The sequence below is a fragment of the Nelumbo nucifera genome, chromosome 1 (assembly GCF_055504915.1).
Source record: "Nelumbo nucifera cultivar China Antique chromosome 1, China Antique-T2T, whole genome shotgun sequence".
Classification (NCBI taxonomy): Eukaryota; Viridiplantae; Streptophyta; class Magnoliopsida; order Proteales; family Nelumbonaceae; genus Nelumbo; species Nelumbo nucifera.
Genome location: NC_142649.1, coordinates 89,788,388 through 89,860,476, shown reverse-complemented (window position 1 = coordinate 89,860,476; position 72,089 = coordinate 89,788,388). Strand labels below are relative to the sequence as shown.

Genomic DNA, 72,089 nt, shown 5'->3' with positions numbered 1-72,089 from the left:
TCTACATATAAGTACATTAATTAAAACTTTGATTAATGGATACATAAAATAATTTTGAGAAAGGGAATCTTCTTTTAAGGAATTGAAGGTTTTTTCTAATTATGAATTCTAATAATTTAGACGTCATTAAATTGAAGCAAATATTTTGACATGATCTTATCTATTAGTATATATCTATACTATGTTTAAAAGTGTGAATAGTGTATAATTTTTGTTTAAGCAAAATATCCAAAATTTTGAATTTGATCCCTCTTTGATCATAAGGACAGAAATGTAATTTGAATACCCCTAACAAGGTAGTTGTTCTTCATTGTGGACAAAGATGTGTGGATTGAACCACACCACACCTCCCTATGCATTGTATAAGGTTTGTTGCATTTTCAGTCCACGCCTTGTGTTATGACTCCATGCATCTTAATTACAACATGGGTTAACACACGATATGATAGTAATGGGAAATTAGGAATGCTTCTCACAAAATCTAGCTAATTTTACAATAGCAGGTGCATAAATTCTTACCAGTGGTGATGATAGTTGTTGAAGCGACAGATAATGAGGGTAGGGGTGCAAATGGATCTGACCATGATCCGATTTGATTCAAGATCTAATCATATTTGGTCAAATTCGGATAATCAGATCACCCCTGTTTAGATCTTTGAGTCGAATAATAGGATCTGATCATAAAATCGGATTGGATTTGGATCACCCCTATTTGATCCAAGAAGATCCGATCTGATATATATGCTATATATTTTTTATATAAATATATAATACATATATATATATGTTATTTATTTATAAATATAGTATTTATATTGTATTTTTGTAAAGTTGTTATATTATTTATTTTTTATAAAAAATGTATATATATGATGAAAATAATTAAAAAATACTTATATTTTTTGTTTTTCTTTATTTAAATTGGTATATTTTATTTTTCTTTTAATAATTTATTATTTTTTAAAGAAAACAATTCGGATCGGATTAAATCCGAATATCAGACTTCTCGATCAGATTTGAATTCAAATCCTTGCCTATCATATCCAATCGAATTGAATCTACAATGAACAATGTCATACTGGATTTAGATATACCTTGATTCGAATTCGATTTCATTCGTTTACATCTCTAATGGCAAGAAATGGTGAACATTGGCGAGCTTCTACCTAGCGACAGATTAGCAGCGGCAAGCCTTGTAATGACTAATGAAACCAAACGGTAAGAGGGAAATTTTGCACAAAAAAATAAAAACAAGATGACAATGGAAAATAGAGATGAATCACTTACATCCAAGGTTTTTAAAACCGACCCAAACAACGAATTGGTCAGGGGTCCGGTTCCTGGGTCGAACAGTCTGACCATTCTGACAAAAAAATTAAAAAAATAAAAAATGGTCAAAACCGTTGAACGGTTCAACCACCTGGGTCGATGGTTTGCTAACCAAATCAACATTTTTTTTTGGCAAAAATCTGGTTTTGGGGAAAAACAGAACCGATCACCTAACTTATTCCTGATTTTCCAGTCCGACCATCTGGTCCGGTTTGGTTTTGAAAACCATGCTTACATCTGATGGTCCAATGATGTAATGTGGTTCGGAGTAGCAATAGTGTTCGATGTGAGATAGAGAGGTAGCAGACACAGGCTTCATAGTGATGAGCCCTAAATGCAATGGTAATATGTTGAGAATAGTGCGAAGCATCAAAAGACACATTATAGAGTAGTGCAAAAAGTATAGAAACAAAGTGGAGATAAATATCCACAGTAGCAATGGACTGTCCACGAGAAATAACTGTAAACGATATTTTGCCTTATGGTATAAACCAATCCATGATATAGTATGGTTTGATCTACACCACAATGCAACCCAACTAATAGTTTTGGGGTGGCATGTTTGAAAAGACAATATCTCGTGGTGTTTCCACACCACCTAATTCTTATATTTAAGGTGTTAATTCTCATTAATATTCATTGAATTCTATTCATGACTAAAATACCCCTATTTATGAATTTGGTCATGAGGTGACAAAATGTAACTGGAAACATTTTTCCTCATTCAATTCCTTCTCCTTGAGTCTTATATTTAAGGTATTAATTCCATTATTTCATTAAATCCTATACTAATTAACCATATCAAAGAAAAATGTGTGACAAAGAATAATTATTTTTATTGGTGATATAAATAAAATACAAATTTCAAACTAATCCAGAATGTAGTTGTATTATTGTTTGGAAGTGAGTCAACAATTAAACCTTTTTACTAAATAATAATAAAAAATTAAAAAGATGAAAACACACAAAAATATTAGAAATACAAAAAAAAAATTGTAAAAAATATTTAGGCACATCTCTTATATTTGTATATTCATGGTGTTAAACAAAAATAAGTGTAATAAATAAGAATAATTTTATAAGCATAGAAATATAAACATGACCATGCTAGATGGTCTCTCCTTTCTCCTTTACCCCAACCCTTGATTCCTAACACCTCTCCCTTATTCCATTCCTAACACTCTCAATTTGCTCCCTATTTTCCTAAAATCTCTCTCTCTCTCTCTCTCTCATATTCTCAATCACCTAATCTCCTCTCTTAAAATTTCTCCCAAACTATCTTGCCACCTAAAACTTCCTCTTAACACATCTGGTTTATCTCACATGCCCAATAAATCATCTAATATTAACATCTAAAATATTGAAATTAATACAATTGTTTCATAGTCCTCTTCTTCTTCATTACCACTTTGTTTTCAATTTGATCAATTAAAGCTTTAGCGTCCATTCTTAAGCTTATTGATCATTCTAATTGTGCTTACAATTCTTCTTGAAAAATTATCAATGCATATGTAATAAAAATATTGACTCAATTTTGATCTAAATAATTATTTTAGTTACTATGGACTAATGTTTTAAACCTTGACATGTAATGCCGAATCACTTTTTCCTCTAGGTGGTGTAAGGATATTGTCTTATATATCTTAATCATACTACTAGCAGAGGGGCCCCTGATTTGCAGGGGCTGAAATGGAATTGCAACATTACTATTTGTTACATTAAAAAGGACAATAGTTTCTTAATAAGAAACTTGCAATTATAAGTACTCAAGTCTTGAAATTCATATAAAGACTTGAAAGAGATCATCATGAGCTCATTTTTTAAATATTGCTTCAGCAAAGCATCTCATATAAAAGAATACGATCATATAGTGGTAGTTCTGAGTTCTACTTCATAGTTGTCCTTTGTTTCGCATCGAGAACTCTCGGTTGAACCGGATAGTAGGACCATACGGCCCGAGAACCATCCAGGCAATTGGTTCCATTTTACCCCAAACCCGGTCCCTAGCTAAAAATCATTGAATCAGCCAACAATCCATTGACCCAAGCGGTCAAACCGTCGACCCGTTCAATGGTTTTTGGCCATTTTTTATTTTTTTATTTTTGTTGTCAAAACGAGCCATCCATTCAAACCAAATGGTTGAACCATTGACCTAGAAACCGATGGCCAGAATGGTTCCATTTCCAAGTTTTTTTTCTAGATATCAATAATTAGATGAAATAACTTTGTAGTCATAGTCATGGGAAGGGTGGACATTGCAAGGGATTCCAAAACCTTGAAAGATAAATCCAAAGTGACCTTAAACATAGAAAAGAAATTGGTAGTAAATCCACCAAACTAGAAAGCTAAGGAAAAAAATCAGAAAATCGAGTCCAAAGTTTCGCTTTGAAACGGAGCTAAACAGATATGCAATCAAAGAAAGAGACAAAGCAGATTGTCTTGTAAGAAAAAAAAACATAGTACAAGAAAACCTAAAGAAAAAACAAAAGGGAAGAAATAAAATGGTGGTAAACCCTAGACCGTTTTGGAGGATCTTAAAGAAGAAGACCAAACACACACACAAAAAAAAAGCAGAAAATGAAAAAAAAAGAACATATCGCACACACTCAAATAAAGCCAACAATAAAAGAAATTTTTGAATAGTGAAAATCCAAAAGCATAAAAACCATGGTTTTCGAACCACCGTTGACCTGAACAGACGGACATTTTGGCCCAAGAGCCGTCCAGGCAACCGAACCATCTAGGCCAAAAGTAGAAGAAACCTTTGAATAGTGAAAATCCAAAAGCATAAAAACCATGATTTTTGAACCGTCGTTGACCTAAACGGACAGACATTTCAGCCCACGAACCGTCCAGGCACATGAGCCATCCAGGCCAACAGTAGAAGAAACCTTTGAATAGTGAAAATCCAAAAGCATAAAAACCATGGTTTTTGAACTGCCGTTGACCCGAACGGACGGACATTTTTTCCCAGGAACCGTCCAAGCAACCAGTTTCATTTTACCCCAATTCCAGTCCCTGGCCAAAAACCGTGGAATCAATTAATGACCCATTGACCCAAGTGGTCGAACTGTCCACCCGTTCAATGTTTTTTTACCATTTTTTATTTTTTTAATTGAGAACTGCCCAAGCAACCGGTTCCGTCTTATCCCAATCCTGGTACCTGACCAAAAATTGTTGAGTCAGTCAACGACCCATTGACCCGGGTGATCGAACCGTTGATTCGTTCAATGGTTTATGGCCGTTATTTTATTTTTTTTTTTAATTTTTGTTGTCAGAACAGGCTGTTTGTTCAAACCGGATGGTCGAACCGTCGACCCAAAAACTGATGACCAAAACAGTTCTATTTTCGGGTCGTATGAGTCACATACTCAAATGACATAACACGTATGATACTGCTTAATGGACCTCGCACACTCAATTTTTTGCCTATAATTTTTATTATTAGAACAGGTCGTCCATTCAAACCGGATGGTTGAATTGCCATTTTTTATTTTTTTAATTGGGAATCATCTAGGAACTGGTTCTGTTTTACCTCAATCCCAATCTGTGGCCAAAAACCATTGAATCGGTCAACGACCCATTGATCTGAGCGATCGAACCGTCGACCATGGATCCGTTCAATGGTTTTTGGCCGTTTTTTTATTTTTAAAACTTTTGTTGTTAGAACGGGTCATCCATTCAAACTAGACGGTTGAACCATTGACCCCTAAAAATCGGTGGCCAGAATGGTTCCATTTTCAGGTCGTATGAGTCACACACTCAAATGACATAACACATATGATAATGCTTAATGGACCTCACACACTCAATTTTTTTCCTTGTAATTTTTGTTGTCAAAACGAGTCATCCGTTCGAACTAAACAGTCAAACCATCAACTCAAAAACCGGTGGCCAAAATGATTCCATAATTTTTTGCTTATAATTTTTGTTGTTAGAACGGGTCATTCGTTCAAATCGAACGATCAACCCAAAACCAATGGATATATATATATATTTATTTATTTATATATATTTATTAAATTCTTCATTGAGAATTTTCAAAGAAGAATCTTATATATATTAAAGGGCTGCCATTTGGCGAAAGGTGAGACCATCCTTATCCCTTTTTATATAATAGGTTGCATTTGCATTCCTCTATTACAATATACATGCAACTACTAAGTCGCGGTACAAAATTAAAGCCTACAAAAAACAAAGACGCCATATAGGCATGCAAAGACAAAAACACCTTGCACACAACACGTGGTAAAATCATAGAAGAAGTGGTAGTTGTGGTTTGTACAAGCTAAAAACTGGTTCTCATCCTACAATTTGATGTGCGTCCCAAATGAATCAACTTGTGCATTTTAGCAAATGGTCGTCTTAGTAATATTTTGGAATCCTTTATTGCATGCACACACGAGCCCTTCCCCCCTTATATTAATAGAGGGTCTTCTAATATGAGAAGGGATCATTCTTTCTTCCTAAATTTCTCTGACCTAATCCTAATCTAGTGATTGGGTTGAATAGGTTCAACCTTTCACATCAACAAAGTCATCAATTAAATCAAAAGTTTTACATAAACTAATTAAACATTACAATTTAACCAGAACCCAAATCATGAGAAGAACACCAATCTAATTAGCTAGGGCTAAAACAATATCCAATTGTCCAAATTTGATTTTGAATTAAATCCCACTAAGGGTGTTCTAAATTCAATTTAATCTGTTTATAATTGGATTATATATGAATTTACCCATATTCAATCCAAATCATTTGATTCAATTTAATACACACACTTCATATTTATTTTTTGTTAATATATAGTAAAAAGAAGGTTGTTTGGGAGAAGGGCTACCTAAAACAAAGTAAAAGCCTAGAGGGAAGGGCTACTTACCACCAGAGTGAATTGTAATGAAGAGGGATATTTGCTACTAGAGTGAGAACTACATGGAGTGAAGTCACTAAGATTTTAATTGAGAAAGTATGATAGTATGCTATTGTCTAAATGTTAAAATGCTTAACCGCATTCCATCAAATCTTAAGGTTGTGTTTGTTTTTTGTGTAAATACAAAAATACACCAATGTAAATAAAAAAATGACCAGATATATCATCGCAAAAGTTGAATCAGTTATGTTTAGTTTTACACTATTGTACGTTTGCAATATGAGTGTAAATCATGAGAGTAATTTTTATGTGTGTTTGGAATAATGCATGGGTGTAAAACTACACCTAGAATTAATTCCAACTGTTTTGGAATAAAAGCCCACATGTAAAGGTGTTGAGTGTTGATGTATCATCCATAAGCTTAATACAGTGTTGGGTAATCCGTTAACACTTAGTTGAAGAAACATCCCTTCCTAGGCGCTACACCATGCCCATTTTTTCCATACATTTCACATTGTCATCCTATCAGATTCCACAGAAAAGGAAGGTAGCAAAGAAATTAGCATATCAACATACATGGTTCATGTTTGTATATTTTAGTACACAAGCATCATAACAGATACCATAGACAAACGGTTAGGTTTAGAAACATAATAATTTATGTTCCTATAACAGTGTGCAAAGAAGATAAATGATAATCATCTTACTTAATTGTTCAATCACTGAAATCATATTCCATAAAAAGAACTGCATAGTCCATAAAACATATGGAACCTGATTATAATGCAACCACAACCCCATGTTTATCTATGAAAATTCTTCTAAACCTACACCAACCACTATCCACACGAACATCTAATGCATTCCACTAAACTTAGGAAGCTTTGTTAAAATTGTATAAACCATTTGTGCTCGCAAGGCTTTATCCCTGGCGATGAACATCTTTGCTTCTTTCTCATTCTCCACCAAGTACCCAAAAACCACATTCAGTACATGAACATCAAAGCCTTCAAAAGTGAGGTCCATAACTTCTCGATATAGGGTGTTAACCATATCCTGCTTTGTTTGAATGGTCAGGGTGACAGTCATCTCCTTGATGCTATGATTCAAACAATCAACTGCCTTAATAAAATGCTCATGTGGTTTCTTCTTGCTACCATGGGTTCTCTTACGTTTACCCGATGAGGAAGAACCAGGGTGAGGTATGGTGTTCTGTAATTGAGTCCCATCATCATTGATGACAATGGTAACTCCCACAGGTGTTGATGCATCATCATCAACACCATCACCAACCTCATCAACATAATCATCAATACCCATGTCTGCATCATCTTGCACCTCAATACCTGTCGAAGCATAATCCCCTGTAGCTTAGTCATTACCTAGTATCACCTGCATCCCCTCGTACATCTTCATGACTCTTCCTTTCACAGTGTGTGCAAGTGGATTTGCCTGCATTCAACAATCAATAGTTTCATTGTGATACCAACATTGTTACATACCATGTCAGTGAAGTTTCATTGGTTTACCTGAATGTACTCCTCCCACACTTGTGTATTTGCTTGAATTTGATTTCTAGCTTCATTCTGGACACCTAGATGTCCCAAGTAGTTTTTTTTGCCTTTGTGTAAATTGGCTTCTAGTCTTTATATTGTGGGTTTTGATATCCACTAGGAACCGGTTAGACATTTCTCTACAGACATGGGTATATGCCAATGTCTTTAAGCCCTTGTCAATTTTATTGCCTAGAGCAACCTATTCTGCTAGTAACTCTATCAAGGCCTTATTCATTGCATCATTTCAACAGATTTGTTTAATAAGATCTGCCCTCATTGTTAGTGAACATGACATAGACAATGACTTCCCCCTTTGTTGGTCTCCCCTGTGAACAGAAGATGAGCTTTGTGTCTCTTTTCCGGACACCATTCCTATTAACCATGCCCACACCATGAATGGATTTAAACATAGCAATCTAATGAGATATCAAGTGCACATAAATTTGGATAACAAAAAGTAAATAATAAACTTATTCAACATAACAAATTTGAAAATAACAACACCATCCAACACATTACTATTAAACCAAAGTGAAAGCATGTTTAATGCTGGTGGAAGTAGATGTATTAATAAGCAGTACAATGACTGAAAGTAGATACTAATAGTGAAATCCATAGAGTTCAACATTAATTAAGCGTATATGAAGTAGACAATACTAATATCACAATAATGTCCATAACAATACTCATAACATATCATTGTTCATTTGGTCGAAGTCACCACCTAATTCTCTGCCAATCTTGAAACATTTCTACCCCGAGCCAATCTCTAAATGAGGACCACCTTACAAGTTCATTTCTATTGAGTCGTTGTGTTAGGTTGCCCCCAATTAGTGCATCATCCAAGGCATCATTCCTAATAGTGGAATTTTGAGCATCTGCCTCTCGAATACCTTGTTGAGTTAATGCATCATTTGGATCAACTTCCATTATGTGGTTATGAAGGAGACAACATGCAATGACAATCTCAACTTGTGTCCTGAAATCAAAGTGTTGGGTGGAGTCTAGGATGGCCCATTGCTTTTTCAGTACACCAAAAGCACGCTCCACTGCATTTCTCAATGAGGAATGCCTATGGTTAAAGATTTCTCTTGGGGATTCAGGCACACGGCCTCAAATCTCATTGAGGTGAAGAAACTTGGCATATTTCTATATCCTGCATCTGCGAAGTAGTATTTGCCTATGTTCACACCAAAGAAATTATGAATTAGTTCACATATTAACCATTTAATGTATTACTATGATGTAGAGAAAAAAAGGATTTTGCTGATCACCGTTGAGTACACTAAGATTAGATTCCCTCTGCAAAGAATCACATAGAACCGTTGCATCAATAGCTGACCCCTCCCAACCAGCTAATACATATGTAAATTTCAAGTCAAATGTAACTGCGGCCATCACATTTTGGGTGGTTTTCCCTTTCCTACCACGGAATCTAGCTTGTTCGTCAATAGGCACTTTGCAAGGGATGTGACTTCCATCGATAGCACCTATGCAGTTCTACATGTCCACTACATTTACGTCAAATTGATAAATGGATTGAGTTGACATGATCAATTGATATAAATACATATTAGAACATACCTTGAAGTATGGCATGAATCGCAGGTCATGTCTGATTTCTGATGGTATGCGATTTCCAGTTGGTTGTACAACCAATAAGGGATACAGTTTAATCACACTACGGAGGACTTTGTGAAAATACTGGCTAACGGTCTCTTGTGATCGACCAAACCTAGCATGGATTGTACTATTCCGCACATTGTGCCCGATAGTGTGAAGTAACATTGCAACTTGCTCCTCCACATTCAAATAGGGGTTTGGTGTGAGGTTCCCATGCATTCTAAGTAAATCACATAGAGAATCAAAACATCTTCTTCTCATCCTAATCTATGAGAGGCATGTCTTGACACTGTTAAAAATGACCTTCAAAAATTTCCCTTTTCCTATGCTCCTCACTTCCCTTGTTCCTAGACGCTCACAAAGTGTGTAGTACCCAACCATTATTAGGGTAATGATAACACTGAAGATTGCAGAAAAGGCCCTGATAACTTGCCTACGTCCTTCAATGTATGGTGGTACCCTCATGTTTGTAGGTCATAGAATAACAAATAAGCACGTGAACAATGTAAACCTAGGTACTTTTTGGCATGTTGAAATGGGTTGCTAGGAATTTGGCTTATTTAACTCGGGCTAAGAATTTTAGTGAATTTGGCATGTTTGACTTGGGTTGAAGATAATTGAAACATATTTAAAAAACCAAATTGAATACCAAAACTTCTCATCTAGTTTACCAATCAAAATAAATAAAGTAAACAAAAAACAAAAACAAATACTCCTCATCCAGTTCTGATTTTTTCTCCCTTATTCTTGTTCTTATTTTAATGGTGTGTGTGTGGAAAGAAATGTTTTTAGTAGCATAGACACATTTGACAATGGCCAATAAAGAAGCTGATATGCAAATCAGTTGCAGGTACAAGGGAATATAATTGCCATTTTTTGAAGTTTGGTCATGTTAAAAAAAAATGCAAAAAAAAAAAAACATAAAAAACAAAAAGAAAATCTCCCTCAACAAACACCTTTTCAATGATGCATTCTGAATACCAAATTTATTGCTTGTGTTATGTTGTGCCTCAAAATCTAGGTACCTCTAGAGCCATCATTTATCTAATCAGAGCATTTGAACAAGTACCCTCTCTCTCCAACACACTTAAAACCTAAAGGAATACATCAAATTAATGCAATGGATGTAATACCACCTTCTATTCTGCCCTGGTTGAATCACCTAGCCCTGTGGGACCAGGGTAAATGGCTAAAATATTTCCTTCACCATTTTTGAACACTTCCCCAACCCCAAGAATTTGACAGTTTGGCAATATGATAATCCAATCCAAGAATTTTAAATAGTGTTTCTTTATTTTTTCTTGATTTTTTTTGGTGTTTTTGCTCCCTATGGTCTATTTCCCTATGTTTTTATTTTCTTTTCCCCTTTTGCCTAGTTCACATTGCCTTTTACCCTAAATTCCAAATATATCAAGTTCTGTAGAGTTCACATTGCATTTTTGAAACTTACTATGTATAACCAAAATGCTTATAATCTAAAAATTAACCTAAATGGGAAAACATGGGATTGATCCATGATAACTAATGATGTTTTCTACTCCCTGAGACCCTTCCTTTGTTTCTAGCAATTATTCTCTGCAATGTACCACCCTCGAAAACAACAAAATGCTAAAAAAGGCCAATCCTCTATTCACCTATCTCTAGCTAGATTTAAAAAAGAACAGTTCACACTGTTAAGTTAAGCCTCTTACTTGGAATGATAAAGAACTAGTTTTTTGGTTGACTCTATATGAGATGATCTGATGTTAACAAGGCCAAAGCAAAGTGTGAATATTTGTTGTGAAAATATAAATATTTGTTGTGCACAACAAATTTAATTATAAATAAAAGATACATAAAGAATGCAAATATAAATGTTCTTAATTGGCAAGGTCATGTAACTATAGTACATTTCAAATATTTGTTATGCAAAAAGAAAACGTCATGTAACAGCTAAGCCTTTCCACACTGTTATCTTTATTTAAAGAAACAAATGCAATGATTATCTACAATTTTCTGTTCAAATAAATATAGAAAATATATTTGTTAAGAACTTTAAGAATACCTGCATCTCAAGGCTATTAAGTCTCTATAATAGTGTGAATCATAAGACAAGTAATGGGATCTCATGAAAGCAAAAACTTTACAATGCAAATAGGAATCTAAACTCGCAGACATCATCTAATACTAATAGAGTGGTGATTCCAAAAACGACCAATCCTTTAAAGTTTTCAATCTTTGGATTTTAATAGAAAAGGTTGTCTTATAGAAACGTAAAACTAGAATCCACACCCAAGGCTAAACTCCAGGGACACTAGAGATTAGAGGTCTAAGTGCTGGATTCAAACTTCAACGTTCTAATTTCTGAATCAAGTCTAGCTTTTGAATATACTAGGTGAATGGTAGATAAAATTGAATATACCAACTTTTGAATACACTAGAGCCTGGGGTTTGAATGTTGAATAGAATTTAAGTTGTAGAAAGACAAAGAATGCGAGCCAAATCTTAGATCTAAGAACTAGAATAAAAAAAAACAAGGTACAAATCTACGAACTACAAACAAATGGCAGACCATAAACATGATAATAAATCATAGATCTAAGAAAACCCAAATAGAAAAACAAATTTTAGATTTGTTTTGGATTGTCTCCAGATCTGAAACGAGTTGACTCAGATCTTAATGACAATGTTTAGATCTAGTACCTTCTGTATGTTGTGAGATGGGGATGATGAAATGCCTGAGTCTGTGTTTTGAGATGAGTGAGTTCGAACCTGTGAGAAAAAGAGAATACACAATGAGAAAAGAAGAGAAAAAGAGCGAAAGACAAAGAGAGGGATTGGAAGAGAAAGTGGTGACCAGGAGAATCTCAACGATGGTGGAGGGTGCTAATCGGCAGTGCTCGACGGTGAGAGAGAGAGAGGATTAGAGGAGACGAAGAGTAGTTGTATTTTTGCACCGTGATTGCTTCGATCGAGTTTTACATCGAAAAAATCGATGTATAAAATACATCAATAATCAAAGTAAATAAATTTTGAAATTGGTTTTTACACTAATCTTCGAAGTATTTTTACATCTCATCCAAACGGCCACAAAACTGGACCGAAGTGTAAAAATACACCGAACCGGGTTTTACACTGCATCCAAACACAGCCTAAGGCTTTTGATGTATTAGTAAAACATAAAACATTTTGCTACTACTTTCATAGCATTAGAGCTCACATTTTTTATTTTTCTTATTTTTATTAATTATTCACCTCCCATGTTAAAAGATTTGTAGGGGTGATGTTGTTGCTTGTTTAGGTTTTAGGTTTGTAAATGCTGCTATTTTTTCCATTATATAAATCATTAATTTTTGGGGTTTTTATAGTTCAGTCCACTCCTAGGGTGAAGCTAGGATTTCTAAGGGTGGACTGAATCCTGCTCGTGGATTGATGCCAAATTTGCGAACATGATGCGGTATACAAGGGGGGCTATTAATAAAGTAGTAGGGGGCTACAATTGTGGACTACAGATTTGCAGTCCACTTATCCCTAATTTTTTTCTCGGATAGATCCAATGCAGATTTTTGATTTCTACTATAGAACTATAAACATTCAAAATGTCTAAAATTCACACTCTATGCACCTATATCCACCAATGACTTGGCATTAATTCGGATCTGACACCTATCCCAAATGTACTTTAAACCTATAAATTCTGACTTGGGCTGAACCATCATTCTCCATTTTTTTTCTTCAAATGACCATTCGATCTATAAATCGTTAAATCATTCGGAAGTCTCTTTACATCCATCAAAAACAAGTCATGTTCTTTTTTTAATGAAAGCAAGTAAGATGGGGATCATTCAATCTGTCACTCATTCAAAAATATTTTGAAATCTATTAAAAACATTCCAATTAATAACCCAACTATTTCTATTCTTCTAGAGTAACAATACAAATACAAACATTATATTTGCACTATATTTGTAATCTTCCCAAATACAAATACAAATATATGTTGTAGAACCTGTACATATTTGTATTTGTATGAGACTTTATCACATTGTTTTGTCTACACTAAGCTCGAATTGAGTCAAGCCACTCATATTGTTTAGATTCGGAAGTTAGCTTTTTTGCATTTCAGCAGGGTCTATAAATGATTATCATGATTCAGTGCGAGCCTCATATAAAACTCAGGCATCCCTAACCGTCAGATCTCTCTAAGAGAAAATCACGTCAACACAACGTTGTGGACGGAGTTATCCAGATTCTAAATGTACGGTTTCAGAAGGGAGCTCACTGGAAGCATCTCCCACTCAATCAATTTCCTCATGTAACCGGCCAAACCGTGAGATCACATCAAATCCAAACATCCTTTACGATGCTGTCGTCTGCAACACCAGCATGAGACGACTTGTTGGTCGATGTCACAAGACCCTTCATTCAGAGGGCCCCACAAGCGAGATCTCTAAGATCTAAATCCTCATCAGCAGATCTCATTCCCTTTGAACAATCGCAAAAAAAAAAAAAAAAAAAAAAAAAAGAAAAAGAAAAAAGAAAAAGAAAGTCTACCTATCGGACGGCTGCGATTCCTTGACAGATAAAGATATCCGTTTGTGGGTCCAAAGCCCATCGTCAGTTCGTTACCATGAACTGGCCTGCCAATCTGAGCTGCAATTTCAATGCATTCCTCGTTCCAAGGGTACTTTTGTAAAATCAAGACCAATTTCACGAAAAGTGAAGTATCATAACGTTACCTTTCATCAATTGACAATTTCTGTAAAGCACCGATACGACTCGAAAGGCCGAAACTCCATTCAAACACGATTCCGATATACCCAGTAAAAAACTCAAAATATATTATTTATCAAAATCAGAAAAAAAATAAAATTGTGGTGCACTTTTAATTTTAATTTTTTCATTTACTCAGGCGATTCGGCGATTCCATGTTTTCTCATCTTTGACTAGTACTTCCACGGACGCGACCGCGGAGTTAAATCCCATTCTCCTTGCTTCCCTTCAGAGATTTTCTCCTCTTGCCCTTTCCCTCCGTTTACTGCGCCCGGTTTTCCGACGACGGGAACTCCGGTTTTCGCCGGAAATCCTGTCCGAAAACCGATATTCTCTCCCCCGCGAAATTGTTCTTGCTTGTCGAGATATCGCTTCTCTTCAGTCTTTTCTAGCGGCGTCAACTTCAAAGACACTTCATCTCCAGTCCAAAACGGTTTCAGATTTCAACTATTACAACTCAGAACAGCTCTCATTTCTCAGCATCAAAAGGACTAAATGAATCACAAATAAAAGGAGAACTGTTCCAAGACTTCATATTCGATGGAGCTTTTAGGGTTTGGGTTCACTGGATTTTGGTTTCAGATTACAGGAGACTTGCAGATCCGCAAAGCTTCGTTTTTCTGAGGCTTATGACTGCTTGACTTGTTCTTATTCGACTGTTTTCATCGTTTTGGGGGGAGACGTGAGGAGTTTCTTTTTCTTTTTCTTTTTTATCTGGAGTTGAACATTGATGGTAGTTCACGGTCAAGTCTGTCATCTATGATGACTGAAACTCTTGAACGATCGATGCGGGTGGTGGTTTGGAGAGTCTCTCACATGGAATGGCAGATCTTGTTAGCTACGGAAATGCGGAACGAGACGTCGAGCAGGTGAGTCTCGTGGAAAGTTCCGTTCTTTTGTTGCAGAGATTGGATTTTTTTACTATTTATTGTTTCTTGATTTCTGGTTCTCTCCTTCAATACCAATCTAGACAGAATGATTGCAGTAGTGGATTTTGGGTCGTGAAGTAGATGATGTAGAAGTACTTGAACGAAGTAATTATAATGATGAAATGAAGACTATGGATTACCATTTGAGCTTGATGGGGAGGGTGTTTTGATCATAACATTAAGATATAAATGTGGGTTACTGAGGTTATGTTCTTTTGTTGAAAAAGTTCCTTAGACATGTAGAACTATTTTTATGGCTGTAATGAAACGTTAAAAACCTCCTTGTCCATTTTAATTAGCATGTCTGCGGGTTCTATGGAAAAAGAGGGAGATGACCCGGGAGATTGGGCATGGAGAGTAGCTGAGGAAAAAGAATCCAAATGGATTACTGTGGTACATGCGGTAATTTAGGCTATAAGAAGTGGAGAGAAGATAAGGAATCTGTGAGAAAGAATGTATGATATGAACCACTTGTAGCAAGGACGAGTCAGAAGTGGGTTGGTTAACAAGTTAAAGGCGTCTATCAGTCTCAGACAACTAAAGTCACAACTGAAACAGAATTTCAATGGACAGTTTTCATAATGTGATTTATCAAAATGAGTTTGACCTTCTTATTACATTCTATATTTTCTTGATCTTTCCTACTGGATGCTAGATTCATCTGTACTTGCTAGGAGAATGTCATGATTTTGTTTGCATTTCGATTTATAAGACCATTGAATTTTATGCTTTTTCTTGAAATTGAAATCTAGGAGTTCTCTCCCAATATATAGTGTCTCTTACATTCATTTACATTATGCCTAAATGCATTCAGAGTTTGAAGATCATATACTGAATTTAATTGTCATTCTGTTAGCCTCTAAGTTCCTTAAATAGTGTTGGGAACACAAGGACAATAAAACCAGTGCTGGAAATGTTGCCAGGCAGGTCAGAGTATCTGTATGATCCTGTGGGTGTGTTTAAAGATTTGGAAGAAGATACTGAGATGCAGAGTAGATTATGGACTGTACAGAATTTTGGAAGTGATAGCAAATATGACATATGATAGTCTGTTGGTTGTGCTTGATATGAGATACTACCAAAGATTAAGGAAAAAACCTCCTGCTAGCTAGTTCATTTTTGTTGCAAATGAATCGAGAGAAGAGTAGAGGAACACCTGGGAAGCTTTGTGCTGGAGGCTTTAGGTCTTGAGCAATTATCGCATCCCCATAAGAATGGTTATATTTTATGGATGAATTGCTACATTCCTCACCCCTGAGAACTTCTCTTTTTCTTTTGTTTGTTTTGTTTACTTGCATCCATTATTATTATTGTCCTTCTCAAGATGCAAACCTTTATGGCCTTCACATGAGAAAGTCAGGTCACTCTCACTACCATGGAGCATGACTGTTTTGGGGCAACAAGTTTCCTCAATGTTGTTAATATGGAGTTTCAATTATTAGGAGGTTGGTGCTGATAAAAAAAGGGAGTTTGACATCTAACTTCATTTTGATAGTCATGAATGGTGGATCCATATTTCTTTGATCATTTTTGGTTATGTATTTACATCCAATTCCCATCCATGCTTTCTTTTTCTTTTTCTGCATTTCCTAATAAATATGTAATCTGTTTAATCTTCTGATGGAGGTATGTCCAACGTAATATTTTTAATAAGCAATGTATCTTTATTATAATAATAAGGGAGTAATGTAGAGTATACTGTTTCATGTATGTGCTCTTCATGGAGGCATTTCAACCTGATGTACTTTGTTAATTTCTGTGCTGATGCAATGTTCCATGGCAGCATTAAATATTTTATGCCGAAAATCATTGATCAAACAAATATTTAATGCAAAAAGTTATGTTTCAACTCAACTATGCCTTCTTTCTCCTACTATTTGCTGAAAATTCTGTTTCAAGGTCTCAATTATCTTTTCTACCTTCTACAGGCATTAACTGCTTTGAAGAAAGGTGCTCAACTTCTAAAGTATGGTCGTAAAGGAAAGCCAAAGTTTTGCCCATTTAGACTTTCAAATGTAAGTTTATTACCCCAATCAGTTTTTCTTCAGATTTGTTTTGATGGATTATATTGCATATTTACTTTTTGTCTTTCTTTTTCTATCTTGTTGAATGTTATAATGGATGGTGTGCTTAGGTCCTATCTGGAGGTTGAAACTTTGTGGATGAATCTTTTACAGGACTCATTTTTTATGTTAAATTCAAGGGCTTGACATGATTATTGATCTTAGGGTCTGATTTTAGATTTTTTATTATATTATACAAAATCTTAGGACTTAAAATAATATTTTAGGGATTCTGGATCCTGTGGATCCTTGTTTTTGAGATGGAATATAAGTTTGTTTTAAACATTTACTACAGTTTCTATTGTGTTTAAGATGCAGTTAGGCATAACTCTTTTATTGGTTCTACTTCTACATAGAGTGTATCCTGTGCTAAATTTTGAAGTGATTTAATGAGCTCCACTTCTGCATCTGATAAAATATCATGTATGCTCATAAAATTGGCACTTGTGATATGATGGATAGGTTGCACACCAGTTGGTTCATAGTTAGTTGTTAGCTTAGGAGGCCAAGTCCAAGAGTTCTGAATGTTGTATTGAATCTATAGATGGGCTTATATACAGGGGCCTCTCAGTGTATGCCATTTAGAATCTCAAGTTCTCTGCCATGATAACCATTCATAACTGTGATTTCTTATTGGTAGGTAGTATTCTAATTTGAAAAGATATGGAGTAAAGGAAAAATAGGATAGCTTAGAAGAGGATTTGTTATTTTTATTGAACATGTAACATATTCAAGTATCCTTTTCAATAGCATTTTCAGTTTCATATTCATTATTGTTCCAATCCATGATTTCATGAAGTGTACCTTTGTATTCTCCTTATCTAGAAAGCTTGACTTTATATTTGTTACTGCTCTTGTATCTGAAATTCACAGGATGAATCATCTTTGATCTGGTTTTCAAGTGGTGGAGAAAGGAAATTAAAGTTAGCTTCTGTTTCAAAAGTTGTTCCTGGACAAAGAACTGTGAGATATTCTTTGTACTTATTCAATCTATACCATGCTGATTAAAAGAAAAAAAAACATCTAGCACTAAATTCTTGGAACTAAATTTTTCATTGTTGGTATGTGGTAGTCTGTTTTCAAACGGTATTTGTGCCCTGAGAAGGAATACCTGTCTTTTTCTCTTATATACGACAATGGAAAGCGATCCCTTGATCTGGTTAGTGTAATTATCTGAATTCCTATTTGTGAATATGTGATTGTTTTTTTTTTTTTGAGATTTCTTAAACTAATTGTCATAAATCAAGGATCTCATTATACATTGTTGGTTTTCAGATTTGCAAGGACAAAGTTGAGGCTGAGGTGTGGATTGCAGGCCTCAAGGCACTGGTTTCTTCCAGTCAATGTGGACGTTCAAAAATTGATGGATGGAGTGATGGAGGACTTTCTTTTGATGTAACTATACATATTGGAACCTCTTGTGGTCTTTAACTTTTAAAATTATTCTGTTCTTTTCTCTGCATTACCTCTTGCAGACATTGTAATATTTCTCCAACCATTCTCCATCTCAATTTGATAAAAGATAAAAACATTTAGATGCTGATTTTCATGCCTTAGCCTTTCAAATCTTAGCATTTTTGGGTCTGGTTGGGTTAAGAATTAATTAATTCAGTCATCTTATCTACCTTCACAAAAAAAGAAGTTATTAAATTTTGATTGGGCCCAAGCCAAATATAGTTCAGATTCTTCAAATTGGAAGACCTGAATATTATCCTGGAAGTGAGTTGTGAATATTAAGGTTTTTGTTAGGAATTGTATCAATACAGTTTAGTGTGACACAGTACTGTTGTTTTGTTTATCATATATTTCTTTAGATAGCATGTTGCTGTCATCTTTTTCAGCTGTGAGTCATTCATGATCCATGGTTTTGTGCTTGCTTTGTTTCAGGATGGTAGAGATCTGACATCCAATAGCCCCAGTGACAGTTCAGTCAGTGCCACACAAGATATTAGCTCTCCGGAGACATCCGTTGGTTCCAACAGTACTTTCCCTAAAAGTTGTCCTGAGAGTTCAGTGCATTCTGACAGATCACATGTAGCATTGGATCACACAAATATGCAAGTAAAGGGATCTGCTTCAGAGGTTTTTCGAGTTAGTGTTTCAAGTGCTCCAAGTACATCTAGCCATGGTTCTGCTCAGGATGATTGCGATGCTTTAGGCGATGTATACATATGTGGTGAGGTTATATGTGATAATTTTGTCAAGGCTGGGGCTGATAAAACTGTAAATCCTTTCAGCACGAGGGCTGATGTGCTTCTCCCTAGACCATTAGAGTCCAATATAGTTTTGGATGTTCATCATATAGCTTGTGGTGTTAGACATGCTGCACTAGTCACAAGGCAAGGAGAGGTTTTTACATGGGGTGAAGAGTCTGGTGGACGACTTGGCCATGGAATCGGGAAAGATGTTGTTCAGCCTCATCTGGTTGAATCACTAGCAGTCTCCTATGTTGATTTTGTTGCCTGTGGAGAGTTCCATACTTGTGCTGTTACCCTGGCTGGTGAACTTTATACATGGGGAGATGGCACACATAATGCTGGGTTGCTTGGTCATGGTACTGATGTCAGCCACTGGATACCCAAGAGAGTTTCTGGTCCATTGGAGGGACTTCAGGTTGCTTCACTTACATGTGGTCCATGGCACACAGCCTTGATAACATCTACAGGGCAGCTATTCACCTTTGGTGATGGAACATTTGGTGTTTTGGGCCATGGTAACAGGGAAAGTGTTGCATATCCAAGAGAAGTGGATTCTCTTGCAGGATTGAGGACAATTGCTGTTGCCTGTGGTGTGTGGCATACTGCTGCTGTGGTGGAGGTTATTGTGACACAGTCTAGTGCAAGTATTTCATCAGGGAAATTATTTACTTGGGGCGATGGGGACAAGAATCGCCTTGGTCATGGAGACAAAGAATCTCGGTTAAAACCCACATGTGTGCCTTCTCTCATTGAATATAATTTTCACAAGGTTGCTTGTGGGCACAGTTTAACTGTTGGCTTGACAACATCAGGGCATGTTTTTACCATGGGAAGTTCAGTTTATGGCCAGCTTGGCAATCCCCATTCTGATGGGAAGCTGCCTTGCTTGGTGGAAGATAAGCTTGCAGGGGACTGTGTTGAAGAAGTTGCTTGTGGTGCATATCATGTGGCAGTGCTAACATCACGGAATGAGGTTTACACATGGGGAAAGGGAGCCAATGGAAGACTGGGCCATGGAGATATTGAGGATCGGAAAACACCAACATTGGTAGAAGCTTTAAAGGATAGACATGTTAAATATATTGCTTGTGGTTCAAACTACACAGCAGCTATATGCCTCCATAAATGGGTAGCAGGGGCAGAGCAGTCTCAGTGCTCAGCTTGTAGACAGGCATTTGGGTTTACTCGAAAGAAGCACAATTGCTATAACTGTGGACTGGTACACTGCCACTCCTGTAGCTCTAGAAAAGCTTTAGGAGCAGCCCTAGCTCCAAATTCTGGTAAGCCATATCGTGTGTGTGATTCTTGTTATGCCAAACTGAACAAGGTGTCAGAACCAGGAGGTACTAATAACAAAAGGAATGCCATACCCAGACTTTCGGGTGAAAATAAAGACAAGTTAGACAAAGCTGAGATTAGACTATCCAAGTCTGCAATGCCTACCAATATGGATTTGATTAAACAGCTAGATAGCAAAGCATTCAAACATGGAAAGAAGGTTGACACTTTCTCTCTTGTTCGTTCTTCCCAAGCACCCACTTTGTTGCAGCTAAAGGATCTTGCTTTGTTTACTAGCACTGACCTGCGCCGCACAGCTCCAAAACCAGTACTCACATCAGTAGGTCATTCTACAATCAGTTCAAGGGCGGTATCACCTTTCTCTAGGAAACCTAGCCCACCTCGTTCTGCAACACCTATTCCTACAACATCAGGTCTTTCTTTTTCCAAAAGTATTGCAGATAGCTTGAAGAAAACAAATGAGCGTTTGAGTCAAGAAGTGCAGAAATTACGTGCCCAGGTAGATTACTCTCTTTGTTTTGCTTATTAAGCATCAGATGCAAAATAGACTTCTTACCATTATCATGGGTTTTATTGTGGACATGGTTTAGGTTGATAGCTTGAGACAACGGTGTGAACTACAAGAATTTGAGCTGCAGAAATCAGCTAAGAAAGCTCAAGAAGCTCTTGCACTGGCTGCAGAAGAATCTGCCAAATCCAAAGCTGCAAAAGAAGTTATAAAATCCCTTACTGCACAGGTAATTTTCCTATTTATAGTTTTATACTTGTACTCTTTTCCTCTGTTGTCTTGTAAGTATATATGTTCTTTCATTGATCTTGAATCAGATCACTTAAAAAACCAGTTTCTGGACCTTTTTTAAAGTGGAAATTTAAAAGAACTTTGTAGACCAACCAGTCTCGTCTTCTATTTTTCCCCTTGAGGTTTTTGACTTGAATGGTTAATTAGTTGGATCATGATTTATGCTTTTCAACCATAATATGACCATCTCCTTTTAATTGCTAAGAATGTGGTTTTATTGAGAAGGATCAACACTCACAACAATACAACATAGATTTGGATCTGGAATAAAACTCATCTCTAAAGACCCTGCTTTTAGATTAAGGCATTTGCATTCTGATTGGCGGATCTAAGCAACCATTGGAACAAGATGTTCTACAACTATGATGGGATCACAATAGCCATGGACCCTGTTCCCCCCAACTACGCCATCCTATCCCCAGCATAGAATCAGCTTTAGCTATAATTCTCTGGAAGACCCTGATGTGAATCGAGTTACTCCTATTTTGTTTTCCTTGGAAGACATGTAATAAATCTGACCAACAAACAAATGCCTCGGAGTTGCCTTGTTTTGGAGAAAAGTATTATATTTGAGTTTTTTTTTTGAAACATAAAGTCATGAATTTATTGATAGAAGAAAATCATAGTACAACAGTCTCCTGGTAGAAAAAACAATCCACCCAGGAGGGAAAACAGCTTTCAACTCCCACAAAGACTGAGAGCTAAGGTATTGTAATTGATTGTATGCAAAAATGGAGGATAACCAGGGGTGATCATTTATAGCTTGGCCAAGAAATTTCCAGCTTTGGGCCTAGGTTTTGTGTTCAGGACCGATCCACACACATTTAAATATATGTATTATTTTATGTTATATTTTATATTATATATAAATATTATAATATAACACCTATATCTGTTGGGTTTTTAGTGCCTCAATCAGTTATGCTGACTCAACAAAGGCTGAAGTTATGGCTGCTCTCACCGGAATCAGAATAATAAAAAGATTTGGCATTCAGAACTTATCTATTGTAGGATATTCTGCTTATACCATTAAATAGCTGAAGGACAAGGAGGGGGGCCCTTGGAGGTTGAGTCATTATGACATTATCTGGCTGAGGCAAGAGACTCCTTGGAAAATCTAAACGCAAACTTGGTGTGGATATCGAGGGAGTTGAATCATATTGCAGATGGATTAGCTAAAATTGGAGCAAGACTAGAGAATCTGTACAGCAATAGGCTTCCCCCCCTGTAATTTTTCTATTTAGCTGTTTGGGTTTTCTTTCTTCTGTGTAGTACGTCTGCTCATGTACTGCCTGCTTTTTTTTAATGAAATCTGGTTAACCTTTTCTCAAAAAAAAACACCTATAATGCATACTATATATAACATGCTATATTATTAATGTATAACATAAATTTTAAGCATATATCATATGTGATATAGTATAAAATATTGTATATATTTAATTTTATATTGGGTAAATTGCTGAAACCTCCCCTGAAGTTGGTATTTGCAATCACCTCCCCTAAACTTTCTGATATAGTTGCAAGTCCTTTGTTAGAATCTTCTAAAAAGAGGCATGAAAATGCCCAAAATACCCATGCAGTTATTTTTGACCAAAATGTTTAATTTCCAAATTTTCTCTTCATATGAATCGCTAGCCCAAACCCTTCCAGTCCTTTTTCTGAAATTGATATATTTTCCAAATTTGCCCTTCATATCAATTACTCAAAAGGTAGAGCTGCAACTTTAAATTCTCTATTTTTTTGTTGTTTATAAAGTTTGTATTGTTTTTTCTGCAGAAACCAGCCTCAAATCCTCAATAGTAATTGCATGGGTATTTTGGACATTTTTGTGCCTCTTGTTAGAGGATTCTAATAGAGGGGGTCTACTTGCAATTCTGTTAGAAAGTTCAGGGGAGGTGATTGCAATTACCAAACTTCAGGGGAGGTTTCAGCAATTTACCATTCTATATTTATAGGCTCGGAATCCGGCCTGGGCCTGGTCTTATATTTTGGGTCTAGGGTCCAGGCTGTGCCATGCCCAGGCTATAGCCCTTACTATGGGTGCTAAGCCCAGCCTGGGCCTGGTCTGGCCGAGCCCTTGATCATCCCTAAGGATAACCCTCGGTGTACCAACAATTGGATAACCAATGCGACAGGGATCAAATTAAGTATTGTGAGGAACATCCTTGAACAGTTTGTGAATAGCTTTGGAAGTATCGATTATGAGTCAGAAAGGAAAGCTAACCTATCCTGTCAAGATAGTGGGTCTCAGTGATAAAGCTAGTTGGTTATTTCAATAATCCTTAAAGTGGATCGAATAAAACAGGCGTTGGAGAAACCCCTAGTGGTACAGAACTTTCCCCTTAGAAGAAAGTAGAGAAGGAAGTTCAGGGAAGGCTGATGAAGAAGAGCTTACGATGGATGAGGTCCATGAGGTAGAGAAGAATTGTGATTTATAGAAAGTGATAAACAAGGAAATGGAAGTCCGCAAAATTCTGGGGCTGTTTTTCTTAGGAGGGGAGGAGTTCGCCAAGGAAGCATTCAGATCGGTAGATGACAAAAATGGGGAAAAAGAGAGTAAGTGCAATTCCAGTGCTTGATGGCAATTCCAACAATTCTGAAAAGGAAGTGATTGTAGGAGACGGTGGGGCGACTAGCGATGGCGGGGATGCTTTCAAGAAGCAGGAGGATTTATCTGAGGGGATGTTGGTTTCAAATAGGGGTCAAAAACCAGAGAGGAGTCTGGAAGAAGCCATGAAAACACTTAATACAGTTAGGAGATTAAGAGCTCAAAAGAATATAAAAAGTCAACAGAAAGTTCCAGTTTCAAAAGTCTTTGTACGGATAAAAGGAGGCTTATATGGCATGGGCCTAAGCTCGTCAAAAAATACAAAAGATCAGAGAAAAGGCGACTAGAAGATTGCTCTCAAAAATCTGATAAGAAGAGTTTTTTGAGTGGGAGTCTTGGTTGGGTTTGGGCAGTAGGTGTGGGTTTCTGGCAGGTGTTGCAGTATGGTTGGTAGGGTCAATATTGGTTGGTAGGGTCTGGGTTTTGCCTTAGTGTTGCAGTATGGTTTCTTTCTTTTAGCTGGGTCACAATGATTATCCTTGTTTGGGGTTTTCTTTACTTGGGCCTCTGTTTTGCTTCCCCTCGGGTCATTGCTTGTCACCTTCCTTTGTAATTGTGTTTTTCATTTAATAAAATTTTTATTTTATCTTCAAAGAAAACCCCTAGTGGTTATTTCTCTCAAGAAAGAAAAATGGGAATAATAACAAAGAAAAAAAAAACTTTTTACCTTAAATCTGATTCTAGAATTGCCAAGACTCTTAATAGAAAGGGAAGAGGAAAATTGATATCCCCTGATCTACTACATCTAAATAAAATAAGGAATGCTAGAAGACTAAAATTCTGAAAGACCCATGGTGTGAGGATAGGGTCTTAAAAGATATGTTCCCTGACTTGTTTAGAGTGGCCAACAATAAGGAGATTTCAGTGGACTCTTATCATGTTAAAGAGAGATTCTCTCACTTGGGCCCCTCCCTATTGTAGAAGAAATTTTAATGATTGGAATGTGTATATGTAAAGAATGTATACTTTTTGATCTTTAATACAATTATACTTTATCTTTTTTTTAAAGGATACTTGTAGAAATTAACCTAAAATAAATTCTATATATAAATGTCCTAGCAATTACTAATTTTTTGATTTACTATAAATAGTAAATCAGTTTTTGGTGGAAATAATAAAATAAAGATGTACTAGAATAGTAAGATGTGAGTTGGTTTCTCAAAATCATTAGTTTCTAAAAGCATTAATAAAAAGAATTTACTAAAAATTCAATATTTCACAAAAAAATTAATGATGCCTAGGGGTGGATTCGAGTCGAGCCAAGCCGAATAGTACAAGGCTCGAGCTCGGTTCGAGTTAGAACCTTGAGCTTGAGCTCGGCTCGAGTCAAAATCTCGTAAGCTTGAGCTCAGCTTGGCTCGAGCTCGATTTTGAGAAAACATTTTATAAAAATAAAAAATTATATATAAAAATATTTTTTATTTGATATTTAAAAAATTAAGAATTATAATAATTTTATTATATATATATATACAAACTCGCGAGCCTTCAAGACAACTCACGAGCCTCACGAGCCGAGCTCTATTAGGCTTGAGCTCGGCTGAAATTGAGTCGAGCTGAGCTCGAGTAGCTCGTGAAAAGCTCGTCTCGTTGCCACCCCTAATGATGCCTAAGATTTGTCTAATAAAGTAATTTTGCAAAAAAATTCAATACTTCACAAAATATTGAATTTTACAAAAAATTTCAATATTTGATTCGTAATTTCTACTTAATTAATCCAATTTTATTTTGTGATGGCACTTATAAAACTGAGTAGCTCGTGCCGCCCGTGGTCCGTAGGTCGGCACGGCTTGACACAACCCATATATATTATTTTTATATTTATATAATATTATATAAATTATAATTATATAATAATATATAGTATATAATATATTAATAAAATAAATAATTTTTTAAATTTTATTATACTAATTTATTTAAATATTGTATATATAAGCAATTGTATACACAAAATTCATATAAAATTAAAATTTCAAGTTTTTTGTCAATTTTTTTTTTTTTAAAAGCTTTGGCCCGATGCACGACCCAACCTGGCCCACGACACGACACGGACCTGGGCCATGGGCCGTGCTGGACTGACCCCCAAATTTTTCACCGGGGAGGGTGGCACAGCCCACGGACCAGCACGGCACGGCTTGCACAAACCGCCCGCGGGCTGTGCCGTGCCGTGCCAGCCCGACCCACTTTACACCTCTAACTATTCAGCACTCTGATGTCTGAGCTAGACCTGAATAGTTTGGGGAAGTGCCAATAACAAAGAGGGTATAGGACTGGTGGATTGAGGGAATGAATAATGTGTGGCCAATCCATGGGTTATTGGATGGCTTTGATTGACAACATGATTCTTCAATATATCCCTTTTGCCTGTTCTGTTTTCTTGAAAAATTATCCATCAAATCAAAGTGGTACACTAATGGAAGGTGAAGCAAAAGGGTGGAGCACCAAAATGAAGATACAATATATGGGAAAACATCATAAATAACTAAATTATGTGCTACTTGCTTGGATAGCAAAATTGTGATAGAAAATTTTAGGTAAATAATCAATTATTGCACTAATGGTGTGGGCAAAATTGTTCTCACGTCTCAAGAAATTTTGGATGCAACTAATTGCCTTTTTGCCTCATCCCACTTGTATGTAAGCTAATTTTATCAACTTGGGTGAGTTGATGGTTGGAGTACTTTTGTGCCCATTGTAGTTGGAAAATCGTCTTACTTTTGATAGAAGTTTTGTGATCTGTTAACGATTAGAAAACAAAACTGTTGTTGACAATGCATTTTATTTGTGTTAAAACTATTGTTAGTTTATGCTTTAGTGCAGTAGGGGCACTTTTGTAATTTTCTTTTTTCATTATGTATTGGGTTGCCCTAGTATAAATACTAATGCTGGTGCCGCCAACCCAACCTTTTGAACCCCAAATTTCTGTTTTCTCTCCTCTTCTTCCTTCTCTCCCTTTTTTTTTGATTAGTAAAAGTCTTTCATTAATAACAGAGAGATTAAGATACAATAGCTAAAGACCCTCCCCCCCTTTCAACTAATGTTATGCATCTTTATTCTTCTTAATATAAAATATTTTATTAAAAGTAAAGAAAAAAATGAGATCCCCCTTTCCTCTACATCCTCCTCCTAACCTCCCTCCTCTTAAGGAGGCTTATGCCTCTTTGTGTTCGGGAGGCTTACACCTCTTGCGTTCTAAACTATGCCTCACGCCTCTAGGTAGTGGAACGCCTCTGCATTTTAAAACATTGATAATTACTTAAACATATAGGATCGGTTTGGTTACCGAACTGAGTTGTTAGTTTATTTTCTCATACAAGCCGAAACCAATCGGTGGTTTTGAAAAACTGGCCAACTCAGGTTGAGTCGGACTGGTTTGGTCGGTTTGACATTTAATGTGAAAACCCGTACTTTGCACAAAAATGATACATGGAAGTTGGTGGATCTTCTTGAAGGAAAGGAACCCTTGGGGTGTAAGTGGGTGTTTACATTGAAGCAAAGGGTAGATGGCACAATGGAAGGGTATAAAGTTTGTTTAGTGGCGAAAGGGTTCACTCAAGTGTATGTAGTAGATTATGGAGAGACTTTTGCCCTGGTTGCTAAGTTTAATTCTATCAGAGTCCTTTTAGCTCTGGTTGTTAAACCTTGATTGGGATCTCCATCAATTGGATATCAGAAACACTTTCTTGAATGGTGATCTTGTAGACTCTCTCTCTCTCTCTCTATATATATATATATATATAACACAACATTTATTAAAGACTTAATCAAATACAAGAAGAGGTCCCTGATCCCTGAATGCTCCATTTATATCTAGAATCCCTGGATTACTCATGCCACTCCCATCAAAATTTAGTTTTGCTTGGTGCAAGCATAGTTGTCAAGTTGATGCCTAGGCGACGAGGTGCCCTTGGGAGCTCGCCTCGCCTAATCGCCAAGCAATTTTCTATAGTGTGTTATAAAAAACTTTTATATTCTTAACTTTTTGAGGTTATAATTATAAAATAGACATTATTAAACTAAAATAATCATTTTGTGTGTTAGGGTTTAATCAACACAAACATTGCCAAACGCTATATTGAATCATTAATGACTTCAAAACCTGAACTAATAAGTAAGAACTTAAAATGTTGTCTAAACACAACACTTCTTTTTCTTCTCCCACCTTTTCTTCTCTTCTTTTCCTATAACAGAAATAGGGGTTCCGCCCCTATATTTTTTGAATTTTCTTTTTTTTTCTTATTTTTCTTCTCATGAATATGTTGGAAGATGTTGATTTTCTTTACGTTTAACATGAATTTTATACTTTTCTTATGAAAATCCATTGCTTGGGCGGGTGACTAGGTGACATGGCACCCCCTATCTCGTAGCCTCGCCTTGGCGCCTTGAAAACTATGATCTTCACAAAAGGGTTACATCACTTGTGGCATAATGATCTATGTGACAAGTTGGGCATGATTGACATCTATATCCCAACTTGAGTGGGAGTGTTAAAAGGCTGTTTATAGGCTGTTTGTCTCTTGTTTTTATTTCTGTTTAGTATTGCAGGGGTACTATTGTAATTCTCCCTCTTTTATATTATGTTATGGTTGCCCTAATATAAATACCAAAAAGCTGGCACTGCCAGCACCAAGTTTTGCTCACAGATCTCTCTTTTCTCCCCTTCTTTCTCTCTTCTCTCTTCTCTTCACTTTCTCTTCTGGATAATAGAAAATATTCAACGAAACATATTTATAAATTAGTTTATAAGAAAAAACTATATATATTAAATAGATTATTTCATTTAGGTAGAGAAGGTTATAAATTTAAAAGGAAATTGTTATAAAATTTTAAAAACATGGAAATCATATTATAAAGAAATATATATGCAAATTGGCTATGAGGGAAATGACATTTATACCAAACCCATGAAGAAATTGCAAATAAAGTTATATTTTGATCTTATATTATGTATGTATTTGTAATAATGGTTCAGATTCAAGAATATTATTGAAGATCATACAGAAGAGAGAGAAACAGAGAACATAGAGAAAGAGTTCCAGTTCCCGTTAGGTGGAGACTTATAAATTAGTCCCCATCTAGTGACGTGTCATATATATATATATATTCTGTTAGACATAGAGCATAATTACAAGTCTATCCCTATGCAAGTTGTCAAAGGGGACGGACACGATTATCCTTGCTCAAACATGGGAACTCTGCCCATGTCCCCAGACACGTAAATAAAACATAAACTCTAACAATATGTATGGGCATTACAAAACTAAGGGAAGTAAATACAGCAATGCTTGGAAAATGGCTTTGGAGGTATAATAATCAGCCAAACAGTTTGTGAAGGAAGTAAATTTCAGCAAAGTATAGTCCTACAGCAAGAGATTGGGAGACTGAGAACTCTAGATTCTCATATGGTTGCTCAGTATGGAAGGCAGTTCAAAAAATTGATTCTCAGTTCTTACAAGGAATTAAGTATGAGGTTGGGAATGGTCAAAGGATTCTCTTCTGGAAGGATTTCTGGTGTGAAGGTGGCCTGCTAAAGGACAGATTTCCTGCTCTTTTCGAGATAGCAGTGGACAAGAATGCAACAGTGGCTGATTATGTGGAATGACAGAATGGAGTATTGGTATGGAAGGATTTCTGGTGTGAAGGTGGCCTGCTGAAGGACAGATTCCTGCTCTTTTCGAGATAGCAGTGGACAAGAATGCAACAGTGGCTGATTATATGGAATGACAGAATGGAGTATATGGAACCCCCTTTTGCAGAGAAATCTGAATAATTGGGAGATAAACTCATTCTCAAGCTTGCTGCAATCTTTATATAATGTCAGACTAAACGGAACTGAGGACAAAAGGAAATGAAAGTTTGAAAATTCAGGTATTTTCTCTGTCAGATCCTTCTATAACAGCTTGACAAGGGAGGAGCCTTATGCTTTCCCAGATAAGAAGATTTGGAAAAGAAATGTCCCTTCTAAGGTATCATTCTTTGTGTCGTCAGCGGTGCTAGACAGAATTCAGACCAGAGATATCCTAGTCAGAAGAGGCATTCAAGTGCAGGATGAAAGTTGTCCCCTGTGCAACAGAAGTACAGAAACCTCTAAATCTAGACATACAAGCTCTTAAAAATATCATGGGCATACAAAAGAGGAAGTTCTTAAAAATATCATGGGCATGCTGTGTTCGTCGCTGACTAACCACTCACTCTTTAAATCTAGACATACAAGCTCTTTTTTCTTTTGATCAATAACAAAGATCTCTTTTTTGGATAGTTTCTTTGTTTGTATTTGCATGTTGGGCTCTTTTTTGTGTGGGTCTAGGGGTTGTTTTTCCTTTAGTACAGTTTCTCATTGTACAGGGAATCAGGCTGATTGTATATCCTTCATAATTTTTGCGGTTTAATATATATATTACCTTGCCTTTTTCAAAAAAAAAAAAAGTATGAATAAACTAAAATATGTGTAAATGAACTGACAGATCATTTGATTTGGGTAGAGAAAGTTGTAAACATAAACAAAATACAAAATAATGTTTCAAAAACATAAGATTCATATTAAAAGGTATGTAATTTTAAAAAGATAATTTCCTGTTACCTGTTCTCAAAAAAAGGAGGAAATTTAGTTTCACTCTCTCTCTCTCTCTCTCTCTCTCTCTTATGCCTTGCCTCTGCTTTTAGCCTTTTAAAACCTTGGTTCAAAGTAGGCCATTCTTTGTGGTCATTGTTTTTTATTGAATTAGAATAGTGAAACTTAGGCTCTGTTTGCTACAATGTGAAATGGATGGATTTTTTTTTTTTTTTTTTTTTTTTTTTTCGGGCTGAAAATATTTGAGCTATAATTTTGACCATTTTACAATAGAAACTATTTTTTCCTTGCCATTTACATAAAACAAATTACAAGTGGTGAAAAACAACACTGCAGAAGTAATAGCTGGAATATTTCGGGCAGAAAAAATTATGCCCATTTTATGTACAGACAAATATAGCCTTAATGGAGCTATTCTTACTTGGGATATATGAGGTGGAATATGAAGCTGTAGATTGGGTAAGTGAATTAATAGCCAATTTAGAAGTTCCCCTATCTGATTGATGGCCTGGATTTGCCATCTCAATCATCCATATGACAAAAATTGGTGATGATCAGAAAAGAAATGCCTAAATCCTAATTAACAGGTGTATCAAAAAAAATCCTAATTAACAGGATTGATGGATTAGTCTACCCTTTTATACCAATTCATTGAGTACTGACAAATTTATGTCACTAACCATTGTTTAAGGTGCTTTTATTTCTGTCTAATCTCTATGCTGTTTTGTTTCTTACTGTTGTGGTGTCCTTCTCACTGGTTCTTTCTAGTGGATAAGAGTTTCCTCTTCTTTTCATGGATAAGGTTTGAGCATTACTCATAAAAAAACAAGTCTCCGGTTAAGGTGCAATTTGTACCAGTTTTGGTTGGTGCACTTTGAAGTTACCTAAAATATGCTTTTTGTCCTGATTCCAATATACATGCTCTTAGGTAGGTACCTCTGTCTGTTGCTGTTGGTTTTATGCATTTAAATATATGGTTTAAAATGGGTCCCCAACCACTATAAGTCTTCCTTGTCTAAAGAAGTTTTCCTGCCATTAATAAGGTTTCTCCTTCAACCATTGGATTTGCGTAAAAAAGGATTTGTGCCAATGCAACACTGAAATGGTAGCCATGATATCAATTTTCCCTTACCAGGGTACTTGGTGCCATGGTAAGCCTCAAGCTAATAAACACGGAAATGCATGTTTAAGTTTAAGAATGGTTACTAATAAAAGTTAGGTTCACATCCAGTCTACCCCTCCCAAGAGCCTGGATATTTTGGACCATCACTGGGTAATGGCTCCTTTTTTTCAGTCGTCTTTTCTTGAGTCATTACTGTACTAGTTTAAATAAATTTTCTCTTCTTAGACAATTAATTCCCATTGAATCCATTAATAGGTGTTGGGGGAGAAGTATGGTATTACGTATCTACTGAATAAGAAGGGAATAAGTTACATGTTCATCTATGCAAGCATTAATATTATAAATAAAAGGTCATTACCCAATGTTGGTTGCAGCTATAAGTGATCATAAGTAAATAATAAAACTAAAGAAACAAAGAAACCATAAACTTCTTTTCATTTTTATTTTCATATTTTACATGATTCGTTGCTTTAAGTTTAAACATAAATATGCAAGAAATGTTTATTGTTTTAGTCTGCAACTGGTACTATGTTTTTTTTATTAATTATCCCTTTTACCATCGCCCAGCTCAAAGACATGGCTGAGAGGCTTCCACCTGGGGCCTATGAGACTGAAAGCTTGAGGCCAGTCTACCTACCAAATGGCCTGGATCCAAATGGCATTCATCATCCTGATGTAAATGGAGAGCTCAACTCAAGATCTGGTGCAACCCATGATACTCTTTTGGCTTCTACCACAGGAGTCGTATGTGGTGCCATGAATGGAACTCCAGGTCAGGTTCATTTGCCGAGGAATGTACCCGGAGCCCAAGAAACCAATGCCTGCCTACAAAATCAGGGAGTTCTAGCTTCCAACGGGATGGATGACCATGCAGACATGGGATTGCAGAATGGTAATGGAGGGATACATGATAGTAGCAATAGTAGACCTGATGCTGATGGCAGGGAGCCTGAGCCTTTCCAGAATGGTGAGAATGGTATGAAATCCAGGAGTGTCTCTCTAACAGGAAATAGCCATCAAGTTGAGGCTGAATGGATCGAACAATATGAACCTGGTGTATATATAACACTTGTGGCCCTACGTGATGGAACTAGAGATCTAAAGAGAGTGCGCTTCAGGTACTTGGGCTCAAACATCCATATTTTCTTATCTTGTGTGTGTGTGGTGGGAATACCTGTTCTGTATTAAGGCCCCTTATTTATCATTTATGAATTTGTCAGAAAACGGAAATGATCTTTGTGAACATATCGCCATGATATGGTCTTGTAGAACTAGATTAGGTCTGAAAGCTAGCATTTGTAATGTTGCAACTAATTTGGAAATGCATCTACTACAGCCGCAGAAGATTTGGAGAGCACCAAGCAGAAATTTGGTGGTCAGAGAACCGTGAGAAGGTTTATGAGAGGTATAATGTCAGGGTGTCAGACAGATCATCAGGTGCCACTGGGCAATCAGTAGATTCAGTACGCAGACCTGAGGAAGCCACTTCACCATCTTCTCAAACGTAGCAGCAGAGCAGATATGTCTCTTTTTTGGATCCTGTATTGTGATGGTTTTGAAGGTATGCAGGAAATCCCTGATCAACTGGATGGGATACCGCCTTTTTTCCCCATGCCTCTTCAATTTATTGGTTTTTTTTGTTCCTTCATTTTATTTCTGGGTCTCTGCCCTCGCCAACCTGTTGTATTGTATATTGTATATAAAATCATCCTAGATAATGAGCAGGAAAAAATTTTTCATTTTTACCCCTCCTGGTATAGTTATACGTATCTGTTTATTACTCCATCCTTACCTGCTCTCCAGTCTTGTATTGTTATTTAATTTAATCTTCTCAATCCTCTGTTTTTTTGTCTTCCTCTATCAACAGGCTGAACTAGATTGTGGGGTTTCACCATTTGCTGGTCCGAATAAGATTTCTTATCTAAAAGCTGCTTGTTTGGGTGATTAATATTCACAGCCATCCTATGTAGTGTACTGTTGTGGAAGGCAAGAAAGCTTAATGCCACCCGTGAAACAACGTGAACAAAACGAGGAAATGGTAGTAGTAGCAGTAAGGCTGCAACTTGGGGCCGGGTTGGCCCAAACCCAACCCGAAAAAGTTGGGTTGGGTTGGGTTGGGTTGACGTTTGGGTTAGGGCTAGGATTAGGGTTGAAATTCATGAACCCGACTTTATTTCAGGTTGGGTTAGGGTTGACCCCTTAGTCAACCCGATCCAATCCGAACCCAACTCTATAGTACATGTCATCCAAATATATGTTATATGTAATATTTAATATACATTGATTTGTTTAGATGCATGATATTTGTATAGCCCCCACCATATAGTATCATGTATTTCTTTTAAGATAATCACTTCACTTAATCCTAATTAGAAAGACTAAAACCTTAATAACATTATTTTATGTTTTTTGAAAATTTTATTCTTATCTCCTCTATGTTTGCCATCCAAGAAAGATCTATTGCAAGTTATAACTCATAATAAACTAGTTATTTTTAACACTTGTTTTTCTAAATTTTGTACTAAATAAACAAAAAAAGTAACGTCAACAAACAAATGCTAATGAAATATAGGATTAATATATGTAGTGAAAGTTGAGTTGATATCTAAAATCGAGAAATTCTATAAGGTTTTAAAGGATGGGAAGACGAGCCCAACCCAACCCAAAATTGACTTTGGGTTGGGTTAGGGCCGAAGGAATTTAGTTAGGGTTAGGGTGGGTTTAGAACTTGGGGTTGGTCTCAACTTGATCTAACCTGGCTTGACTTGCAACCCTAAGTAGCAGGCAATGCAAGACTGTTCGAATAGCCTTTACAGCCTTGTATTGGGAATATCTCTGTATTTATGTAATTTATTTTATGGGGAGATGTTCCCAATGGAAGGCTATAAAGGCTGTTTGAATGGTTCACCTTGCATTTGGAATATCTTCGAACTTGTGTGGTTTATTTCGTGAGGAGATATTTTCAATGTAAGACTATAAAGGCTGTTTGAACGGATTGCATGGATTGAAGTTCAGCTTCAGTCAGAGCAAAATCTATTTGAATAACCTTTACAGCTTTGCATTGGGAATATTTCCCACTTATGTACTTTATTTCATGCTTAGATATTCAGGTTACAAGAGGCTGTTGAACTGTATAAGCATGGGCTTGCTCTGATTGAAGCCATACTCCACCGATTGAGTTTTCAGCAGGCAGTACTGCACTGCATTGCCACACTTGCAGAGATTGGATTTACTCCTCACAGCACGCTTCAGCCGTGCATCGAGAATATCTTCCCAATAAATATTTTCAAGTACGGAGATGTTTTTATCAGGACACTTGGCACTTGGTAGATCGCCAAAGTCTGCTTTTTATCAGGACAGGCTCTATACTTACACCGTTCGTGCAGCAGGATGTGCCACGTGTCTTTCACCTCGTTAGACTATTTGAATTCCGTACAAAACTTGTAATATTTCGTTTAATTGTCCACTTCTCGTTCCTTTCTTGTCAAATTGATTCCTCTCTCCAACCAGCGGCGACCAACAACTATTACCGGCGATCGGAGGAAAGAGCCTGCCCTGATAGAAGCTGGACTCCATGGACAACATCGTTTTGGGTGATCTGATTTGAGTTTGGGTTGCTATTGAGCGTGTTCATGTTTCGTTGGATGGTTCCAAGGATTTACTGCGATAATGATTGTAGCTGATGCAGGCTTAACGGTAAATATCCAAACAATCAAATTAGAAACAATTAAGGCCATACACAACATTAACATTATTAATAGAAGAAGCGTTTTGATGCTCCTCAGGCTGAAGACCTTAAAGTTTAGAGGTCATTCACTGATCAGAAACTTCAACTCAGGGTCATTTTTCTTCTTCTTTAGAATAATAAAACTAAAACCAGACAAGCTTGTAGATGTTTTCATTTGATCCAACTTTCAGACAAAAAGAGGAAATTTAAAGAAAAGAAAAAAAAACCTTTTGTTTGGTAAAAAAGAGAAGCATGCAAATGGAATAAGCAAACCAGGTAGAACCCAAGTGAGAAGAAAAATATCTTTAGATAATTTATACATGGCAAAAGTAGACTAAACTTAACAAATGTCGAGAGGAAGAAAAAGGTGAAATAGGGCAAAGAAACAAACATGCAACCCCAGTTCTCACAAGCTCTTTTAGGGAAAAAACAATAGACCCACCAAATCCAATGTACCAATTTTGAACCAGTCCACAATAAGACTTTGAAATAGAAAAAGAAAAATCAAATTTTACACAGAACCCACATCTCTCAGCAGTGGGGGAGGGGGACCCAAGTGACTAAAATAGAGAGAAGTGTGTGTCTGTGATGATGCAAGAGAGGAAGAGCCAAAGACCAACCAATACCAGCGACAACGGAGATGTCCATGTCTCTGTAACGATCAACAAAAATGTCTACAGTGTCCTTGAATGCCCTGTGATGAAGTAACAACGTCGTTATATCTTGAAACATGATTCCTGAAACACAAAGCCACACTAAAAAAGATGATAAAAAGAGATACGACACTCAAAACAGAGTTGTTCGACTAAAGCTCCATGAAGTAATAATAGAACAAGGAAATACAACAAAAGCCAGCTAATGACCTGGTTTGGGGAAGTGAGACACGACTCGAATCGCTTCAGAGATAGCCTGCAGCCTTGGGTCTCCTCGTAGTCCGTTCTCTCCTGCAACCGGTGATTGTTGTTGGTTGCCGCCAGTTGGAGAGAGAGAGAGAGAGAAATCAGTTTGGCGAGAGAGGAGTGGGAAGTGGAGAATGGAACAAAATATTACAGGTTTTCGTATAGAATTCGAATAAAGTCTAATGGCATTGATGGGCAACGGTGTTTACTCTAAGACACACGCTTTAAGCAGCCACAAGAGGCAAAAGATGTGTGGTGCGCCCTCCTGCTGCATGAACGGTGAGAGTATAGAGCCTGCCTTGATCCTGATAAAAGCCAGACACAAGAACTTTGTTTCTTAGCGCGTCTTTTCCATGGTTTTTAAAAACGAATCGGTTAGGGGTCCGGTTAATGGTTCGAACGGTAGATCTGAACAGTCGGCCCGTTCTGATAAAAAAATAAAAAGTTAAAAAATTGGAAAACGATCAAAACCGTTTGAATGGTTAATCGGCCGGTTCAACAGTTTTTTGACCAAAATCAACGATTTTGATGGAAAAAGCAGTTTTGGAGGAAAATAGAATCGATTAAGTGACCAGTTCCTGATTTTTCTGGTCCGACCGTTCAGTCCAATCCGATTTTGAAAACAATGGTCTTTTCAATGCATAATATTTGCCTTTCTAACCATCCTCAAAAATCATTAACAAGGAAAAACTACAGAGGAAGAAAATTAAGCCATCACTTTCACTCGTCTCATTGCATATAGAACTCTCACAATGTTGGATGTGTCCCTGCCCCCTCCCATCTAAGAGAGGCCTAGAAAACATTTTTTTTCTATGTTTTCTTTTACTTTATTAACTATACACTAAACAAAAAACAGTTGGGATCACAATCCATACATACTTTTGACATAATTAATCTTGTAGGTGCACATGGTAAGCATCCAATGGTGAATCTCGACCCTTGAATCATGGGATTTGTGATAAGTAATAGTCATTGAGAAATGGGGTCACTAAAACTTGGAGGAAAAACTTTGAGGTGCGTCGTCTGGAGACACTGTCTTTATAATATTATTTGTCCTCACTGTGTCATACACACATGCGTGCATGTTACGTGGTAGCAAGCTTCTACACTCTCTTCTCTTTATCTAAGGAGTATAAATCAGTTCCTATTAAAAAACCCAAAACAAAACTTGTAATTTTCCAATATAGGACAATTTAAAAAACTGTTTTTAGTAAGAAAAGAGTTATTTTCAAGACATGTATACATATATAATTTTTTATGTAATTGACCAATCAAACTCCATTGGATTTAATCTCTAATAAGATTAAAATCCAACAATAATAATAGTAAAAAAACCCATTCCTATTTCTTCTATCTTCAGACACGTCTTATTCAATACGGTACTATGGTACTGGCCGATGGCTTCTCAAGATTTTGCTTTCAATTAGGATGAACGTATCATTTCTGTATGAAATCGGATTAACTGTTCAGCAGGTAATAGAAATAAAAGACATGGACCCATAGCTGAACGTAATGACTGGCATAGAGCATTATTATAGGTTTCACTGCCTGCCGAACAGCCATTGGATTCTGCTAAATATGCCAATGATAAAATACATATGCATATGGTATACAGTGAAAAGTTAAATGGTTGTCCATCCCATTTCCCATGCCCTGTATTTTATTACTGACGTGGCGTGGCGTGGCGTGGATCATTATCATTAATTCTACAATTAATGCAATGGTGTTCAGCTAATCCTTTCTCTTTTCCAAATTAACTATCTGTGGGTTCTGACTGTTTAAATATAACCGGAATATATTTTTGTCCATGAAAACCTCTTTGACATTTGACAAGCTAGCTTATCAGTTACATGAAGGCTTCATTCATGGAAGATATATGGAAGATTATGTGGGGCCCCAAGCTACTCTTGTTTTATGACTGACATGCATACATACAGACTTCAATTTGATAGAGAACAGAGTCCAGAATCCATCTCAGCTGCAAATTAACTATGCAAAGTTCATATATATATACATAGCGTATTGGTAGAGGCAAATCATATCTCTTATGCTTCAATAAACCCGTGTCTATAGCCTATAGGAACAGTACTGAGAAAGACTGGGCTCCTACCACAAGTCATCCCTGTTATTGGCATATAGGCAAAAGTGTCTTGTCAATGATCATACAACTCACAACTTTGCTTGGAGGAAGGAGGAAGCCAAAATAGATTCAACAAGTAGGGGTGCAAATGAATAGGATCGTAATCCGATCCGATTTTATTTGATCGAATTTGGATCTTCAGATCGGATCAGATTTAGATCACCCTTATTCGATTCAAGATCTGATCTGATGTGTTATATATTTATAAATATACATATATGTATATGTATGTATATATGTTATTTATTTATTTATAGATATATTATTTATATTGTATTTTTATAAATTTGTTATATTATTTATTTTTTTTATAAAAGCATGTATATATATGATGAAAATAATTAAAAAATATATTTTGTTTTTTCTTTATTTAAATTGGTATATTTTATTTTTTCTTTTAATAATTTATTAATTTTTAAAGAAAACAAGTCGGACCAAATCAGATCCAAAGATCCGATAGGATTCAAATTCAGATCGAGTCCTATAAGATCCAATCAAATCTTCGGATTAGATTGGATCTAACATGAACAGAGTCAGATCAGATTTGAATATACCCTGATTTGAATCTGATCCGATCCATTTGCTCCCTACCAACAAGGGGTTGCTTCTCTAATTCTCTTTAGTCAAATTGGAATCTAAATGCCACCCATGTTCCACCAAGTACCGAAACAAGTCAATCTGACTACAGTTCAACTCTCTCCTCAATTGAGAGACCCTCGTTTTGTTTTTGGTGGATAAGAGTAGGGGTGTAATAGAGCCAAGTCGAGTTGAGTGTCAGGCTGTTCGAGCTTGAGCTTGATTCAAAAACTTAGAGCTTAAAACTTGGCTCAAGCTTGACCAAATTTCAAGTTTCCTTCTCGAACTTGACTTGAGTTGGTACTCATGAGCTATTCAAGCTCAGCTTGGCTCAAGCCAATTATAAATTGATTAGTATTAAAAATTATAAATAAACTAATATCAAACAGATTGAAAATAAAAATATATTAAGAACCTTGAGTATGTCTTAAAAAATATAGATTAATTAATATTCTAAATACTATAAATAAAATATATTATGAAAATCGATTATAAATTTATTTATTATATTATAAATAAACTAATGTTAAAAATTTAATATCTATTTATATTATAAATACAAATATATTAAGAAATAGTATTTTATTATGAGCTCGATTAAGCTTACGAGCTACTTGAGCTAGGTAGTTTGAAGTTCAAACATGGCTCAACCAACTACTTGACTCAAGTACATAGAGTTGAGTTCGAGTATTTAGCGAGTGAGCCCCAATAACTTGTGTAGTAGTTTTAGGTGTTGTGATTCAAAAGTTTAGAAAGGATAGTTTTGTGTCATCAAAAACCTTTTTTTTTTTTTTGTCTTTTGCACTTCTTGCACACACCCACATTTGTTTCATTCTCACACAAGCTTATTTGACTTTTGCCAAATTTCAAAATTTCCCTCCACTCTTAAGCCACTTTTCCTCCCCTAGAATTGTTTGAATTCCACATGGAAAAATTACAAGAAAAGTTGAGTTTATTACTAGGAGATGACAAATTTCAAAATTTCCCTCCACTCTTAAGCCACTTTTCCTCCCCTAGAATTGCTTGAATTCCACATGGGAAAATTACAAGAAAAATTGAGTTTATTACTAGGAGATGACCTTTGTCTTATGGGGACCCAAATGGAGTGTATATACATATATACTCTCCCAACTTGGTGAGTGGTTGGGTATTCTCTTTCACGTGTGCGTACTTAGTCAAGCCGTGGGTGTGGGTCATCTGCCTACCTTCTTATGACTAAGTTTTTGAACTCGCACTTCTTTGTATTATGCTGTCTCTCAGAAGAGTCGCCATGTTTCTTAGGGTAAATTACACGGACCCCCTGTACTATGGGGTCAGTGACAAAGACCCCATGAATTTTAGCTGTTAGACAAAGACCCCTTCTGTTAGCCTTTTGTTAGCCATGGATACTGGTGACTACACTAAAACGTAAACGGAGAAAGAAAGAAACCAAAAATATGAAGAGAGGACAAGGCATCGGACGAGGAACTTGCTAAGTTCTTCATCGTTTGCCATCATTCTTCAATTTCCAAGCATTCAGCTATGGACTTCATTCTCCTAAAAGTAGTCTCTTAGGTATATTGCTTGGTCAACACACCTCATAGGATAGATATCAACAACTTGATGCTTCAAAACACTAGCAGAACCACGCCTCTAGAGGGGCTAATTTCAGAGGCAGGGGTAGCAGTTCAGGCCCTTATTCGATGATAAATCCGTTTCAAGCTCCCGATGTTCATAGATCAGGTGACAACTTATCTGGTGCAGGTGGCTTGAGCGTCTACAATAGAAATAGGCACCAAGCTTTACATCTCCAACTTAGATTATGGTGTCTCGAACGAGGACATCAAGAGCTCTTTCTAGAGGCTGGTGACCTAAAACAATATTCAATCCATTATGATAGAAGATCGAAGGTGACAACAGAAATTATCTTTTCACGCCTGGCAGATGCTCTAGCTGTTGTCAAGAGGTATAACAATGTTCAGCTTGATGGGAAGCCAATGAAAATAGAGATTGTAGCCCTACAAGAAAAATAACTTTTAGTGGTAGTCGGCAAAATGCTGCTAAAAGAAGTGTCGCTAGAAGTCTATTCTCCATTCAAAACATTTGAATCATAAATTAATACATCTTAGTTTCAAATTGATAGATTCTTTAATACAAATATCATGTTTCCTCCCTCATCTCTTGTCTTTTCCATGCAAGTATCTCTCCACATTGTCAGGTCCACATAGCTCTTTAACAACAAGCATGGTTGTGGGGGTGTCCAACTGAAAGGTTGAATAAAATTCATCTGAGCTACACCTTTTAAGAAGCTCCTTCCTGGCTTCTCTAATAGCTCTTGTTGCACAGTGAATAGATACTGCTCAGAATCTGCATATTCCACTAGTCGTGTTTCTTAACTTGATGAAATATGTATTTGTTCATATTTCACTAGTTTTTTATTCTTTTTTTTTATGAAATAACTATTACTGTACCCTAAGAAGAAAACAAATACTCCCAGACTAAGTTCATAGAAGCCTTAGCCATGATGCAGGGTATCCAACCCATTTGCATGATCCAATTGGCCCAATTGAAGGTTGGGAAGTATGAATAGTTGCAATGGGTATTCAATTAGTAAGATAGATAGTGGACATACCCGATCAAAATTAGTAGGGGCTAGACCCTGAAATTCCATGATGGTTATTCCTCAGAATTGAGCCATGAGATAAGCACTTTGCAATCACCTTCAACAATCATCCCTAACCCTTTCTGTAGTGACAAAAGTTTGAGTCATTATATCACCGCCAACAATTCTAAATATAGCTAATGCTTTCCACATTGCAAAGAGAAGCAATTCTCTCACTCTTGGAGGGAAGGCAACAATTGATGATTGGCTATCCAAAAGTTTGAGGGTGATCTCCCACTTAGATGAAAGTAGGGGAAGGGCTAATCCCTGGCTTTTATACTCTTTTTTCCCCACATTATGTACCAAAAGCGGGGGAGGCTTAAATATTTTATTTCTAAAAGTTTTCATATAGCATAGTTTTCCAAAAGAATTATGTTCTTTTCTATAATTTAAATGATGGTAACTTGAAGGTATTTTAAGTACTTAAATAGCTAGTTAAGGAAATCTTTCTAGAATTGCTCAGTAAATCAGAACTTACCTTTGGAGGAAAGAACATGTTTTTGGTGATGCCCACTATTTAGGATCTTAACATTAAATTGCTTTTACTATGCAAGAAACACCTGGTTTATACTTTCTTTGAAATGAGTAAACTTTGCATCTGAAGTACTAATACATGGTTTTCATTGACTAGGTGGACTATCGATACAAAGTATCATATAGCTGATGTTTCTATATGGATGGCTCATCTTGGTGAGGAGTTTTCTATTGGGATGTGGCTAGTTTCTTATCTTTCTTGTATTGATATGACTTATAGCTATCATCTTTTACCATCCTCCAGCAATGGGTTTCTTGCAATGATATTCAGAAGTTTGACATATTATTGTGCATTGGAAACAAAGTAGACCTTTTACCTGGTCACTTTGCTCATGCTGAATATAGAAGACACCTGCAAAAGTGTGGAGAATCTTTTAGTAATCCACATCCAGAGTACTTAGATTATGGAATTCTAGAAACTGAGGGTAGTAGTTTGTTGGGGGATGAAGAGCCCTCGGAGCAGCACAATTTTACACCACCTTAGTCATGCAAGTCACCCTTAAAGAATAGTATCTAGGTAATGATAAGTATTAAGACAAAAATACCGTTAATCCTACGAGTAAGAATAAATCAACAGAACTAAACCCAAACAACCTAGTAAAAAATACAAAGGCTATGATGCCCTTACATAGGCAATTACACATTTTAACATTAAGCATAAAGAATAGCCTGAAACAATTGAGTCTAGAATAACAACTCATTTTTTGGTGTTTCTGCAATATGTCTATTACTTTATAATTGGTTAACTTTCTCCTAGCTTTTATGCATGTTTGCTGTCATTTCTCTTTTTCTTTTCATTCTATGGGAATTCTAGTTGGATGCTCCTTCATTTCATACATACACAATATTGGCCTATCGGATAAAAGTTGTTCTTATAGATTCCATTTAATGAATTTCTTTGCCACCTGAAACAAGTAGAATAAGTAGACTTGGACTTACTGCGGTTGGTCATATCCTCTTTTCTTCTTTGGCCATGAAAATACTATATTCTGTAATTCACAGGAAAGTTTTACAAAAGTAAACCATTGCTACTAAATCCACTAGTTTATGTATGTGATGGTTAATGAGATTATCAATTAACAGTTATGAACTCTTTGCTATTCAGGTGTTTCTTTTGGTAGAAGGTCTGAGGTTTCAACTTCAAGCAAGTATTTTCCCACTTCTAGAAGAGTGTTCAGGCGTCTAAAAGACTATGCAAGGAAACTTTCTGATGTTGATGCATTTACACAGGAAATTGAACATTGGGTTCTGGGGAGGACATCTTCAGGCAATGAGAAGGGGAAACAATTGTTTAGGTATCCCTTTCTTGTTGATGAGTTGCAGAAACTTGATTATGCATTAGAAGGGATCTTATTTCAGCAACTCTTTCGTATGCCTTACTGTATACTTCAGATGATCTGAAAGAGGATGGGTATCTTACTTTAGAAGACTTCATACTATTGTAGATGGTTTATGGCATACCTTTTGGCACAAATATGGGCCATTGCCATGATTTTTGTCTTGTCCACATCATCCTGGACCTAAGTTCTATACAGTTGAAAGGGCAATACTGTAGATGGGAGCACATCCATCTAGGCTTTAGCCATCTTGAGAGGATATGAGCTAAATCTCTGATGACTCATTTCAAAACATTCTCAGTAATAACTAATAGTAGATTGTAATATGGGATTCAATCCAAATCTAATTCTGATATAAGTATGCTGGATAAGTTTTGAGTTACTAGTCTATAATAGATCAATTCCATACAATAAGATTGAAGTGTTATAACACTGGATTTTGGAAAAAAATATTTATGAATGTCAAGCTGGTATGGTAATTTCCATAGAAAAGGAATTCATATTCCAAAATGTTTAGAAGAGCACAAAAACTCACTGATATATCTTTCACCATTGCTTTTTATTAGTATAAAATATGAAAATTATGTGCATGGACAATTCTAAGAGGTAAAAGTCAAGAACAGAAAAAACCAAGTTATTACAAAGGAAGAGAAAAGAAATTATGTGCATGGACAATCAAACAAAAGCCAAGCAACATAATTGTTGATAGAGTTACTTTGCCAGGCAAATAGAGCAGACATGCCAGTATAGATTTGGTAAAGAATAGACAATTTGATAATCCAAGAAACATTAGCATATGTATAAATAATTCTTCTAACCTGATTTATCTAATTGTATAGTGGAAGTTGAAAACAAATCTTATCCCAAGTTGAGCAGGAAAGGAAGTTGTACTGTGTTGCATTGGAAATGGGGAAAGCAACAAATAACAACTTAGAAGTTTACATTTCCATGTTCATTAGTTCCCATACAAAACATAAAAGAGGGGCTAAAAAATGGTGATGCCAAAATCATATATCATGAGGCTAAATGCTAATTAGTGATAGGTTTGTCCAGTAATTGATTTGATACCAGCTTTATGAAAGTAATAAATTGATGCCAAAGTATCCAAAATGCATGTTAAAGGGTTATACCCATCCAATCGCCACAAATTCATCTACTCCAAGTTCATGATTATTCTATTACACTGAATATTAGATGTCATATGATTATTAGAGTTTAGACCATCCCATAGTACGAAACAAGGAATTGAATAATAACTCAACTGATGCCCATCTTGGGGCAACCAAAAACCAAAGAACCAATTTAGATGAACCTTATAATCCAGTAGGTTAACATTTTGAGGAAACATTAAAAATTAATGCATGGCAAAGTAGTCATCCATGGTTGACATTCCTGGTTGGTTACTGTGGTAATTTTATTTACATGCAATGAAGACAATTTCAACTTGTTTCAACATCTTATTCAACTTGCTATCATGTTACATACTAGAAGGCTTCAAGAACCATGAAAAACTGCTGAACTACAAAATAACTTCCATTCATAGAAATACATCCAAATTAGAACCCAACCTAGTATTTTTTCAAGCTGAGATTTTTTCTTTGTATTGCATGCATAGAATTAAACATTAAAAGAACCTGGATGTAGGCCCTAGGGAGTAGCTAGGAAATACTAAACCAAAGAAAAATGAAAGACAAATTCAATTAAAGCTCAATTGAAGAGCTTTTTAAGTGGCTGAAGTTTGGAATGCCTCTATGTAAACCTGTAAGCATCTAGGGATGTTTAAAAATTTCAGATTTCTACAAGCGTTTGATTCCAGTAGTAATCAGTAAACCCGACCATGGGCACCCAAAATGAATTGATAGCGATTGATTTCTGTTACAATGGGTTTCAGGATAATTGTCAGTTTTCATGGCGATGATGATAAAGCTCTCAGCATTGTCCTTCGAGTACAACAAGTTTACAGGGATGATACTCTCTTACTGAAAAGTTGTAATTCAAATGGATGAGGCTCTTACTCAGAACTCAGAAGTCAGAACTATTTGTTTGGACTAATACCAGGCCTGCTGATGGCATTAAAATCAGGTTCTGCAGCGCTGAAATTAGTAGATAACTGTTTGTATAGATGTTCATCAATGTTATGCTCCTGCTAAGGTGGAGATCAGAAGTTGGTAATGACGTGTTACAGCTTTGTACTAAGTTGTCATTCAACACTCAACAATAGGCTTGTCCCTTTTGAAAACGGATTTGGGGAGAAGTTATTAGTGGTAAGGATACCTTCACCTTGAGAGTGGGGAATATGTAGACATAGCTCTAGAAACCTATGATCTGTATACACAAGACAACATTGGAATTTGGAAACCTAATTTGTCTAAATGATAGACCTAGCTTTGTATCTTATGCTACTTTTACTACTTAATTTACTTACAAGAAGGAACCTACCTTTAATGTATCCTTCGAGGCGTTGGTTCAATGTTGTGGTGAAGAGATTGAATCAACCACTGATGTTGAAGTCGCAAATTGGTGCTATTTGGTGGAAATCTGAGACAAACTCCACTGGTGATGGACAGTAGAAAAGAGAGAGGGAGAGAGAAATATTATTATCTATTCATGCTGGCTGGTGTCCTTGGGTGTCGTCCGGTGGGGAGAGGTCGACTGTAAGAGAGAGAAAGAGGGCGGGAAGAGAATGGGATCGAAAATGAAATAGGAGGGAGGAAATATCCCAAATTCGCGCATTATTTATTAGCGACAGTCGCTATACTCTCTAACGGCAGTTTTAAATGACTGCGGCTATAGAATATTATTTGTAGTGGCAGCCTGCCTTTAGCCCCCTTCTAAACTGCCGCTATTTCTCATTTTTCCTGTAGTGTAGGAACTAATATTATGACGCATGTTGCTGTTCTACCAACTACAAATGGCGGATTTGGAAATCCGAATGGTGTTCCCAGAAGTGGACAACGAAGGGATGGTGGTGGTCGTGGATTTGGAAGGGTCTGTAGATGGAGAAGAGACCGTGGTGAGTAGACATTTGCAGAAGATCTTGATGTTGATTTAGAGAAGTACCATTAAGAAGCAATGCAAATAAATTGAAGGTAAACTTTTGTGGCTTCATAGTTCTGCTATTACATTGTAAATGCGTCGTTGCTCAAGGATGTGTACTTTTACCAACATGCTACTCTTACAAGGAGGAAAACAGAGTTGAGGAGATTGTTGTGTCTGGTTTATGGAGCTAGGGCCTTTTATTGTTGGTTGCTCCTTTGAATTTGACATGGTACATGCGTTAATAAACAACCGCAAACTGTTATTTTGATAAAAAAAAAAAAATTCTAGACATCGTCCAAGGACCATCTGTTGAAGAGATCCACCGCAGGTTGAGTGAAGATCGCCATGGCTGCAGAGAGCAAATGCTTGTGATTCCATTGGATTTGAAGTAGGGGTTGAACAACGAAGAACCGACTTCCTGTGAGGAACTTTAAAACATAAATTTGGTTCCATTGGAGTTGTTTCTTAAGTTATAGAAAGAAATTGAGGGCATTCATGTTGGTCTCAATTTGGAGGTACTCTATTTCCCAAAAACATAGAAGCCGGTTCTCACTGGCAGAGATTTTTTTTTTTCTTTTTCCGGCGATGATTACCGGTGAGAAAATTAGATTTCTCACCAAAAAATATTAGGATCTGTTTGATTGCTGAGAAAGGGATGAGAAAAATGAATATTCCCGAATGATTCTCCCTTTCTTGTGTTTGTTTACGGATAAACAGTGTTTTGGGACGAGAAACAAGAGAGATGCGGGTTCCCAAAATTAAGTGAGCGGGGTCGCACTAAGAAAAAGCTAAAAAAATATCTTGGGTTTGTTAGAGCAAGACGTCGACAACCTCCTCTCCCTTCAAAGTAGCAATCCAACGACCATATCTCCGGCAGCTTCTCCGGCCATCTCTGTGAAAGATAACACAAGATCCATGAATCTCTCTCTCTAGCGGTCATGTTCTACCCTTTTTTTTGTTGTTTTTCGGTCCATGGTTCTTGCTCAGTGAAGTGTGTTCTAATGTCATTGTTGATCCGAGCAGGAACAACGGAAGGCTGAACACCGCCCTTTCTCAATGAACAGTTCTCTCTCTCTAGCAGGAACAATGGAAGGCTGAATCGAAGAACATCTTTCCACGTCGCAGGCAAGTTTTTCTTTTTCTTTTTTTTTTTTTTTCCTTTTGTTCCGAAGGTTAAATGTAGTTAGAAGGTCTTGGCTTTCTTTTGGATATGTTATATCAATGGAGCATAAAGTACTTTGGAATTTTTGTTGGTTAAATGGCGTTGCCAGTGATGATATCAGTACCCAAAATACCATCTTTCGGGACTGAATGGCTTATTAAGCCTTGCTGTCACTCTGCAATTCTGAGGCATATTATTGTACAAACTACAAACTACTCCCCATTCATTGTACAGTGAAAATTCTCTTGATTTTGTATCTTTTTCATGTGTTCTTTTTCTGGGATTGCTTTGGTCAAAATGGGAGTGGTCAGAGAGATTGCCCTCTCTCTGTTTCTTGAATGCTATTCTATTTTAATTATAATGTAACTTCTAAACTTCACATGTGTCCATGATTCCATGGGTTTTCTCATTGTGCTTCATTCCTCTACTTTTTGTCTTTCTGTTCTTTCCATCAGCCTTAGAGTCTGATGTGGGCTCTTGATTGCTCATTCTCTTCTTCTATGAAGAGCTTTGGAGTTCTGTCATTTGGACTGATCATGTTCCTGTTAAAGCTAAATGGGAATAATCTCTGCAATTATTACATCTAATTGCTGCAGGGCCATATATTCAACCCTCCTCTTGGCTTCCCTATCAATTCTGTAGTTTTCTGTTGTCGTTTTCTCAGAATATCATAATGTGCATTGGTTGCAGTTCGTTGTTACAGGTTTCTTATGTCTTTTTGTCTTTTTAATATTCATCTTATTTGCATTTGCAATGCATCGGGCTTGATTGGTCAGCGCCAGTGATGTATAGACGCTACTTTGTCAAGATTCTATTCATATATTTGATTCAGAGTGCTGGTGGAGGTTCTTGATAGAGCAGAGTGACAGGACATGATTCATATAGACGATCCTACATGGTTGGGATTATGGCTAAGTTTAGTTGGAAAGTGTGTGTGGGCTTTGTCCTGACCTAAGAATGTCTTTCTTTTTGGTTTTTAATAAGCTGTTACTGTTATTTGTATGATAGACAGTTTTGTATGCCCTTAGCTTCAATCAGAATGATGTACTTTATGAATTTATTGTAAATGAATAAGGATACATATTTTATTCATGTTCCCTTGGTATGTTTCTGTGTAATACCCTTAAACTGGACACTTAATAAGACTCGTGTTACTTTAGAATGTTCACAGCCGGTGGGTCGGTCTAGGGAGACCTATCCTGCCTGACAAGGCTGACACTGTGGTGCCACCAAGTCGGTTGGGGTGGCCTGTCTCAGCTGCTAGGGTGAGACCCTAGGCACATGCAGTGTAGGATTAATTGAATCTTTGAACTTGACCAGATTTCCAGTATTGCCCTGGACCTTGGAGATTGATGGGCAAAACTGGAAAGTTGCACCCGACCCCTAGACTCGATTATGATACTGCACTAGGTGTCGGATTGGGCTATCTTTGATGTACCAATCAGTGAGATCCTTAGCGGGGGTCAAAACCTGGGTATGTTGGGACAGTCCGAGAATTCATCTGAGTGGGTGATCATAGTGACAGGATCAGCCCCTTTGTCAGACAAAGGTAATGATCGGGGATGCACTCTCACTGATGGAAACCAAGACTGCCGACAGCCGATTTCAACCGTTGAGATTTGTTTTGCAAAATATATTTTATATAAGATATAAAAGTATATATATGGTTTCTAAAATGTTTGCAAAATGTTTTAATTCCCGGGATCCATATGAGTGGAGAGTGCAACACTGTTCCTTGCAGCCGAGGGAGAGGTCCTCTCTTGTCGAGCAGTGTATGATCATTATGGGCTGAGAGGTTAAGTGTAAGACCATTGAGGATAATACCTGATTGGCTAATCTTGCATCTGCCCACAGTCCCTAGGTGTTACAAGGTGGTTTGGCCCAGTGACCTCTTAGGGTAAGTGTTGGGCCTGTAGAGCCCATTTGATGGGTTTTAGGGGGTGCACCGTCTTTAACAGTGTATTCGGCAAGGCCTTGTAACAAAGGCTGGGCCGAACCCATGTGGCTGATGTGTAGATCAATGCTTGGGTCCCACGCCATACAAGGAAGCCCAATTGGGCAACAGTTAAGAGGGTTAGGTGAGCACATAAGCTTAATGGGCCTAAAGCCCAATTCGAACTGGGTTGTTTATTTAATTAATAAAGGGGCGAATTCTGAAGTGGATCAGCTAATAGGATTGGGCTTAGACCCTATCCACTTAGAGAGTCCAAGATCTAAATAAGATTTAGATATGGAAACCTCCTAATCAGATTAGGAGATGGCTGATCTGATCTGCAGATAAGATAAGGATTATCCCTTATCACTTAAAGGGACTTCTAACCCAAATATGATTTGGATTAGCAACTCCTAATCTGATTAGGAGCTGATCCCTTTAAGATTATAAAAGAAGGGGGCGGCAGCCTAAAAGATATACACACAGATCATCAGATTTTCTTTAGTGCTGAAATCAAGAAGAGAGAATTCTGCTCCCTGCAAATACTCTCTTGCCGCCTCCCTGTTCTTGCTGCCCTGTTTGCCAGTTCGATCTCCAGTCGTGGGAGAAGTCAAGATTGGATCTTGACATCGGTCATTTGAGAAAGGATTGAAAGGAAGCTGTGCTCACGTACCATCTTGCTGATTCTTGCGAAGGACAGAGTTCTTGGAGAAGAACACTGCTGATTCTACTCCACTTGCACTGTGCCATGTTCAGTGGGAGCAGCCTTTGGATCCTTCCTTGGGCGTGAACACCTTCGTTGGGAGATATTACTTCTCCGTATCAGGTATAATCCTTCCCACTCCTTTTTGGTTCAGATCTGGTTCAGTTCATGGTTCAAGATTGATCATTGGAAATATGATTTTCTAAATAGGGAATACGATTCCCAGTTGAAGGGAGAAAAAACTTTTTGAAATTCGCCCCTTATTCCGCAATCTTTGGGCGTCCATAGGATGGATCTCTCATCCCTTCAAGACATACCTAATCCTTCTTTACATGTTGTTAAGTCCAAGCTTCATAAGCATTTCATGAGTCTGTCTTTTGATTTTTATGATATTTGATGGAGGAGTCTCTCTTATTATATATATTTTTCTCAATGGGTGCAATCACCTGCATTTATAAACGCAAGTCAGTTTTTAACTGACTTCGTATTTTCAGTAGTTAATGCCATAGAAGGGAATAGAAACATAGAAAGTCTTCAGTTTTTTGGAATTCCTTTATCGATGTGCTATATTGTTGCATAATTATGTTTGCCAAAAGTACCTCTTGGCAATGAAAATGTAGTCTCTTATTGTTTTTTATGGTATTACTTTATAGGATACATTTTAGACTAAATGGTTCCTTGAAGTTCTCATTTGGATTCTTGTCTACTTACCTTTGCTCCTGTATCCACTTTATTCTACAATTTTACTGAACCTATTATTGAGGCAGAACTGTGGTTTCTGTTCATTCCTATGTTCTTGCATTCCCATGGAACATCCATACTTAATCCAATTCTGTGTCGATCCTTTGACCACTATAACCTGCATATTTATATATTTATGTCCTTTGTGACTTTGAATTTGTCTCTTATGGATGGGGTATCAGTTCCATAACCATATTTGAGGATTGAATGGCTTACTATGCCTTGCTTTTATTTTTACATTTCTGAGGTCTATTCTACCTCATCAATTATCTATAGCACTTTATGCAACATTAACATTTTCTAGTTTCCCATTGACTAAGAATAGTGGCTTGATAATTAGAAATAGTCAATGGTTCCAAACTTGAAAGAGAAGAAATAAAAAAGAGGAAAAAAGCCACAAAAAAATTAAAAAACAACAAAGGTTTGTTGCCAAACTAGGTGGTTGCTCTACAGAGGTTGTCTGAAATTGGCCAAATGGGTAAGAACTTTAAGAAAACAAATACTATTATCCAGTATGCCAATGACTTCCTGGAACGGCACCATAAAAATACCAACATTTTGAAGAACAATAAGGTTGAGTTGTGTACTCTCTCCAAGGAGGTTTCAAAGAAGCAGGATAACATTAATCATATGTAGACTTATGTTCACCTATCATTAATACCGCAGGTTGTGCCATGCTTACATTATTGAGAATTCTGTTGGTGTCTTCCACCTAACCTTTTTCTTGAGCATTACAAGGTTTCAGGGTTAATAATCCTATGCTACTGATAAAAAAACACATTGATTTTTGCACATGGATTGTAATGGACTCTTGTCCCTATTCACCAAACAGATAAATAGTAGCAGAATTAGTAGTTGATATTGCTATTGCTTCTATTTTTATTCTTAAAATTTTCTCTTCCTAGGGGAGTTTTGTCCTATCCAGTTTTCTCAGTTGTTTCCCTTTTGATGGAGGACGATTTGACCCAACCCGTGAAACGGTGACATATGGACACTGACTCAGCACGAGCAACAGCTCGGCATTGTAGCCTAGTGCGACCAAATGACGGGCCCATAAAGCAGCTCGCTACATCGTAGCTCACAAAAGGAGAAGCTTGCCACAACGCGAGCTCTGGGTTCCCCGAGCTACCTTTGAAGGGATACTCCGAGGCAACTTTAGCTCGCGAGCAAGGGGAACTAGCTCACCCAAGCTCCCAAGTAGACAAGTCATCCCAAGGACCAATTCTGTTAAAGGTAATCCTGAAGTATTCCGTGAAGGGATGAGAGATCCATCCCATGGATGCCCAAAGATTGCGGAATAAGGGGCGAATTTCAAAAAAAATTCTCTCCCTTCAACTGGGAATCATATTTCCTATTTAGAAAATCATATTTTCAAGGATCATTCTTGAACCTTAAACTTGAACCAGATCTGAACCAAAAGGAGTAGGTGAGAATTATACCTGATACAGAGAAGTAGAATCTCCCAACGAAGGTGTTCACGCCCAAGGAAGGATCCAAAGACTGCTCCCACTGAAGATAGCGTAGTGCAAGTGGAGCAGAATCAGTAGTGTTCTTCTCCAAGAATTCTGTTCTTCGCAAGAATCAGCAAGATGGTACGTGAGCACAACTTCCTTTCAATCATTTCTCAAAGAACTGATGTCAAGATCCAATTTTGACTTCTCCCACAATTGGAGATCGAACTGGCAAACAGGGCAGCAAGAATAAGGAGGTGACAAGAGAGTATTCGCAGGGAGCAGAGTTCTCTCTTCTTGATTTCAGCACTAGAGAAAATCTGTTGTGTGTTTAAAGGCTGCCGCCCCCTTTTTCTTTTATAATCTTAAAGGGATCAGTTCTTAATCAGATTAGGAGTTGCTAATCCAAATCATATTTGGGTTAGAAGTCCCTTTAAGTGATAAGGGATAATCCTTATCTTATCTGCAAATCAGATAAGCCATCTCCTAATCTAATTAGGAGGTTTTTAGATCTAAATCTCATTTAGATCTTGGACTCTCTAAGTGGATAGGGACTAAGCCCAATCCTATTAGCTGATCCACTTTAGAATTCGCCCCTTTATTAACTAAATAAACAGCCCAGTTCGAAATGGGCTTTAGGCCCATTAAGCTTATGTGCTCACTTAACCTTCTTAACTGCTGCCCAGTTGGGCTTCCTTGTATGGCGTGAGACCCAAGCATTGATCTACACATCAGCCACATGGGTTCGGCCCAGCCTTTGTTACAAGGCCTGGCCGAATACACTGTTAAAGACAGTGCACCCCCTGAAACCCATCGAATGGGCTCTATGGGCCCAACACTTACCCTAAGTGGTCCTTGGGCCAAGCCACCTTGTAACCCAGGGACTATGGGCAGATGCAAGATTAGCCCATCAGGCATTATCTTCAATGGTCTTACACTTAACCTCTCAGCCCATAATGATCATACACTACCCGACAAGAGAGGACCTCTCCCTTGGCTGCAAGGAACAGTGTTGCACTCTCCACTTATACGGATCACAGGAATTAAAACCTTTTAGAAACCATAATATATATACTTTTATATCTCATATAAAATATACTTTGCAAAACAAATCTCAACGGTTGAAATCGGCTGCTGGCAGTCTTGGTTTCCATCAATGAGAGTGCATCCCCGATCATTACCTTTGTTCGACAAAGGGGCTGATCCTTTCAATATGATCACCCACTCAGATGAATTTTCGGATTGTCCCAACATACCCAGGTTTTGACCCTTGCTAAGGATCTCACTGATTGGTATATCAAAGACAGCCCAATCCGACACCTAGTGCAGTATCATAATCGAGTCTAGGGGTCGGGTGTAATTTTTCAGTTTTGCCCATCAATCTCCAAGGTCCAGGGCAATACTAGAAATCTGGTCCAGTTCATAGATTCAATTAATCCTACACTGTATGTGCCTAGGGTCTCACCCTGGCAGCTGAGACAGGCCACCCCAACCGACTTGGTGGCACAACAGTGTCAGCCTTGTCAGGATAGGTCTCCCCAGACCGACCCACTGGCTGTGAACATTCTAAACTAACACGAGTCTCATTAAGTGTCCAGTTTAAGGGTATTACACAGAAACACACCAAGGGAACATGAATCAAATATGCACCTTTATTAATTTACAATAAACTCATAAAGTACATCATTCTGATTGAAGCTAAGGGCATACAAAACTGTCTAACATTCCGAGCTCGCTACAAAGTAGCTCGGGAATGGGCCACATGGGCACTCCTCAGGAAGCTTCTACCAGACAGGAACACACCGATCCACCTATAGATACCCCGAGGTGAAGACACCTCGGGCCAGACAGCTCGGCTTAGCTTGCCACAGGTAGCTCGTCGCTTACGAGGTAGCCCGACACAGGGTAACTCACGGAAGGGTAGTTTGGCATATCGTAGGAAGACCTCCTGCCCGACCACCGTACCCGACAAATCTGGGGACAGCAGCCATATCCCTCGTCAAACAGCGTCGTGCCTGCCACCTTTAGAGGGTGCCTCACACCCGACAGGCACGAACCCTGCGATGACGGCCTCGCGCGTGCCACCTCAGCCCCTGTCAGTAATGTTTGCGGTAGGCTGATAGTGGTGGTTATACTTGCCCTGTCGAGTTCAGTGGGCCTGATGCAATGGATTTCTGTTATAAGGAGCTTATTATCAAGGGAGAGGGGTATGATCTTTTACTCACGCGCTATCTACACTCTTAGCCTTCATCTTCTCCTTGCTTCTCCTATAGAATACTAATTTAAGCATTGGAGTGTTCCCGTCGAGCACGCCTCCGGGGATTCTTCTTCTTCTCCATCTCAGGTACCTACCAGGGGCGACGTAAGAGCCAGCTAGGAGTGACCGGATTGCGCACCATCATTTGGCGCCGTTTGTGTGAAACGCTTCTAAAAGCCTTCCTCTAAACCTTCACCGTTCTTCCTTCTCTGAAAACTCGACACTCATGGCTTCCTCAAGCAACGTTGAACGAAGCATGGAGATGGGTAACTCCAGGGAACAACCCCAGGTTCCCACGGTTTGCATTGGGCATTTCACCATTCCCCTCTCGGTGGACGGAGTCCCCAGCCTGAACATGCCATGAGCAACGACGCCTGTGGGTGTTTCCTTGACTTCCTCGGTCGAAACGACCTTTGTTGAATCAACTGTCATTCCTTTGGCGACCAGCTAGAGCCAGCTCAACGATCTGATGCAATGCATGCGGGCCATGCAAGCCCAAGTACAGCAGCTCCAGCAACACCAGCTCTATCAGTAGCAAGTGCTGCACCACGTCTCCTAGTATCATTACCAGCAGCAATTCCCTCAGCTGCCTCATCCTCAACCCCAGCTTCAGCAGCCACAGCTTCCTCCTCAGCACCCAGCCTCATAGCGAGCTAGGTCTCGCCGCCAGGATGAATGCCCTTCTTGCCAAGGAGAAGCCTCCCAAAACCCTCTTAAGAGCCAGGCCTCCTCTCGCGACAGACAAGAAAGACCAGCCACCCCGGTCTCGCCACGGGCAGTTAGGTCGGGAGGACCCCAGCTCGCCAGGTCTACATCACCTTGGCAGTCGAAGTCCGGAACCCCGCTCCTGGAGAACCGGTTTGAAATCCTGGCTGCAGACTCCAAGTAGGATCTCTCTGTCTGCAGCCATCACCAGCTGCCCGAGTTGCTTCATACACAAACCATTCCAAACAACACGGAAGTGAGCAGCACAAATGCGGAACCCACCAAGAAGCAGAGATGCCGCTGCCGGGCTCGCCGATCTGCTACCCACAACCTGCCCGAGCTCAGAGGCAGAGAAGAGGTAAGCTCGGGCGAAGCTAAGGCTCCCCTCCTTTCAGTTCCGTCCCCCTATTTTCCGAACTCCTGGCAGTCCCAATGCTTAAAGACTTCAAGCTCCCCCCTCTTGACAAGTATGACGGGTCGTTTGACCCAAATGACCACGTAGATGCCTTCCAGTCGCAGATGCACCTGGTGAGAGCCAGGGAGTTGTGCATGTGCATGGCCTTCTCCACCACTTTCAGAGGAGTAGCCCGTACATGGTTCTAGAACCTGACACTTGGATCGATAAGAAGTTGGGCGCAGTTCGCGCAAGCCTTCACGTCCCACTTCGTCACCAGCAAGCGGTGCCCGCAAACTGAAGAAAGCCTCCTCAACATAGTGCAGAGGGAGGGAGAGTCCATTCGGGGCTATATCAAGCGGTTCAACGATGCGTGCATGCAGATACTGCGCCTGGACCCCGCCGTGCGCCACGCAGCAGCCAAGAAAGGCGTGACGCATAAAGAGTTCAAATGGCACATGGTCGTCAACCAACCGGTGACCATAACTGAATTTCTTAAGCTCACGGACAAGTTTATAGCCACGGAGGAAGATATCAACCGGAAGGGCGAGGGCGCGCCCGAGAAGAGGAAAAGGGAAGGAGAGCCTTCCAGCCAAGGGCACAGCCAAAAGAAAAAAGATGCAGCTCGGGGGGCAAAGCCGGGTCAGTCGTTCCGAGCTCCCGTAGTGGGCCGAACTGTTTACACCCCACTGAACGTGTAGCGGGCCGAAATCCTGATGGCGATCAAGGACGCCCCATATGTGAAGTGGCCACCTCGTCTGAGGGGAAATCCCAACGAGAGAAATAAGAACTCGTACTGTAGTTTTCACAGAGATCACGGTCACAGTACCGAAAGTTGCAAAAACCTCTGCGACGAGATAGAGGAGCTCATCCGTTGTGGATATTTAAGGAACTTTGTACAAAGTTGCAAGAACCTCGGGAGCACGGTAAGGACGCTCCCGAGTCCAGCAGCAGGCCGACCGAACAATCGCAGAAATAGCCTCCGGAAGAGAGGCCAATTCGGGGCACCATCCACGTGATAGTGGGAGGCTCGATCGTCGCGGGTTGTACTTCAGCGGCAGCTCGGACGTCAGTTCATGAAGCTGCTCGGGAAGAACAGAATCCTCCGAAGCGGCCGAAGACAGAAGAGCCAATTTTCTTCACAGAAGACGACGCACGAGGGGTCCACTACCCTCACGACGATGCGCTTGTGATAAAGCTGAGGATCAATGACTTCGAGGTCAGGCGCGTACTCGTTGACTCGGGCAGTTCGGCAGATATTCTCTTCAAAGCTGGGTTCGACCAGCTTCAGTTGCAGGGAAGTGACTTGAAGCCCGCGAACATTCCTTTGGTGGGCTTCAGCGGAGAAGAAGTCAGGCCCCTTGGGAAAGTGACAGTACCTGTGGAAGTCGGCACATGGCCCTGCGTAGTCAGACTCAACCACGAGTTCCTGGTGGTCGCGACCCCCTCCCCATACAATGCCATAATAGGTCGGCCGATCACCTATGTCCTACGGGCGGTGGTCTCCACTTATCATTTGGCAATGAAGTTCCCTACAGACTTCGGTGTGCGGGTAGCGCGGGGCGACCAGCTCGAGTCCCGCAAGTGCTATGTCGCCGCCCTAAAGGGAAAGACCAAGGTGGCCGACGACCTCAAACTGGAGTGGCCTATAGAGCAAGGCGAAGAACGAGCTGCGCCCATGGAAGAAACAGTTGTTGTTCCAACCTCAGCCGCAGACCCCGCTTGGACGCTTCAGATCGGTGCTTCCGTCCAGGAACCTCTATGATCCGAACTGGTAAGTTTCTTACTTCAAAATTTAGATATTTTTGCATGGTCCGTGGCAGAGATGTCCGGTATAGACCCTGACCTTATAGCTCACAAGCTCAATACTGATCCTGTAGTTAGGCCCGTTAGACAGAAGAAACGCAACCTAGCCCCAGAGCGGTGGAAAGTGGTTGACGAGGAGGTTGCGAAGCTCCTCGCAGCTGACTTCATAAGAGAAGTCCATTACCCGAGCTGGGTAGCCAATCCCGTTCTGGTAAAAAAGGCTAATGGCAAGTGGCGCATGTGCGTCGACTACACCGACCTAAACCGAGCTTGCCCGAAAGACTGCTTCCCGCTCCCTAGAATTGATCGCTTGGTGGACGCGACCTCAGGGCACAAGTTGTTGAGTTTCTTAGATGCCTATTCGGGCTATAACCAAATCAAGATGGACCCGACAGACGAAGAAAAGACTGCCTTCATCACGGAGTTTGGTCTATACTGTTACAAGGTTATGCCCTTCGGGTTGAAAAACGCAGGGGCAACCTTTCAAAGGCTTGTAAATAAATTGTTTGAGCCATTAATTGGCAGAAAAGTAGAATGCTATGAAGACGACATGGTCGTCAAAACCCAATTTTTGCATGAATTAATACAAGACTTGCATTCTGTTTTTGAAATTTTGCGTAAGTTTAATATGAAGTGGAATCCAAACAAGTGTGTCTTCGGTGTTACCTCGGGTAAATTCCTAGGGTACATCGTTAACCGGCGTGAGATTGAGGCCAACCCGGATAAGATTAAGGCCATCTTAGATATGAGACCACCCCGGAAGTTGAAGGAGGTTCAGAGGTTGAATGGCTGCATAGCCGCCCTGAGCCGCTTCATGTCCAAACCGGCGGACCGCTGTCTGCCATTCTTTAAGGCAATAAAGAGCAAAGGGTTTGAATGGACCCAAGACTGCCAGCTCGCGTTTGACGAGCTCAAGAAATACCTCGCTAGCGTGCCGATCTTAACCCGGCCCGAGGAGGGCGATGTTTTAGAACTGTACCTCTCGGCGAGCGACGAAGTGGTCAATTCGGTACTAATAAAGGAAGTAGATCGGGTCCAGCGACCCATCTATTATGTTAGTAAAGTATTGCAAGGAGCAGAGACGAGATATCCGGAGATAGAGAAGCTAGCATATGCACTGGTAATTGCAGCTCGGAAGCTCCGCCCGTACATCTAGGCTCACACTGTTATCGTCCTCACTAACAAACCTCTGAGGCAAGTCTTACTTAAGCCCGAGGTCTCTGGTCGGTTGACGAAGTGGGCCGTTGAGCTCAGCGAGTACGACCCCCAATACAAGCCGCGAACTGCCATTAAGGCTCAAGCCTTATCAGATTTCATCGCCGAATGCACATTCAGTTCCGAAATTCCCAAGCCGGTTGAGCACAAGGTCGCCAGTTCGGGTGAGCCCAAAGCTCCCAGGCCGGTTGAGTCTGAGCCCCGTGAGGTAGCAGCCAGTGTGGCATCTCTTCTAGTTCGGCCGAGCGCGAGCTGGGATGAGGAGCCCTGGATCGTTCACGTAGATGGCTCATCGAACCAATAGGGCAGTGGAGTCGGAATAGTCTTGCACGACCCAAGTGGCATGAAACTGGAGTACGCGCTACGCTTCGAGTTTGCGACATCTAACAATGAAGCGGAGTACGAGGCATTGATAGCTGGACTAGCCTTAGCCAGAGAAGTAAATGCCAAGCACATCGTTATCTACAACGACTCTTAGCTCGTGGTCAACCAGGTCACTGGCAAGTACGAAGCTCGCGAGCCAACCATGGTCGCCTACTTAGCCAAAGTCAGAGAGGCCCTGCTCAACTTCCAATCACACTTCATCAGACAAATCCCTAGGTCGGAGAACACTGAGGCCGATGCCCTGTCCAGGTTAGCTAGCACTAGCGACATCACCATGAGAATCGTGTACAAAGAGGACTTGCCTCGGCCTAGCATTCTCAGGGGGGGGGGGTAGAGGAGGTCGCTCCCGTCGTTCAAGCAGAGCCGAGCTGGATTGACCCGCTCGCGAGTTTCTTGCTACATGGGACCCTCCCTATAGATTGCAATGCAGCCAGAAGGGTGCAACGCCAGGCAGCCAAATACGTCATGATAGACGAACGACTATACCGGAGATCCTACATGCTCCCCTACCTGCATTGCTTGCGACCTACCGAAGTTGAGCTCGTACTCCGCGACACTCATGTGGGTCTGTGCGGCGGACACTTGGGGGGAGGGCCCTCGCCCAAAAGGCACTTCGACAGGGGTATTATTGGCCAACAATGAAGGCAGATGTCATTGAACTCGTTAAAAAATGTGACAAATGCCAGAAGCACGCCAATATCCACCACCAACCTGCTGTCGACCTCAAGTATCTCACCGGCCCGTGGCCCTTCGCACATTGGGGCATCGATCTACTCGGGCCATTCCCGCCAGCAACGGGTGGGAGGAAGTTCTTAGTAGTAGCAGTGGATTACTTCACCAAGTGGGTAGAGGTTGAACCCCTTGTAACGATCACAGCTCGAAACGTCTAAAACTTCTTTTGGAAAAACATTGTGCCGCTTCGGGTTCCCTCAGGTACTGATTTCTGACAACGGCAGGCAGTTCGAGGACATCAAATTCCAGGACTAGTGCCAAGACATGGGGATCCGACAGAACTTTACTTCAGTCGCACACCTTCAAGCAAATGATCAGGCAGAAGTCACAAACAGAACCATCCTCCGCGGACTGAAGGCACAGACGGTTAGACCAAGCTAAAGGGTTGTGGGCAGATGAGCTACCCAGTGTTCTATGGGCCTACCGGACCAGGGAGAAGACCGCCATGGGAGAAACCCCCTTCAACCTCACCTACGGCACCGAAGCAGTTATCCCCATAGGGATCAAAGTACCTACGCTGCGACTAGAAGCATACAGTAATCAGACGAACGAAGATGAGCTGCGTACCAACCCCGATCTACTCGATGAAGTAAGGGACCTCACGTACATCAGGATCACAACCTACCAGCAGAGAGTAGCTCGGTACTATAACGCTAGGGTCAAGAAGCGAAACCTCCGCGTTGGTGACCTGGTCCTTCGTAAAGTTATGGTACCTGAGCTCGGCGCTGGCAAGCTCGGGTCCAACTGGGAAGGATCTTACCGAGTGAAACGAGTGCTCGGGGAAGGAACGTACGAGTTCGGGACCCTTGAAGGAAAAAAAGTACCTTGGGCATGGAATATTGTCAACTTAAGACAATACTATCTGTAACAACTAAGTAGGCCACGAGCCACTCCCCGAGCCTAAGGGCCAAATTACCAAACTAACATGACCTTGGCACAATAGGACCCAATCGCCTCTATGGCATGGGCGAACTCCAAGAGTGGGCTATAAGTCGCTCCCAGAGCCTAAGGGCCAAAATGCCGAGCTAATATGACCTCGGCGCAACAAGACCCAGTCGTCTCCATGACGTGGGCAAACTTCAAGGGCAGACCACAAGTCGTCCCCCGGCTTATGGCCTAAGGCACCGAGCTAACCAACACCTCGGCATCAAGAAGGACTTAGCCAGTTCGACGGTGAGGGTAAAGTATGAAAAGCGTGAGCAGCTCGGGTTTAAACATCGACAAGCATAGCTCGTTCCGGTACGTTGATCGAACTAAAGAATAACCGACGAGTATATGGTTCAGGCACGCATGGTAATCACTTCGCCGTGTACCATAGAGATGCCTTGAATGATTTAAGGGACAATTCAAAATAACGGTTATCGAGAAGTCTTATTTCGGCTATGTAGCTCTAATAGCTCGGGTGTTGAGATTGCCTTAGCAAAGATAAAGAGTGCACACCATACTTAGAAGAAAAAGAAGAACTTTCATTACTATTTAAAAAAAAAAGAAGAGAGAAAGAGAAAAATGACAAGGCAATAACCGAGCTAAGTAGCTCGGGAGAGTCTAACAGTCACAGGGCACAACCGCCCAACAAAAGATCTTTGAAAAACCGGGTTTATGGCACCAGGGAGCCACCAGAAGTCCAGGAAAAACACCGCCTCAGGGATCCACCTCTTCATCCTCGTCCTCCAGGGAATCAGGCTCCTCTTCCTCCGCTTGATCCGCCGTCTCGGGAGACAGGCCCTTCATAGTGATGCCGTCGAGGTTGAGCCCGGAGAACTTCTTCCGAACCAACCACCAGCAGAGCTTAAACCCAGAGCGGTACGAACTCGAGCCATATTCCACCTGGAGGTCGTGGTATTCCTACGAGTCTTTGAAATCCCAGACCGCCTTCTCTCGTTTGGCCTCCACCATCTTGTCAAAATTTCGAGTCCGATATAGAAGAGTGAACTCCAGGTCCCATACCTGCTTCCGAAGGAGCTCCCTCTCCGCCGCCACCCTCGACGACTCCTCCCGGTAACACGTGCTCTCTTTAGAAAGCTGGGCAATTTGGGCCTCCTGGTTGCGGATGAGCAGCTCCTGAGATTCACTCCCCTTGCGAGTGTGATGGAGCTCGCCCCAAATCTGGTTGAGCTCGCCCTAGAGCTTCTTATTAGTAGATGATAGTTATGAATATATTACTCTAGCAAGTGCACTAGTTATCAAGTAGTATAATAATATCGTTCTCACGGGGATTTAACAAAATAAGTATTAGAATCACAGTCTTCCCTAATTATTTGGACAATCGAAATTTAGATTTGAGGAAACAAGAACTACTGAAAATAAAGACTGGAACAAAGAAAACAAGGGTGTTCACTAATCGAATATGCAATTGATGGAATCGCTAGGACTTTAGGTCCACCTAACCAATGTAATGAATATTGATGGGTCCAATTATCCAAGACTAATTGTTATTCCTATAAGCTGAGATTTTCACAAATTTATTTAATATTCTCTCTCGAGATATACTAAACCTACGCCCATCAGGTAACCCTTCGATCTCTCGAGTAGAGCTCTCAAGATGGAAGTGCATTAAGTCCAAGAAAACCATTAAATTCAGATGAATCATGTATATATATCTCTATATACCATTCAATTCACACTATGAATTATTCTGTCAATTATGTGAATTCCTCTCTCAATTCATTCACATAACCCAAATCAATTAAGAGGTGGCCAAGCTCTTAATTGCATTAAGCACAATAATTCATAGACCATATGGAAATCACAATCTTGGATAAATGAAGAAGATAAAAATATTCATTAACATAGTTAGGCTTTCCATAGCCCTAACAAGAAACAAATCAGTTCATAATGGAAGAATTAAAACAAACAAAGGGGAAGAAAGAACTCTTGAATTCGCCCATGGTGTTGAGATCTTCTCTTCTTCAAGTTTCTTGAATTCTTGAACCTTTCTTGAACCCTTCTTGACTGATTGCTCCTTGCTTCTTGATTCAGATCAGAAGTTGAATGATTGAATGAGTCAGTGATCAAGTGATAATCCTCTTAGTCCGCCCCCTCCTTCTTTTAGATCAAAGGGGAGAGGGTGGTCTCCTACTTTCTCTTGAAGTTGATCTTTTCAAGAAATAGAAAGTCTTATCCTAATTCTAATCCTATCTCTTTATCTCTTGAACTCAATCATTTTTTCACTCTAAGATTACATCAAGAATTTAAATCTAGAAGGATTCTTCTTAGTTTCTTGTTCTTAGATTCGTAATAGATCTCCTCTGCGAATTGGGCTTCAGCCAGGCTTTTCTGCGAGTTGGGCTTCAGCTACGGATTGGGCCTTTCTACGAAATTGCCCCGACTTCAGGCCCGGATTTGACTTCGATGCAAGCCGAATCTGCGAAAGTCCAAAACATGAAAGTTGTGGCTTTTTCTCTTATCTTTCCAGTGGATCTTGAATCAGCCCATTCGGAGTTCGGAGACGCGAGTTAGGCCCAGATCACTGAATGATGTCGAAACTATGAAAAATCATCTGATTTGTCTTTCTTTGCTCTTGATGCCTTCTTTCATACCCTGAACCAAAATACAAGATATATGAGTCCAATTAGATGCTAATTTAGTATAAAAGACAGAATAATTGGGGATAAAAATATGATAAATTCTCCTCTCATCAGTAGCCCGCTGGTCGAGGGTGTCGACGTGGTGGATGCGCGTCTGGAGAGCCATAGCATGGATGGCGGTATTCACCTGCCAACAGAGAGAAGATTGGAGGACAGCAAAATGAGAGAAGAAATGAAAGAATCACTTACCACCATGCAATGGGAGGAGGCGAACGCGGCGAGGTCCCTGGGCTCCATATTCCCCCATTGGGCGGCCTCGTCGTTGTTAATCGCCTTCCGGCTCCTCCGGCGAGCCACGGTGTAGTCGTTCACCCCTTCCTAGTTCCCCACTGGGAACAGAGGGTAAGAGAGTGGCTGGAGAGGGTTACGGGGAGTCACCCCTTGCTGTGGGAGCTCGCCCCCTCCGAGGCCAGCCCCACTGGTTCCCTCAGATGGAGGTGGCGGGATCTCAGGCGGAGGAGAGGAAAAAGTCAGCTCGGCAGATCCGAACTCAGTCCCCCTCCAAGGTGGGAATTCGGTCGAGGTGCGACCTCTTCACCTTGCGCCCCTAGTTGCTTGAAAGAAGGCGGCGCGAGTCGATACCAGACATGATGGCTACCAAGGAGAAATCACAGTATTAGTTCGGTAAGAACGAGATATATATGCATATGAACACAATGTCATGACAAAAACCGCGCGACCTAAAAGGACAAACTACCCGGGCTCAGGCCGGCCTGCACGAGCTTCTCATCGGCCAAGTAGTCCGAGCAGAGGAAGCCTACTGATGCATAGGACAGCATCGTTTTCTGAGTTTCGGGGTCCAGCTCGGCCCCGAAGTCCTGGATGGCGCCCCTCCAAGAAGTAGGGAAGGGCCACCCTTCGGGGTTGTGGACCAAAAAATAATCCCGCTTCCAGACGGGGATTTTCTTCGGGAGCTCATGCAAGAGCTTGTAGCCACGGCGGGGAGAGAAGTAGTAGAGACGTCTCTCCGGCGGGCCCCCGGGAGTGGCATTCTTTATACAGAGGATAGCGGAGAAGATGTCCAGACTCAAGGGAAGACAGTATTCCCAACACAAGAATATCGTCCCAACCATGTTTCTGATGGCATTGGGATGGAGCTGGTTAATAGTGACATTGAAGTGGTTTAGCACCTCCACTATCAAGGGGTGCAGGGAGAGACGCAGGCCAGCCTCGAGCTGCTCCTGGTAAATGACTATATCGTTGGGGCCATGCTCCCACGGAAAGTTACCAGTGGGGTTGCAGTAGAGAAGGTCCCTAGGAGTTGGAAATAGCTAATAAGAGACCTAAGTCTCCCCTCTGTCATGGAGGAAGGGCTGAAAGTGTCGGGCTCCCTTCCCCGTGAAGTAGAAGCTCCTTCGCCGGAGACCTCCCTGGCCCCCGGAACCTGCTCCCAAGCTCCCCCCAAGCTCAAGGGAGCTTCATCATCCTGGTCACCGCCCTGGTGACGGACATGGTACGGGTATCCCGACATTACTGATAATAAGTAAGACTCACCGAAAGGGGACTAGATGAAATAAGTTGAGGAACTCAAGTAGACTTGACAGGTGCGCGACCTTAGAATCCGAAGACAGCAAGATGGCGTAAAGGGAAACGAGGCCTAGAGGGCCCTCCTATTTATAGCCCCCACGTCTCCGAATCGACAACCCAGATCAAAGCAAATCCAACGGCTCGCAGGCGCACTGACCGCACGCCTTCTGAAAACTGAAGGTGATTGGCGGCACGTCTTCCACGATTAAGGCAATGACGGCTGCACGACGCTCAAAATTAAGAGCCACTTCGGCACGTTTTGGGAATCCGAAAAGTCAGAAAAGTTAGGAAATCTTCTTGATTCCCGCGAATGCATTTAATGTGAGTAGTCAATCAAGTTTGAATTTCGGTCAAATCAGTCCATCACGCTTCATGGACTCCTCGCGCTAAGGCAATGCTCTCAGCTCAAGGAGTGGGGGGCAATTGATGGAGGACGATTTGACCCGACCCGTGAAACGGTGACACATGGACATTGACTCAACACGAGCAATAGCTCGGCATTGTAGCCTAGTGCGACCAAGTGACGGGCCCATAAAGCAGCTCGCTACATCGTAGCTCACAAAAGGAGAAGCTCGCCACAACGCGAGCTCCGGGTTCCCTGAGCTACCTTTGAAGGGATACTGCGAGGCAACTTTAGCTCGCGAGCTAGGGGAACTAGCTCGCCCAAGCTCCCAAGCAGACAAATCATCCCAAGGACCAATTCTGTTAAAGGTAATCCTGAAGTATTCCGAGCTCGCTACAAAGTAGCTAGGGAATGGGCCACATGGGCATTCCTCAGGAAGCTTCTACCAGACAGGAACACACCGATCTGCCTATAGATACCCCGAGGTGAAGACACCTCGGGCCAGCCAGCTCGGCTTAGCTTGCCACAGGCAGCTCGCCGCTTACGAGGTAGCCCGGCATAGGGTAACTCACGAAAGGGTAGTTCGACATATCGCAGGAAGACCTCCTGCCCGACCATCGTACTTGACAAATATGGGGACAACAGCCATATCCCTCGTCAGATAGCATCGTGCCTGCCACCTTTAGGGGGTGCCTCACACCCGACAGGCACGCACCCTGCGATGACGGCCCCGCGCGTGCCACCTCAGCCCCTGCCAGTATTGGTTGCGGTAGGCTAACTGTGGCGGTTATACCTACCCTGTCGAGGCTAGTGGGCCTGATGCAACGGATTTCTGTTATAAGGAGCTTATTATCAAGGGAGAGGGGTATGATCTTCTACTCACGCGCTATCTGCACTCTTAGCCTTCATCTTCTCCTTGCTTCTCCTACAGAATACTAACTGAAGCATTGGAATGTTCCCGCCGGGCAAGCCCCCAGGGATTCTTCTTCTTCTCCATCTCAGGTACCTACCAGGGGCCACGTAAGAGCCAACTAGGAGTGACCGGATTGCGCACCATCACCTTCCATTTCAGATTCTACAGCTTTCTTACCCGCCCAATTGTTTCTAATTACCTCTACCCAATTTTAGCTTCAAAATGCTAAAATATACAAATGGATGATGAATCAAAACAGGTCAATATACAAATGGATGTTAAAATATACAACCTGTATGGATTATGAATCAAAACCAAAAACAAGAGTAGTGTATTGTTTAGAACTCAAACAGGTCAATGATCTTTATGCTTTGTGAATTACACTTGTGTTTCAGAATATCCAAACTATTAACTGTTTTAACCACTTCTTTTTATGATCATTTTGCTGTCTAGTAAGTATCAATCAATCCAATGAAGAATTCATTTTTGTGCCTTGTTTTCAAATGAAGATGCATGCACCAGTTAAATCTAACTTTGGGTATTCTGACTACACTAATAACCATGCCGCTTCATATTTGATTTGAAGTAATAAATTTTTATTATTCTAATCAAGGATTAGGAATTGAAGAAAGAAGGAAAAGAACCACACAGACAAAGTAGACCTGTTGAACGGAAAGTGAGACATGGGATTTGCTTGGAGTGAGGGAAAACGAGAACCTAGTTAGCCAAGTATCTAAAGTTTTGAGAAATCAGAGTTGCTAACCTTGGGCTGGATTTACTTAGGAATGACCCATTGTTTAAGGCTCTCCTGGACTAAAGCATCCTTAGGCATAATTCTAGGACTTAGCTTAGCTTGGCCTGTTTCCCTTGTTTTTATTTAAGAAATAGCTAACCTTTCCTTTTGACTGAGTTGGGACTTTTCTGTATGGATTTTGTCTTTATTGGTATCTATGTATGTTTAGCATACTCTGTTTATGTTGGAATTGATGCTACAATGATTTTTAGGACTTTTTCTATCTGTATTAATGTAGTAGATGTTACTCCATTTCGACATAGGTCTAGCTGCTGGTCTATATATGTGGGTTTCCTCCATTACAGTTCAACACATACACCATTTATTGAAATAAAGTATATACTATTAAACCTGTAAGGCTTGTCTAAGGGGCTGTCAAATCATCCATTCTCTCTCAATTTTCTTATTTAGTGGATTCATGGTACAGTGAAGGAAGTAAACTTATTCATGGTTAATGGTTGCTCTTATTTTTTTTTTTTTTCATTGACTACTTTTCCAGCATGTAAATTATAGAAGCATTCTAGAATGAATTCCCCAAATTATTTATTTATTTATTTATTTATTTTGTATGAATAGATGGAGCAAAATTTGCTTTATGCAATTATTGGGGCTACAACTGTTACGGTTGCAGTTATATTTTCATTGTTGCAAGAATATGTGGATTATATTAATAGGGAACAATCTGTGAATCGGGATTTTGAACGAAGGGATTTATTGGATAGATTATATGGACAAAAAGAAATAGATTGTTATAACCAATTGAGAATGAAGAAAGCAGCATTTGCAAGGCTATGCAAGATTATTCATGAGACAGGAAGACTACATGATACAATGAGGTGCACAGTAGAAGAACAAGTGGCACGCTTCCTATACATATTGGCACACAATGTTAGGAATAGAACAATGGGCTTTAATTTCAGTCAGTCTGGTGAGACTGTGAGCCGTCATTTCAACAACGTATTGAATGCTTTGTTGAGATTGGAGGATAGGTACTTGATTCAACCAAGTGGTACTGAAACACCTCTAGAAATTAGAAACTGACATGATTTTTGGTTATATTTCAAGGTAATTAAGTGATAAAGTCTTCTTTATGACGTATACACCCATAAAAATGAATAATAAAAAACTTAAATCTATTGGCAGGATTGTGTTGGGGCAATCGATGGCTCACACCTCCCTGTGAAAGTCCCTTTTACTGATGTTGCTAGGTTTCGTGGTCGTAAATCTTATCCCACACAAAACATCCTTGTTGCATGCACTTTCAATTTGTGGTTCACATATGTATTACCTGGTTGGGAGGGTGCCGCATTGGATTCTCACAAGCTTAACAATGCTCTGAGGAGAGATCATAAATTAGAGGTCCCTCAAGGTAGTAATAAACTCTCACAAGAGACATTTTTATTTAATAGGTAAGTATGTACGTGTTTTCTAACTTTTTATATTTTAAATAGGTAAATATTATCTTGTAAACGCAGGATTTTTATTAAAGACGGGGTTTATTACACCATATCGAAACACACGATACCATCTAAAGGAATGGGGTGCACATCAACCTGAGAACCCAAAAGAACTGTTCAACCTTCGACACTCATCACTTAGAAATGTCGTTGAACGGATCTTTGGGGTATTGAAGAAACACTCATCACTCATCACTTTTTTTCTGTGTGCACTCACTTCTTTAACTGATTATGACGTTTGATTTTATTAATTGCCTATTGCTATTTATACAAAAATACCTTGTATTAATTGGTGTTATGGATATATATTGTTGATTTGCATTGTTCATTTGATTGGCATGAAAAAGAAATGGACTCTTCTAGTTCTCAGCCTAAAAACAAGACTGGAAAAACAAATATGAATTGGACACAGGACATGGATAATTTACTCATTGACACACTTGCTGAGCAGGTCAACCTTGGAAACAAGGTTGACAAAAGTTTCAAATCACCGGCTTACACTGTAGCAGCACGTGCTATTAGCACTAAGTTTTCAGTTGAATGTACTAAAGGACACATACGAAATAGGTTGAAAACAATCAAACGGAATTTTGCAATATTAAAAAACCTTTTGAATCAAAGTGGCTTTGCGTGGAATGATTCAACCAAAACAATAGATGCAACACCTGATGTTTGGGCTACATATATTTTGGTAAAATAGATTAACAACACTTATACTTTAAACACTTGGTTTACAAATTATATTAAAGATGACTTATTAGTACGGAAGGTGACTTATTATGGAACTCCCATGGTAAATGAGTAGGCACATCCAGAGGCAAAGCAGTTTAGATGAAAAAGCATTTCAAACTATGACCTATTGGCATTGGTATGTGGAAATGATCAAGTGACTGGAAATGGTGCCTTTACAGCCAAGGAGCTAAATAAGCAATATGCAATTTCTACAACTGCCACTAGTGCAACACCGAATGTTGAGTATGTGTTTGATGACATTGATGAGGCTGAGAATTCTAGAGATCCTAACCTTCAAGCAAAGCCGGTGGAGGCAAATAGTTTTGCAGAAGGAAGAGTTTTAGGAAAACAGAAGTCATATGCTTCAATTGTTGCTGAACAAGTGCAAGACATTGCTACACATCTCAGGAAACTTGCATCTGCAGTTGAGAGAGGGTTTGGTTTATTTAGCAAGGAAAAGGTGTCTGCCGATGTTATAAGCCTAGAAGGATGTTCAGTGGCATTTTTTATGAAAACATATGACTTCTTAGTTTAGTCTGAAAGTCGAGTTATGACATTTTACGGAGTGGAGCCAAATTTGAGGAAGGGATGGATAAAAGACTTAAACTATTATAACCACATTTATTAACAAACTATAGGTACTAATTATATATGACAAAAACTTGTTTTGATGGTTGAGCCTTTGCGTCCATTTTGTATATTTTTTGGGGATGCATTGGCAATTTGATTGTTGTCCCTTTTTTTTGCGATGGTCAATCTACTTGTATTAGGTGGAATGAATGGTCATATTTTACCACAATGAATTTATTGGTATATGGATGATTATGACTACATGGAATGAATAGGTTGAACTATTGGCATTGATGAACTAAATTACAGGTTAAAGAAAAATTCAAAGGATCTATTGATGTATGTATGACTCTTTGAATGAAATAGGTTATTGAATGCAACTTCTTTGATGTACCAACAAGTCCAAATAATAGAGCAATTTTAGTTCCTAGTAGTTTCTTTTATGAATGCATGCACAGGTTTTTTATGGATGAATACATTGAGTAGACCTATGAACAAATTCTATGATGAACGAGCAGGTCCAAATAATTAAGCATTTCTTACTTTTTTTAAGTAAAATTTTTGAATGAGCAAGTTTAATAAAACTATCATGCCACGTGGTACTAATTATATATGACAAAAACTTGTTTTGATGGTTGAGCCTTTGCGTCCATTTTGTATATTTTTTGGGGATGCATTGGCAATTTGATTGTTGTCCCTTTTTTTTGCGATGGTCAATCTACTTGTATTAGGTGGAATGAATGGTCATATTTTACCACAATGAATTTATTGGTATATGGATGATTATGACTACATGGAATGAATAGGTTGAACTATTGGCATTGATGAACTAAATTACAGGTTAAAGAAAAATTCAAAGGATCTATTGATGTATGTATGACTCTTTGAATGAAATAGGTTATTGAATGCAACTTCTTTGATGTACCAACAAGTCCAAATAATAGAGCAATTTTAGTTCCTAGTAGTTTCTTTTATGAATGCATGCACAGGTTTTTTATGGATGAATACATTGAGTAGACCTATGAACAAATTCTATGATGAACGAGCAGGTCCAAATAATTAAGCATTTCTTACTTTTTTTAAGTAAAATTTTTGAATGAGCAAGTTTAATAAAACTATCATGCCACGTGGTACTAATTATATATGACAAAAACTTGTTTTGATGGTTGAGCCTTTGCGTCCATTTTGTATATTTTTTGGGGATGCATTGGCAATTTGATTGTTGTCCCTTTTTTTTGCGATGGTCAATCTACTTGTATTAGGTGGAATGAATGGTCATATTTTACCACAATGAATTTATTGGTATATGGATGATTATGACTACATGGAATGAATAGGTTGAACTATTGGCATTGATGAACTAATTACAGGTTAAAGAAAAATTCAAAGGATCTATTGATGTATGTATGACTCTTTGAATGAAATAGGTTATTGAATGCAACTTCTTTGATGTACCAACAAGTCCAAATAATAGAGCAATTTTAGTTCCTAGTAGTTTCTTTTATGAATGCATGCACAGGTTTTTTATGGATGAATACATTGAGTAGACCTATGAACAAATTCTATGATGAACGAGCAGGTCCAAATAATTAAGCATTTCTTACTCTTTTTAAGTAAAATTTTTGAATGAGCAAGTTTAATAAAACTATCATGCCACGTGGCAAGTTCAATCATATGTGTCATACATTTGGGGGGTGCAAGTTGTCATAAAAGTAAATTACATGCATTTTTTTTAGTTTAGCATGATTTTTCTCCTATAAATTTTCTTGCAAAACAAACACTAGAAAGTGGATTTTCTCACAAAAATTTTCTCAACAAACAAACACATTATAACTAACTGAGAAAATAAATTTTCCTCTTCTCATCCCAACATTTCTCATCCCATCCTTTCTCAGTCCAATTTTCTCAGCAATCAAACAAGCCCTTAGATTTTTTTCCTTTTCAGGCACGATCAAAAGTATTTTTGGGTCATTTAGGTTTTAAGAAAAAATGGCAAGAAAAAGAAAATAGAGAAAGTTTAGTGGGGTATTTTGATAATTTAATGAGGGGTATTTATCGCAATGTA

General features: G+C 39.1%; 2 protein-coding genes, 1 long non-coding RNA gene and 1 other non-coding gene across 5 annotated transcripts; 3 read left to right on the top strand and 1 right to left on the bottom strand.

The window, feature by feature from the left end:
- The first annotated feature begins 14,271 nt into the window (after positions 1-14,271).
- LOC104588850 (PH, RCC1 and FYVE domains-containing protein 1-like) lies at positions 14,272-33,733 on the top strand. 2 transcript variants are annotated; one of them, XR_733862.3, is made up of 10 exons: positions 14,272-14,999; positions 16,988-17,074; positions 17,996-18,085; positions 18,195-18,281; positions 18,398-18,517; positions 19,010-21,118; positions 21,210-21,356; positions 32,294-32,844; positions 33,063-33,287; positions 33,594-33,733. XR_733862.3 is itself a non-coding variant. In XM_010246973.3 (9 exons), exons 1-9 carry the CDS (start codon positions 14,952-14,954, stop codon positions 33,232-33,234), a joined length of 3,411 nt encoding a protein of 1,136 aa, XP_010245275.1. In that variant the 5' UTR covers positions 14,272-14,951; the 3' UTR covers positions 33,235-33,511. The 2 variants fall into 2 exon arrangements, 1 of the variants encoding a protein (XP_010245275.1); XM_010246973.3 differs by lacking the exon at positions 33,594-33,733 and having other exon boundaries at positions 33,063-33,511.
- Positions 33,734-40,750: 7,017 nt separating this feature from the next.
- On the top strand, positions 40,751-46,021 carry LOC104588848 (uncharacterized). Its single transcript, XM_010246972.3, has 4 exons — positions 40,751-41,013; positions 42,341-42,399; positions 43,349-43,538; positions 45,472-46,021. Exons 1-4 carry the CDS (start codon positions 40,751-40,753, stop codon positions 45,584-45,586), a joined length of 627 nt encoding a protein of 208 aa, XP_010245274.2. The 3' UTR covers positions 45,587-46,021.
- Positions 40,926-46,154, bottom strand: LOC104588849 (uncharacterized). Its single transcript, XR_733861.3, has 4 exons — positions 46,020-46,154; positions 42,561-42,595; positions 41,680-41,792; positions 40,926-41,065 (listed from the first exon to the last, which is right to left on the bottom strand). It is a non-coding gene; the product is annotated as an uncharacterized LOC104588849 (long non-coding RNA).
- A 1,729-nt stretch (positions 46,155-47,883) lies between these two features.
- LOC148803541 (small nucleolar RNA SNORD96 family) lies at positions 47,884-47,973 on the top strand. Its single transcript, XR_016081519.1, has one exon. It is a non-coding gene; the product is annotated as a small nucleolar RNA SNORD96 family (small nucleolar RNA).
- Positions 47,974-72,089: the final 24,116 nt, after the last annotated feature.

Bases quoted from the DNA above. Each gene is read 5' to 3' on its own strand.
- LOC104588850 (XM_010246973.3), top strand. From the start codon at position 14,952: ATGGCAGATCTTGTTAGCTACGGAAATGCGGAACGAGACGTCGAGCAG. The intron at 15,000-16,987 runs GTGAGTCTCGTG...TACCTTCTACAG, and splicing joins CGGAACGAGACGTCGAGCAG to GCATTAACTGCTTTGAAGAA. The intron at 21,357-32,293 runs GTAATTTTCCTA...ACCATCGCCCAG, and splicing joins TAAAATCCCTTACTGCACAG to CTCAAAGACATGGCTGAGAG.
- LOC104588848 (XM_010246972.3), top strand. From the start codon at position 40,751: ATGATAAATCCGTTTCAAGCTCCCGATGTTCATAGATCAGGTGACAAC. The intron at 41,014-42,340 runs GTATAACAATGT...TTCATTGACTAG, and splicing joins GCTCTAGCTGTTGTCAAGAG to GTGGACTATCGATACAAAGT. The intron at 43,539-45,471 runs GTATCCCTTTCT...AATGGGTTTCAG, and splicing joins AAGGGGAAACAATTGTTTAG to GATAATTGTCAGTTTTCATG.